Raw genomic sequence first — 60,948 nt, forward strand, 5'->3', positions numbered from 1 at the left:
GATACTTGACAGTGTTGTTCTGAGCCGTTCTAGTAGAACTTCCGCGAGATAATCGATAACCGCTCCAACAATTTTTAAGTAGACGTCCAAACACTCAACAGTACAATCGATGGAGAAAAACAAAGTCTACTTAACATAGGAACCATCCAGGACAAGCCTGAGTCTATAAATCAAGCCATTTAAAACCCACAACCATTCTTCGGTAGCTAACCTATATTTTTCGAGCTCCTCTTCAGATAGTTTTATCGAGCCGACATAAAACTATCGCAGTGAATACCATAAATAAGGTAAATCCAAAATCGAGTTATAAACTTGAAATATAAGCCACAATAACCTTGAATATTTCAACCTAGTCACAAGCAGTAGAAAAAACGTCGCGCACTATATATAGGTATACCTACCCAAATCAACAATAAATACCAATTACCTTACATCAGTCGCTCTTACAAAAGCACTAAAATGAAAAGAAATATCTAAAAGATAATGCAATAAAACCAAGTGGTTTGTTTTCGTTCGTTCTTTGTTTTATTTTGAAATTAATAATAATATTTCAACTCATTATTGACTTCATTTATTAAGACACAAATGATGGTAAATTATTATATTTTAAGTATATACAACAATATTTACATAATATCGCTCGGACATTTAGACTAATTTCGCAATAAATTGCTTATATATTTAAATAGTTCGTATTGTGATATGTTTTTTAGCGGAATAAGTTGTATAGTCGTATTTCGCTTAAATATTTCCAACTTTATGTTAACTAAATTACTTATTTAAATAGAATTAGTAAAAATAAATAAGTTATAGATTTGAGCATTTCGTTTTGGCTCGTAACAACAAGTTTGTTCGGTTTTTATTTGCTGTAAATATTTGAGTTTTTCTTCGTTTATTTGAAAAGGAACTATTCAAGGTAGCATTTCATACCTTTTATAGGAAATATTGCGGCTGGCAATAAATGCTCGAATGTTTTGCTTTATTTATTCATCTATTAAATTGTATATTATATTTACATATTTAGTTATACTACTTAATTTTCTGCTGCATTTACAAGTATTGTTTAATATTTATTTAATTTTTATAATTATTTTCTAATACGCTTTCATTTTTACGAATAATGTCCATCAATTTTATTTATATAGCGACTGCAAATTTAATACACATATTTTATGCCCTTTGATCCGGTCGCCGCAGCTGTTTAAGGTTAATTCAAGCAGAGTTGCCATAATTGATATACGATAAAAAGACATATAATATTAATTATCTGCTGCATTAATGTATTAACTCAATGAAGTCTCTTGATTGAAGCAAGCCTCACACAAACAAGTTATCTCATATATATAAATATATCTCAAAGCTGTCGAATTCCGCAGTTATCTCAATACATTACAACCTTTTTCTGATTATTGCTTCAAATAACTATTTGGAAATCTGCAAAGTTCCATATTAAGTATATTGGCAAATAAAGTTCCTGATGATGGTCATCACGTATTAGGTGTATCCAAAAAATAACCGAACTTTATATTTATGCGATGTTATCTATTGAAAATTTGCAACTTTAAAAATATACATTCATCGTTTGTCAAGCGATTGTTTCATTTTTACAAAGAGCAAATATAAAATTTTCTGTTAAGCCTAAATAACAATTCTCTGGAACATACGAATGAGTCGAACTCAAGTGTATACGTTGCTTACACGATTTAAAAATGGTAGTTAAAATTTAAATGACATCCAAAGACCAGGTCGTCCGGAAGCTAGTAATCGTGCTGAATTGGTGGAAAAAATTGCAATGATAATATTCTTTATTACTACTACTGAACCTTAAGAGAGGACACTTGAATTAACGATGAAATATTTGATTTTTTTGGGTATACCCTTGATAAATGTTTCGCCGAGCTTTTGCTGTGTGTTCATGAATGTTATTCGAGAGAGGTTTCTATAGATTCTTCATGTTGTACTGTTATCAAAAAGTAAGGTGAAATTTTTATTTAAAGCTCCCAGGCATCGGGAAGGAAGGTACATATTTTTCTAGGTTGGTAGGTCTGTCAAGTCTCGATTGGTGCCATTTTTTGGAAAAAAGGCGTCGCGTTGATGTGTGTGCAACTTTGCTGTCTGACTATCAGGAATGATCAAGGTGAATATCGTGCCATTGGTGAAGAAAGACTGGAAAGACCAATGCAAACGTGATGCAACATGACTTCTTTAATCTGGACCAAATTATCAACAAAGTATATTCTTTGAGCGTTGTGCGTCGTTTGCGTCAAGCTATTCGTCTGAAACGGCCGGAATTATGGGATCCCTTATCACGAAAATTAACCATGTCATACTCGGTTTTCGACTCGAATCGTTCCGCAACTAACGTATTCTCGTGATTTGGCTCGGTGCGACTTCTGGCAATTCAGCAAACCCAAAAGCCAATGCGGAAACACCGCTTTGACACGATTGTGGGTATAAAAACCTAATTGAAGAAGGTCTCGAAAGCTCTATCAGAAAAATAATATTCCGACTATTTCGAGGACTGTCAAATTGCTTTGAAGGTGATGAAATTGATTTAGAAGATTAAATAAAGAATTTATATTTTATAAACAAATTCACCTTTTTTTTTGATCACAGCAGTAGACTTTTTTATGACATAAATAAGTTCTGATATTTACCATTGCTTATTCAGTGGCAAAAGGAGTCAAAAGCAACCCTTTTTGATATTAGCTGGTGAAGGTATCGAAGCATATAAGCCTGATTGTGGGAGGTGCCATATGGGAATGCTTGTATTTAAATTTGCATTTTATTCATTAAGGTAGCTACGATAATGGCAAAATAATATCGGACATTGTTATGATAACGTATCGACGGCATTGACATCGTGTAATCGACTAAACAATTCTAAATTATTATCTACTCATAAAAAATATATCCATACGCTGCGTCGCTAATATATGTCTAGTACTTATATAACCTTTTCACGATTAGTTTTTATTGTAAATGAAAGCGTAATGATTTCATATAATCTGCAACCCTGGTTGCATTAAAAATTGCATAATGCAAAAAAAAAAATAATTGAATTAAAAATTTTTTTATTTTGTAAATCCAAATCTGGAATTTACAAAAAAAATTTAAAACCCAATAATCGGATTAAAAAAAATTTTTTAATTTCAAAAACCAGATTAAAAATTAAAAATAAAAAAATTAAAAATCTATTTTTAATCCCAACTACCGGATTGAAAAATAAAAATTAAAAATTTCAATCTCAATTATATGTTAAGAATTAATAAAAGAATTTGTTTTCAAATTAACATTTTATCACGTTCATTCTAATCAAAAAATAATATTTTAAATTTTTAATCCCAGATATCTTGGACAGCAAAATGAAACTTTAATTTTTAATCATAGCATCGTTAATTATTTAAAAAAAAATTTTTTTGAATTAAAAAATTTGCAACAGTGCAATTAACTAAAATTTTTATTTACAACTGATATGTATTTATGTAAAATTTATTTACCGCTGACATATGTTCATATTATTTGCCTTCCAATTTTTGTCTAAATAAATTTGTTCGATTCAAGTTTCCATGTTTTTCTAAGAAAACACGATCATCTGATAAATCTTACAAGTAAAGATTTTGTCACTAAATAATCTCGTTTAATGTTAACAATTGTCTACCGCTTAAATGAATACTAAATCGAACAATTACTGCTACATATAAATAGTTATTAGCTTTAATTGTGGACACTGATGGTCTGTGTAGAAAAGTATCGACTTGTTGCAATTACTTATGAGTATTGAAGTAAGACATACAAACAAACTTGTGTAGCTGATACTAAGCAGTTGTATATTTTAAATAATATATATGTATATACATATATATTTAAGAATAAAACACTTTTGCTAAATTACAAATACGAATAGTTTTTTTTTTTTTAATTTCTGTCTTTGTTATTTTTTTGTTTGTTTTTGTTTTTTGTTTGGTTTTGCTACGGAAATTTATGGCAAGTGGTTTTCATCTGCAATAAATCACTAAACATGAGTTAACTTAAACGAAGACTAAACTCTAACAACTACACATGCATACATACACACATATGTACGCTGGTAAGTGCTGTGTGTATAAAAAAATAAAATAAATATTAAAAAAAAATAAAATATACAAAAAACTATAATAAATTAAATTCACAAACGATTGCAATCAATGCGCAATATTGACATTTTATAAGCTATAAAAAAATTAACGCTAAGTATACGTTTATAAATGTATATGTATTTGTAAGTGTGTATTTGTGTCTAAGTATGCTAGTTGTATACTCTAAAGATTCTTTATAAGTTTATATGTATTAGTGTATTCCTTCCTAGTTAAACTACCTACAGTACGACTTGGATCACATATTTTTCAGCTTGTCTAATGCGTCTTAAACAAAAGTACAAAATACGAAAATAAAATTGTAAAAAATAAAAAACAAAATAAAATTGTGAATAACTCACAAGGAATAGACAAGAAATACTTTGCGCTTAACGACACGCTGTTTGCGAATAGGCGCACATAGCTTTCATAGCGTCGGCGTCGGCTTTGACGTTTAACTGTCAGCATACACTCTAACTTTTGGGCACGCAAACCGATGCCGCTTCGGCAACGCGTGACGCTCAGTATATATAATATTTTGATGACCACACAACCCGCGTGTCAGCAACTCACTACCCTTAACCTACCGAGAGAGAGATGTGCTTGCAGACTCATGCGCTGATTTCGGCGCCTGCGCACACGCACCGCACATTGTCGCCCACCGCTATACGTTTTACGCATTACCAACCACCATATAAGTGAGTATGTACCTTTACCGCCATTTGCCGTACGCCATGACAGCGCTGTGCCACCAACATCACCTTTCGCTGTCCATTTGACTACTTGAGCTTAAGAAATGTCAACAACGCCTTTTGTATCAGACTGCGATTGATGGTCGAATCGGCGGTGTAACGTACGCCACGTAAATTACCATCATTATGGTCAACCACACCGTACTCGCCAACAATGAAACCGTCATCGGTCTTCTCTTCCACGCGATATTTGCGATAGTTACGTCCCTCGACCACATACGCCACCTTGGCATCGTCGTCGTCGTCGCCGCCGCCGGTTTTACTGCCATCCCCAGCAATGCCATCGTCATCCAAACCACCTATATTCGCCACATTATCATCATAGTTGTTGTCTATATTGGCATTTGTGTTGGCGTTGCCGTGATAATGATGTTGTTGTTGGTGCTGTTGTTGATGGTGTATCGCACCGCGATTGGGGAATTTCGTGGTGCGCATTGCAAACGGTCTGGCCGTTGTAGTCATCGCCGCTATGCCTTGTATACCGTGGGCTCGTCCGTTTGTCATAACACTTACGGACTCTTCAATTTCGTAATTTTGCTCTGGGGTCGGCGTGTACAAGCCGCCGTCGTCGTTGTCGTTATTGTCGTCATCGCCATTGTGGTTGCTTTCTGTTGTGGCTGTTGATGTGGCTAATGGTTGGTTGTATTTGGAAACACACTTGACTAGATCTGCAGATTTTAGTAATGCAATGAAAGAAGAAGAAGAAGAGTAGAAACATTTATACTTTGTAAAATTGATACAATAACAGTAAATTAGAAGCGTGGAATTATAATCAGCTATAAATATGTCAAAAAATATTATGTGCATCCCAAAGCTTTGAATACCCAGGTGTCCAATCTACTCTGGATAATATCCAAAAGCTCTGCACACAAAATTATAGTCACTCGAAACGAGATATTACCACGAAAAACCCTCCAACCTTCATTTATTCTTCAGTGCACTTTAAAGGGTAAGTAACTACATAGGGATTTGGGAAAACTAGAAAACTTCTTATCTGACCCATCTATAACTATACTTATAATCTAAAAGCTGAGGCCTTCAGCTGCTATTATAGCAGCAGCGAATATTTCTTCAAATGTTTATGGGTTTGGCCCTGTGGTTAAACTGCACATTCCTGTCACCTGGACTTAAAGTGGAAAAGATATTAAGCTCCTTTTTTCAATCCAATCCAATCCAAAGGTATACTCTTAGAGAAAATCGTTCAGATCGGACCACTATGGCATATAGCTTCCATGCATATTGACCAATATAAATCAAGTTCTTGTAAGGAAACTCTTTTATATGTGAACGGTATTATAGCTTCGGTGCAACCGAAGTCAACGTTATTAGGAACTATTAAAAATCCGGAAAGCCAAATTGCGCAATAGTAAATGAACAATGGTTAAACCAATTGACCATAAATATCTAGAAAAATGTTTCATACGATGTAATGGCAAGATGGCAAGTCCAAAACCTTTTCCAGCTTTTTTCGATTCGTGAATTTAAGTTGCGAATCGAACCAACAACCCATATAAATCAAATGAACAGGCACAACTACAATAAAATTAAGCAAGGCCACGCATAAGGCTCATCTCTTCTCCTTTAAAGGAATGGTGGAAAAGTCGCCGCTATCTCTAATAGATTCGCTTAAGCCGAGAACCGTGGCGACAATTTTTATCGCGTGCTTAGTTTAAATAAAGCAAGAATTTTTTTTCTTCAAATCGTTTACTTCTTATATGTCACCCATTTTTTATTAATAATATAATAATCCTCAATACACTCACACACTTAACGACAATAAGGGGACCAAAAGCTCTAAAAACATTAAAACTGAATTTTCGATAGATCATTAACTACAACAATAAACAACCCAGCCAAACGCTCTCTACGACCAAAGTAGTCGTACATATTGACATACTTATTTAGATAAAAAATGCCTAACATAAAGCAAAATCATTCGTTACCACTTTGTCGGCAACTAACTACTCGTACTTAACTCACCTCGATTAGGCAATCCTTTGGCATTTTGATTAGAATGTTGGTCCGACAATGACGAATATTGACGTTGCTGCTGCTGTTGCTGTTGCAAGGCTGATTGAGACAACGACGCCGAGAAGGCGGACTCCAAGCATTGTCGTTGTCGGGGCGATGAGTAGGTAACAGCCGCCGGTGGACTGTGCGAGAAGTCGGGATCCAAGAGATGTTGCGGTGATTGCGGCGCATTCAATAAATCATATGGCAATTTATCCAAGTTGAAGAGTACCCGACGTGGTTGCGATTGCACGGAATGTGACTGTGATTGTGATAGCGATTGGGCAGGTTGCGTGGCTGTTTCAGCGTGTGACTGGCTGTTGGCTGGAGTATGCAAGTGAGTATGCACCGAACTATGTGAATCATGTGCACCATGCGAACTATGCGCACCGTGACTTTGACTATGGCTATGAGTATGCGAATGGAAACGTGTGTGATGCGTGTGTTGTTGCTGTTGATGCTGGTTAGTGGGAATTGACGAGATTGTGACTGGTGGATGTTCATCTAAAAGCTGTGGTGGTGCTGCTGTTGAGGTTTGTGCCTCACCGAAAGCGATGCGTGACACAATGGCGGGTCGGCGTGAGGGCATGTAACGCCCAGGGCGTGTAGTCGTAGTTGAGATTGTAGTTGAGCTGCTTGTAGAGCTGGACGTAGACGTTGAAGCCGTTACAGCAGCACCGGCAGCACTTGGTGACCAATAAGTTTTCGCCGGTTCACCATAGACTTTAGCAGGCTGTGAATATACTTTTGCTGGTTCGGAGTAAAACTTAGATGGTTGGCCATATACTTTAGCGGGTTCGGAATAAAACTTCTCGGGTTCACCGTAAACTTTAGACGGTTCGGAATATACCTTAGCTGGTTCGGAGTAAAATTTCGACGGCTCGCTGTACATTTTCGATGGCACCGAATAAAATTTTGCTGGTTCTGAGTTATGCGCCAATTGTGCACTATGTATGGGCTTCAAGCTCTCGCTAACATTGCGCTGTGCTTCGGCCAAAATGCCCGTATGCCGCCACGCATGTAAATCTTCCACATTCTGTGACAACGAACTATACGATATGGAGCGGGACTGTGGGCCGTGTCCTTCCTTGGTATTGTGATAGATCACCGTTTGGAAGGGCAACAATTTTTCATCCATATCAGCGTTGGCGGCATCATCACGGGCCACCGCTGCGGACGTGTCGCGCATAACGGTATCGCTCATGTCATCATCACCACTAATTTGCGTGTTGACATGTGAACGCGCTGCATTTGCAATGCTGTGATTTATGGGTGCGGACGTGCCGTTACGTTTGTTGCTGCCATTCTGATATGCAGCTGGTGCGGTGCGTGTGGAAGCGGACTGCGTTAGTGGCGCTGCCAACACGTTTTGTATATTGGTTGAGGCACTATTCTCCGAGTCGACCACATCCAAGTTGGCAGCCATTTTAACGGCACGTCCACTCACGGCATGTGGCGTGTGCAGTGAGCGCGGACTATTAGCGCGTGCTGCTTGCGGTGCGCCGCGCAACTTTTGTGGCGACATTGTCAACGGTTCGGCTTCCTCAATTGAGAATTCACTTTTGTGTGAACGATTCACAAAGTCGTCCATCGTTGAGGTAGCTGATGCAGTCATTGTCGCAGTTGGCGCTGTTGTTGTTAGTGTTGCCGTCATGGTGGACATGTTGTCAACGCTGTGGCTTTTGTCAGCGCTGTTGTCATGTGGTGTTTGCTTGTACGGCTGTCGCATTATATCTGTGTGTGGCATTGATGCACGTGTCTCGGAATATTTATTGCTCTGTTTTGACATATCTGTGTCAGCTATGTGATATTGATTGTTTGTTGTGCGACTTTGGCCACCACGTTTGCTCGATGATGACACGCTCACCGCCACTACCTTGACTTCATCGCTAGGATTTGATTTTTCATGCATGTGCACTTGTTCCGTCGCGATTGGCTTTGAAGTATGTTTACTATGTGTTTCAGTATTTTCTTTTTTTAGATCAATGTCACGCGCCACTGCATCCACAATGGCGTCATTGTCGTCGTACTCTTCGAGGAACACAATTTTACTGCCTGATGTCACCAACTTCACCACTTGTTTGCCCTCTTCAGCGTGCGTTGTTTTCGCCGTCGTCGTCGCTGTCGCTTCGTTCTGCACATTACGACTCTTATAACTAAGGCTACGCGCCGCCGCGCCTCTATTACCCAAATCACTTGACTGCGTAGTTGCAGCGCCTGTCGACTGGTAATGATCGGCGCGCGTCACTCGCCTTTCGCCAGCAGCCCCTGTGCTGCTGCTGCTGGTGCTGCCGCTACGCGCTTCCAGTCCGCGCACCACGCGTTCGCTTGCATCGTGCTCGCCGCTATGCAATTCGCGCTGTGATTCATCACGTTCGAAAAGCAACTTGAGAAACTCATTCCCCGCAATAAGATCGACTGTTGGTGCTGCGCTGGCGGGCCGTGTGTCGATCGTCGGTGCTCGCGCCAACATCTGTGTATTTAAGTAAAGAAATTAAAAATTAATTGGCATCACTTTAGTGTTATGGTATGTCATTTGTTTTCTTGCATTTTTACAATGTTTGTATTTCAACAGAATTACGGCATTTTTGCTGAGTATTGCTGGCGTTTTGGTGTCAGTCGAGTCATACTCTTTTAGCACTGATCTTGTGAGAAATTCATTTTAAGCATATGTTTATGATAATTAGATGGCTATAACACTTGTTGCAACGGCACCGCACATTCATATTTCTTAGTCAACAAGTATGTAATTGAGCTCCCATTACCCATTACCATTAACTTGCGTACTACAAGTGTGACAAGTGTGGAACGATTACAAGGCGAGACTGCTAACAAATATATGATCGAAATAAATTGTGGTCAATAAGTAAGAAACGTGTCTCAATTATAAAAGTGTTTTAAATGGAATGGGAGTGAATAATATTTTACTTTCACACAGACTGTCTGTTTCAAATATATAAACAATAACTTCAAATTAATTCTTTAAAAATTTTGTATTGTAAAATTGTAACCATTACTATGTCTACGGTTCAATGCTAGAGGATAGTAGTACGGAAAAGGTAAAAAGGGCCAGGAAATAATAAAATTAATAAATTTTAATTTAAAACAATAATTTAATTATTTAATTTGTTCAAAAATTTCCTCTTTCCTCAAATTTGGTCAAAACTGATGATGAAGCCATTAAGCCCAAAGTGGGTCTGAGAAAATGATTTTTCGCGCGAAAAGCCCTTACATTAGCCATCGGAGATCGTGAATTTGCAATGCATATGTCATCGCTTAATATGCTCACTTAAACTAACACCGCTCTCCTTATCGTCTAAACAAATCGAAATAGCATGCTTCTTGGAGCGCCACTTAGATGCCGTTGATGACAACATTTAAATTCCTTCATTCAAACAGGGTGAAATAATATTGCAATAACAACAACATTTTTTCATATTCGTAAAGAAGCAAACTCATTAGAAAAAACTGGAAGAATTTTGCTTCCTGATTATTAAGATTTTTATATTCTGATGTACTAGAAACAGACAAACGTAGTTTTCAGCTTTATAATAATTGAAAACCAATTTAGCATTTCTCAAAACCTATCATTTCGAAATGAATTGTTAAGTGTACTGAAAAATAATTAAACGATATCACAAAAGGTGTGTTTTAGTTTTACTTTTGGGGAAAAAGAGAGATAAAATGTTATACGTACATGCTCTGAAATAATATCGGTAATAACTACCAGGGCTGCCCTTTATGTTTGGTGAAAATAACCGAGTATTGCTTTCTACATGACGTCCTTATATTAGACTGAAATATTTATGGAAAAACTACTTGGTTACTTATTACAAACACTTTCCCAACTACTTTTCTTCTGAAGTTACATACTTAAGCCGACACTTGAATTCCAATAGAGGGGAGAAAAATCATTCAGGTAATTTAAATGTTCTTTTTGATAGCAATTGGATAAGAAGAAGGCAGAAAAATGCTGAGAATAACTTTGAGTATTAACTAACATTATTGCAAAAATTGTTATACCAGTTATTCTGAATAATAAAATTATTACTTTATTGCATAAATATATTTACATTTCTAATAGCAGAAAATTTTTATTTATTAGTTCTTTTATTTAATTCTTTGAGTTTATTTATTTTAAGGTGTGCCTGATTTTGAGTTTAATAATTATTGCTTAGAATAATACCAAGGGCATTTTTTTCTTAAGCGCTTGAATAATTTATAATTGGTATAATAATATTAATTCATTTTTATATTGGGGCATTACTTTAATGGGAACAACATGGGATTTTGAAGAGTGCAACTAAACATTGTAAAGATTTTTCTTTGAGTAATTGCAGACAACTCTAATAACTTGTAGGGATTATTCGATTTTTACTAATTTTAAGCCATGTGAAATATATCTATATACACTAAATGACAATAAGAATGAACACCAACACTATTTTATGAGGCTCAACTATTGAAGGAAAGTATTTATTTTATTTAAGAAATGATTCGGAAAATTTTAAGTTTTAGGGAGGAAAAATGTTCTAGAGGTCAAAAAAAAATTTTACTCATCTTCAGTTCTAAAATTTATATTTTAATATTAATTTAAAAAATGCATAAAATAATTTCATTAATTCTTCACTATAATATTGCTTTATTTTAGGCACATAACTATATATCTATAGTATTTCATTTACAATTTTTCTTCTCTGCATATTGTGTATCACCATGAAATTGAATATTTTCCAATATATTGCATTCTTCACAAAAATTCGCTCTGCATTTCCGGCATATTTATTGACACCGAATCAATTGTTCTACTCATGCATACAGGTATTATATAAAACTGAGCGAATACATCGACTGTGTAGCTAAGGAACACGCTACTCGCAATCAACTGTGCCTAACCTTGAGTAATTGACGTCGAACACATTTTATTAATGCAGTAATTTTTCCAGCTAATTTGCCTACACACACAAACACACATGTATATGTATGCTTGCTAAAATTAACCTATGCTAGACAACACCCAAGTGTACGGCTTTAATTCAACTTGATTGTTGACAAACGGTTCAAGTTACCAAATTACACTGACACCAGAACAAAAGACTTCAGCAACGAACTTGCCAAACTGTGAACAACTAATGCCATTGACAGATCACTTTAAAACACATAAACTGACTAAAATGCTCTAGCAAAATATTGTAGAAAATGTGTTCGCAATTTTTTATTGCGAAAATTTACATCAACATAGAATATTGACGGAAAACTAATACGACCTTAGATGCCGTCTCGCAACATGCATATTCCTATAATATAATAAGTGTATGAGAATTGTAAATCGAGCGGTTATATAGTATATCGGCAGCAGTCAATCAATTAAAAGCGATAAATAACTGGTTTCACAGGAAACCATTTCAACTCTATTATTTTTGAAAGGTTAATAAAATGTAGTTTTAGTTTAAGTTTTTAATTAATTTATATTGTTATCGATTATACGGAGAGAATTTTGTTTATAAAATTGACAAAACAAAAAAATTGTTTTGTTTAAAATATTTAGTTTTTAGTAATAAATAATACAAGTCATTTATGTAGTTACGAGTTATATGCTAATAGTAACAAAATGATTGCATTATTTTAACGAAATTTATAACCTGCTATTTATTAAAATGTTGAAAATAGCTGCATCAAAACGTAACTATTTCAATTAGCATTGTTAGAACTCAAAAATATATAATTTTTATATGAATTTAACTGCACAATTTTCATACTAACATTTGCCCCACTTAATATTCGATTTGAAATATTTTTTTTTTGATTTTTGACGATTTCTTGGGATGGATATTGGATAGATATCCAAATCAACAAGGTTCTACTTTTAGATAATTAATGTCTCATCATCAGTAGCTTGGAAGAGTAAAATCGTCAGAGTGTAGAGCACACGTAGAGCATGATAAAATGATGGAACAGAAGCACCACGAACGCCCAGCCTTTGGGCAGTTGATACGGTATATCTCCTGTGGCATCTAATTTTCCAATATAAATAATTGTGTAATTGTGTTAAGGAGCGCTATATGTTTTATTTGGTTGTGGAAGTAATTATAACGGTTATTATTTTTTGATCGTTTGACAAGCCTTTGACTGAAACGTCAGCTTTCATTTCATTATTTTTTACTCTAGCCCATATTCTACATACAACTGGTGAGAGAAAACTGATTTTGATAAAAAACAACATCTATTCAAAGCGACAAATAATTCTTTCAAGGGTTTTCAAAGAGCTTTTGCAGTTTCTGCCATAAATGTTTATAACATATGATCATTTCACCTATACATATCTTATATTGAACACACAGCTCTACAGGAGCCTCACCCAAGTCTACATTGATAAAGATGGAGGCAATTGATTGACGTAGACCACCATCTACAGGTAAGTGCCAAATCCAATTTCGATAGTGAGAAAAGAGTTATCTTGATGCATTCCAAAATTAATTTGATATATTTTGAAAAACCTTAAAGAATGTGTAAACCAATCAGTAGGTCTGTCAAAATTTGTTACTAAATATGCTTTTATATAAGATTTTTAAGATGATTTATATATCCATAGCTGAAGCAAACACTTCGAGTGACGTAATGAATGCGCTCAAACAAGAAAGAAGCAATGAATGGTATTTTCGATGAACATAATTTATTATTTATAAGTCGCTCATTTGAATATACATACATACATATATAAAAGAAGAATCACAACATTACCTTAAAACATGGTATTGAAGATTGTTATATTGTACAATCTGTTGTTGAGGGAAGTGGTAAGAGCTAAGTATCACAACACAATTCAGTGCTACCAATCTAGTACTTCCCAATACTAGCACTAATATTTATGCACTAAGGCTATTGTGCATGTTTTTTGTACCTTTAAACTGTTTTTCAGAGGAAAATGTGGCATAAAAATCTGGACCTGGAATTTTTGACAGCAACAACATACAGTAAATCGTCATGTGGGGGACTTGAATCAAATGAAGTTCTCTCATACTTTCCATTGAATTTAATGCTTAAGTATGCTCATTTTTAGCGTGAGCTATATTTAAATATAAACTAAACATTTATTTATTCATCTTATATGACACTGGTTCGAAATCAATCTTCACTGACTCTTTGGTTTCGACCTCACTCGTCAGCACGCAAGTGCCGTTACAATTATGTGGGCGTAGACTCTAGATCAGAGTTTGACGATAAGCAGCAAACAATGACCTACAGTTAATACAGCAAAAGCGCAAACCAAATGAAACAACAACAATAAACCTAATTATGCTATAGGATATGCAAATGCAGAAAATTATATGAAAACCTAGGTTTAGCTCTTAGTTGCTTAATGTGATAGTAGTACATAGCGAATTGAATGTAAAAAAACTACAATAACAACAACATTACGCGCTTTATCAGCAAGGAGTGTGCACACCTTTTTTCGCTACCTTCGCATATGTGGTAAAATTACAAAACATTTACATTCGCTTACTTATATGTATATATGTATAAGCATAAATATATAAACAAAAGCAACAAATATTATATGTATCAAAGTGGCCAAGGCGTAGTGTGTTAACAGCGCAGTCATGAAGCTCACATACATTTGTGCATTTAATTATATATGTATATGTGTGTGTGCGTAAGTATATCCAGCAATTGGTGGCGTTGCCATAAAAGTACAAAATAGCAGAAGTGCTACATATAATTGAACTGTAAAATGGCACGACACGCACACACAGCTAATTTAATAGCATAAGCGTACATTGACTTGCAAATGCATATGTTAACTTTTGTACATATATTATATATTATATTATGTTTGCATATATATATGTGTTTTATATGTAAGTTTTTGTTTTTGTTGGGCGGGATTGCAAAGCCGTTTACATTCTTTTATTTTAGTGAATTGGAATTTAACATTGACACGAAATCACTCAAAGGTATTTAATTGCTCGCTTTCAAATCAAACGTGTACATGCAAAAAACCAACAACTGTAACAAAAAAAGTAATTCGAGTAAAAAACAAACACATACATAGAGTAGAACAAGTCAGTTGCTGCACAAAAGAAATATAAACAAAAGCATTCATTTTATTGCGTAATCCGCTTTAGCGGCGACAACAAAAAAAAAATCTCGAGATGAAAAAAAAATTTTAATTGAAATTTAAATAAAAGAAAAATCTTAAGAAACGTAAAAAAACGATGCCAAAAATATACGGTTACCTTTGGCTTTAAGAAATTTATGCAATTCATCACTTGGGTGTCACATACAATACGAGCCAACATATGCACACTCATTTACATACATCCATCCACGTAAACATATATACGTTTATCTATACATATATATATAGATATATATAGATCTATGTGTATCACATGTGCCCATATAAAGACTACGTACCGCGATCGCCAGCATTTAAAACGCTTCATGTCACAAATATGTTAAGGAACTGTGGCAAATCGCAAACAATAGCAATAAAACTGATATACAATAACAAAAATAACAACAGTTAACACGTTCCTGCTTCGCGGAATTGTCAACTGTAACGAATGGTATTTTATTTAACACTTGAGCCATTGGGTTCTTATTAACCAACCGAAACTGCACAAAATCGCCTAAAATACCGTAAACATATGCCATTAGTTGGGCTAAGCTTTTTGTTGCTATAAAATTATTACTTAATTTAAATTAAATGTAATCAATTTTAGAAGCTATGCATAATTAAATTATGGCTAGCATATGCAAATTGAAATAAAATTATTATTACTTCGAAAATAATTTAAATTGATTTAAAAGCAAAGAATTTTAATACTCTATGCTCTGTTGGTCGTACGCTCCAACCGAAGTTAATGATTGCATTATGATCTGTCTAGTAAGGGAGACAACATTTGGTATTACTTGGTATGACCGCACAAATTTTAATGATTGCATTTGATACACCTCTTTATGTTTGCTTCTGTACAAACTTAAACTTCAGTTTAATATTGTAGGTATATAAAAGAAAACCAAAAATCTTTTAGAAATAATTAAAATTGTTCAAGGTGTGTTTATCGATTTAACGATTCATTAGTTTTCCAAAGGACTTTTAGTTTAGTTACAATATATGTCAGTGTTGATGCTGGTGAATATTACTAAACATTCATGTGGTTCTTCTTTATACTCATTGATGACATTAATGAAATTTTTATATCTTATATAAAAGATACTAGAAGATTGCAAAGTTGAATTTTCGAAAAAAATTAAAAAATTTTATTTTAAAATATTAATCCGACTTTGAAACCTTTTAGCAATTGTCGCGTATGTTAGACCGAAATGGATTGTATACATAACAGGAAAACGCAGATCATGCATAGATTTGTACTTTTTAGTTATGTGTGTGACTAATTTACTTAATAACGATGATTTTAATTAATTAATTTTGAAACTCGAAGGTAAATACTTCATTTTTAAAAGCTAACTTCGAATAACAGAGAAATAACTTTCTTCATTATGACTCAATTTCTCGAAAACAATTGGTTTGGTTTAATACCCAGAAAATACTCTCTTTTCTGTATAATTAATATTTATTTGCAACTGAACAACAAAATTATATAGTTTCGAAATTAACAAGGATTCAACCGCGTATTCTGTTCTATGTTATTAAGCAATGTGCCTCGAGATTTACGTCCCAGTTAATTAGTAAAGTAAGTATGCGAGATATAGGGAGATATTTTCACTCAATTTGAGAGATCTCCATGGAGAGTATATTAACACCACATATCAAGTAAATATATGTTCGAAATTTATATAAAAAGAATTATAACGGCAGCGGAAAATTCAATGGAAACAGCAGGAAAAATTTTAAACTCGAAAGGTACTTATGGAATTATTTCGTACTTATTCCAAGTTGGTATTGAAAATAATACATTAAACCTGGTTCAGCAGATTAGTGAGTAATTATATTTAAAATATTTCGTACCTCATTCTTTAGAGGCGAAAGAAAATAACAAATAACAGCAAAGTATTGTAGTATAAGAGTGAGGTTATCAGTTTGAGAAAGCTAAGTCGAAATAGATTATAGTTAGAATTAAGGTTATAGTATTTGTATGCTGTTAAAACTGATTTTAGGATGTCATTTATATAATTATTTGAAACGCTTTAAAAGATATTCATTGAGTAACAAAATTTTAACGGAAAATACTTAATTTTCGTCAAATGTAGCAGCAAAAATGTTGAAAAATCTAAAATTAATAATTAAATATTTAGCAACTGATTTCCGGCTTTTAAAGGGTTCGGCTTTGGTTACTGCCAAAGCAACACTGAGACAAACGAAACCATACCGAGCTTCAGCCTATCGATCAAGCTAAACATTGAGTTCGGGCGCCATCTATATTTATTATAATAACGAAGCAGTATAGTCAAACAAAACGCCAAGCTCTTTAAAACAAAGTTACGACAAAATGAGAGCGCCAACAGAAGACATTATTAAACCACAGATTCGTTGAAACTTTTGCACAACTTCAAAGCTTTTTATGGAAGACTTTTAAATTCTATTTTGAGTTATCATGCATTCTTAATGTTTAGAAAACTGTAACTTATATATTCTTATTAAAAATAATAATACAAAACCACCGCGCAACGAAAACCTTTCAAAAGTACATGCTTCAAATTTCTCAAACACGTGCTAACGCATTCTCTGAATTTAAATATTTAAAAAAAAACTTATTTTATTGCACACGAGTATTCACAGTAAGAATTATGACAACTTTCAAGGCCGCTTCAATTCTCAAAACCAATCTAAATATAAAATTGCGAGGAGTTTCATTCTTAAAACCGCCTTAAATATCTACGACAACCGTATACCTTGAGGCTTAATCTAGATAAGACAGAACTATTTTACATATGCAAAATGCTTTGATTTTATTTACTTTCATCAATCAACTAAACAATGGCTGCTATTCTACTGGAGAAAGACAACAAATCAAACCAAAAGCAAGCAATTTTTAGCAACAAGCTAAGCTTTACAGGAAGTGTCATTAACACTTCTGATTCGAAAAGCTACTGTTCAACTTCAATTTTTTTTACAACTTTGAATGAGCTGAATTTTAACAATAATTAATTAGTTTAATTGTTGGTCATGTTTTTGAAACTATGCGACAATGTGCGCAATACTTGACAATTTTTACGGTTGTCAACTTAGCGGAAGTAGCAAGACCCAACCGAAGTATACTGCTAATGATTCCACACATGCTTAAGTATTATGTGAATAATAGCGGTGAACATACAAAAAACAAATGCAAGTAATTTTTCGAATAATGCAAAGCAATTTCTCGCGAAAAAAGCTTCCAATCAAGTGATTAATTGATGGCGTAATTGTATGAGTACATGTCAAATCATTATTGTAATACGCTCAATCAACTGATGAGACGACCTAACGTTTCGTGTCAACTTGAGCGCACATGCCACTCATGACAAAGCCAACAAAATATCAGAAGAAAGAATAAATAAAAAGTATAAAACGCAAGCGGAGCATGTAAATTGTCACCAAACAAGAAGAATGGACCGCACACCTCTCTATTTGGACAGGTCGCCGTGTGTGTGGGTATGTTAATGTTAATACCCTGCAGCGAAAATAAAAAGGTCTCACAGATTGATTAGCGTAACTGTATGTATGTATGTATTTCGCACATTTCGTGACAGGCTTTTTTGTTGCAGTTGGCAGTTAGCGCGCAGACTGTTCTCGTTACCAAATGGGCTAGTTCAATGCTGTTTAATTAATCAATATTGCAGCGTACAATGAATGATTAATAAAATTATTATAATTACAAGAATTGAAAGTAGATTTAGTACGCTCATGCCACCACCAGGTACGTAGGTGTTGACTAATCTGGTCACAATATCCGCAATGAATACTGTGTTTTCTTGTACAAATGCAATTAATATGACTATTAAGGCGACCGCGATGATCAGCAATTTAGCCGTGACTCAGTGTAAATTTTACCGAATTCGGGTATTTTTGCCATGCTTTACTTCAGGCGCGAGACAAAGAGAGTTATTACACCCTGAACAAGGTATATAAAATTTGCAATGGAGTTTGTTAACCTGGAAGAAAACGTCGGAGACCCTATAAAATATAATATATAACTGATCAGCGTGATGAGATGTGTTGGTTTAGCCACACATCCTTTTCTCCCCAAAAAAAATCTGTTATATAACTATCAAAATAAAGTACTTATATGGAAAAATTCTTTATTGGACAAAGATATCCTCACGAATATCCGAACAAATTATTCACATCGGACCACTATACCATATGGCTGCCATTCAAACTGACTGATAAAAATCAACATAAATATTTTTATACCACTTTAGACTATAAAAAATGCGACTGTGAAGGGTATTATGATTTCGGTGAAATCAAGTTTAACCTTTTTTCTTGTTTTATTTGAAATATACAACGATTCCTGTTTCATTTTTTTAATAATCGTGCTTTCTGTCGTCACAAAAATTAATATTAAGATTTCATTCTCAATATAGCTTTTCCGACATTAATAAAAAAACAAGAGAAAACGTTAACTTAACTTATAACATTTTATAGGGTCTCCAACGTTTCCTTCTGGGTGTTACAAACTTCGGGGAAAATTTAATATACCCTGTTCAGCGTATAATAAAGCTACCATTTTTGAGACCGAAAAACATTTTACGAGTAAAGTTAACCTAGTTAAGGTTATCGCTGAAATATATTTTAGGGGAGTTGCCACCTTTTTTTAAACTCTTTTATTTAAAAAATTTTACATGATATAATAAAAAATCACCGAAATATGGAAATCAATCTGAAGATGTTTTGTTGAAAATTTGTGTATTTAAAGAGTATTGCCACATGCTTAAAATTATTAATTTAAAAACGTTTAAAAACAAATAAACACCGTACTTCGGAAATAAAACTGAATAGTTTTAATTAATTTAAAGACTTTAATTAAAAGTATATTTGAAGAGGGTTGCCACCTGTTTAAGAAATACAATTCAATAAAATTGATTTCATAAATGAATTATTATATTGTAGGGTGTAGAATTAGAGTTTTTAGAACGCTTACAGTTAAACATATGGAAGTTTAATAAGTATTCGATATACACAGAAATAATTTCAATGTGATCATAGCTTGACTATCGCAATGCAGTCCAATCATAGTTCTTATTGAATATAGAATCAAAATAATGAGCAAATACTAATTTTAAAGTCTAAAAACATTAATTGTTGAGTTATTCTTATACTTATTTATCATATTCTAAAGACACACACACTTTAATTTTTTTGTAATTTTAGTTCCCTTAACTAAATATATGATAATTCAACACTACCTCGAGAAACTTTTTCAGACCCGTGATAACATTAGCGCATGAACTACTTCACATAACGCTATTCTCAGTGCAGCCTCGAACGTTCTTATTATATATAAGAAAATATAGTTTTCTTAGTCATGTATGAACTGTAAATCTAGTGCAGACAACCACCTATCTTGACACCTCATAAATGCCAATCAAGTCATTATCGCCTTTTTTTCCACCATTACTTACCGCACGCATATATACACACATATAGATATTAATTCCACCTTTACTCTGTGCTGTTCTGTAATGTTTCTGAGATATACATACGTATTTTTATTTCGATTTTTGCTTTTACTTATTTCATAAGTGTTGCCTTATTATACTTGTTTCCATACATTAATAGACAATTTCAATTTCTTTTCGCTGTGGCGATAATGATCAGGCGCACGTTGTCCACTTACCGATTTCAAGTGCATGGAGTTAAGGTGCCGCTTGCAAGTGGTACTTTTTCATACAAGTACATAAACATGTATTTATAGATATATGCATATATAGATGTACATATTTAGGTGTCAGAATATGCCAATATACAGTGAAATTATAGCAGAATTAAGTAGCAGCGTGGCAAACAAATAATTTTTAATTAGCCGCAATCAGCGACAGACGATGAAGTCGAGCTGGGCGTGAGAGTATGTTTGTGTGTGTATGTGTATAGCTATTTATATTCTTACCAAACTAGTTTTCAGTTCAAATCGGTTCAGTGCAGAACGCCAACCGCCCGCGCAGCTTCCAAATATAATTATACCAAGTAAGGATGGGCTAAGTTCGGGTTTTGTCGAAAATATTATACTCCCGCAATTTTAAGGCAAACGTTAACTTCCGTTGCACCGGCGCTATGCTATTCTGCACTAATAAGAAAGTTTCCATACAAGAACTTGATCGTGGTCGATCAATTTATACTATGACAGCTACATACAGAAACTCACAGATTGCTCGATATTTTCGGTAAAATGTAAGCCATAGGCACTGGAGACCACATATTCGGTATCGAGGGCTTGAGGAGTTTTGGTCCGATTTTGACAATTTTCTTGATTTATAAACTAAATTGTGTTATATGCGAATTAGGCGTGGTAATAGTCCGATATCACCCTGTTTCAAAAAGTAGTCTAAAAATGTCAAAATAATTTTGTTTTTGTTGTAAAAAAAATGTTTCAAATAAGGGGACCAGTTTTTGAGATAGGGCTTTTCATCTTAAAGTTGGCAGTGTTAGGCTCATTGACCAATATTTACACCGATTTACATATAGCTCTGCCGTATCGGGGTAAAAATATTTTTTGTGATGTTTTTGTTTAACAAGTTAGCCCATTTCTAGTAATTTCAACATACTTTTGGTATATGTGAGCAAACAAACTGTACTCAGTGCAACATGTTGCTAGTGTGTAAGAAAATGTATATGTTTATATGCATATGATTTGCATGCGACAGCTGTTAAATAATTCACTACCCCACCAACCCATGCTGTTCGGTAATGACTACAAGCTGTCGATTACCCTGATTTATGTGCATACTACTACTTTTACATATATATTTCAATTATACATACATACTTATATGTATATATATCAGTTTGTATATAAATATATATATTGAAAAAAAATATATATATGTATTCGTAAAAGCACACACATGCTCACTGATATAACCAAACACTGGCTCACATTTGATTGCTGGTTGACAATTTGACGTGCAGCTTTCAATCTACCGCGATTCGCTATTAAATTTGTCAGAATGGCTGAATAAACATTTCGGAAGTTCTTAAGCGATTTGCCAAGTGTCATGTTCTGGTTATTTCCATTAGTATTCTAATATTTTTTTTTGTATTTTTGCATTTTTTCATGCAAATTACTTATTAGCATTTTTGGTGTCTTACAAGTCAATCGCTGCAACAGCGCAAGAAATACAAATAACTCAAAGCGATTTATGCATGAGCTCATGCGGTGTTCCATTCCGATTACGGCGCTCTTATCCTGTTAATTATCTGCTGTTGGATTTTGTATGACGCTGTAATCGCCTAAGCAATTTTAGTTGACTTCAAAAGAATTAAAAGTCAAACTGACGCCAATTCAAATCATAAAGGCAGCTTAATAATTGGGTATGCAATCGCATAATTTAATTATCAAACGTTATGTATTAAGGCAATAGTTTGCGTTCCTTCATGCAAATTTTGTGTTCTTAGTGCTGAAATTAGGTTCTTTTTGTCAAGTTTATGACAATCAAATATTAAAAATTCATATATCTGATTGCAAACTATAAGTTAACTAACCTAATTTTCTGCATCTGTAAGTTAAAGTCAATCAAGCAATTTGATTGAGATTCGGAAAAAATCTGAACTGAAGTTATCCATTTTTAATACAGAAAACATCATGTCATTTCAGTGAGATGAAACTACTATAATTGAGTCCATATTCATATATATAGACCTTCGAAAGGCGTACTTATCATATCTGTAGGACAACTTGACCGTGAGATATAGAATATTGACTGACAAGCTTTGATATTGTGCACAAAGCCGCCACCGAAGATGAAGCAACAAAAAATCGGCAAGTAGATGTTTGATAATAATGAATTGAAGCTGATAGAAATACTTGACACACTTAGATAACAAACTCACGTATTGAACATATTGCCGTAGTGGTCCGTTTTGAACAGATTCTTCGATGGTTGCACCGTGGCTTCGGAAAACAATCCATGCAAAATTTCGTGAAGATACGTCCTCAATGAAAAAAATTTCCCATACAGGGCCTTAATTACTTACATTTAATTCATATGGAAGCAATATACTAGAGTGGTCCGATATCGGCAGTTCCAATAACAGAGTAGCTTCTTGACTAGGAAAGGGCATATGCAAAATTTGTGATCGATAACTCTAAAACTGAGTGACTACTTCGCATATATACAGACAGACTGACGCACATATCTAAGTCGACACAGCTCGTCACTACTTCATATAATCTGCTTCCGGTTAAACAACTCAAAAATTCAAAATTATCATATATGTCGAAAAAATTTAAATTATCTTTACTAAATATTGTATATTCATAAGTTCACGTTTTTAAATATTTACGGCTATATAGGTTTATTATTATTACTAATAATTTTTTTTATTATTTTTTTTAAAGTCGCATCTGTTTATATAGCTTACGTATTTCCTATTCTATTTCAGATTTATTATGCTTCAATTTTTCGAAGAGCGAAAATATTTTAAAACACTTGCGGACGTCATTCAATTCACGTTCTTCAATATCCAACTGTGTTGTGTGATTTATGACAATAATATGCAAAAATTATGGATAATCAATTAGTTAATTAATCAATCAAATTATTTATGACGAATCCGTTTTCGGAAATTAACATTGTGTCAACTGCAAAAAGCGCAGACACTGCTTAGAAATAACTGATAGTTGATTAAGAAATTAATTAATTTTTAAAATACTTAGCAGCTGTTAATTACAGTATGAACTTTAGCCTTGTTAAACTGACTGACTTCGTTTGCACGCCGAGTTTCGTATTTTCTCATAAAACTTCTTGAGTGTAGTTGAGTTGAGAGTTTGGCAAAGCATAATTAGTGTTTGAAATTAAGCAGGAAGTTTATTACTTATAGTTACTTGCTGTGAAGAAAAAATAACATCGCGCTTGTAGTACAGCACTAAAAATCCAAAAATCCATAAAGGCTTGCGCAAACCTTTTCACAGCGCTGTCTTAATGACTTAGTTGTACCAAAACACAATGGACCAAGCAAGTGCTTTCAACATTAAATACTTGTATTCTTGTATTCTAGGTGCTCTTTGTTTTCTATATGTTGCTGATTTATTTATCTGTGGCACTGAGTATATATATGGGTATTGACTTTTGTTTTATTGATTTTCTGTGAAATACATGACATGTGCAAGACAGTAAAACGAGAAATTGTGGCCGCAACAATACAATTGCTTCTGCTGTGTACCAAGCAAACTTGTTCCCCACCCTAATCAGCTGGTTATTGCAGTTCGTTGCTTAAGTCTTTTATGTTCGCTTTTACTCAATTAATAGTTGAACATGAAAATTGAAATTAAAATTGTGCATAACACGATGAAATAGAACAATAAAATTTAAACTATATATGTTTGTACATGGGAATTGTGCTGCCGGCGTTTTTATTACCTTCTCATAATGCATAATGTCTTATTTATTATAGGCGAGTAAAACTATGACTCTGTTATATAAGCAGAAATAATAAAAATTAGCTGACGAAATTTGAAACAGCCTCATATTTACTACAATTTTTTCAGCGATGCCTTGGATAATAATCTATGCCGAATTTCTTGAAGACACCTTGACAAATAAAAGAACTTTCGATGCAAGTACTTGATCCCGATCGTTCAGTTTGTGTGACAGTTAAATGCTTTGGTAGTTCGATATCGCAGGTTCCAACAAATTATCAGCTTCTGTCAGGTCTTAAAAACTGAAGGACTTCACCCATTTTCAACACCAAGCTTTAAAATACCCAAAATTATACATTTACATAAGATATCTTACATATTGCCCGATATATTCGGTAGGAAGTGACACGGGATTTCGAAAGATATTAGATATATTGGGGCTAAGGAAAGTATTGAACCGATTTTATCAATTTCTGACATCACGACATATTATTACCAGAGAGAGATCATCTCTGAGTTTCCTTAAGAAATTTAACCGGCCAATCGTTATAAGCGGTATAAAATCAACCAGACGCTTGATTCCTGAAATAAAGTTGAAGAATGCTACCGAGTTGACAGTCCTTGGCCGCGTTCGTTCCGGTTATGTACCCGACTATCGTGGGAACGGAAAATCCATAGTATATACCCATAATAGATATATTGAACCAATTTCATAGAGGTATCTTACAGATTGGCTAATATTTTTTGGAAAATGTCAGCCATAGGCCCGACCGCACTAGGGGGTATGTATCAGATTAATGCTAAACCACCTCGGATCTCATATCTTTAGACATCCAGGTGAAAAGCGGAAATAGCCCAGCTATGCAGTTTTGTAATAGATTCAATGTGCTTTGCCGGTACTTGATATCCAAACTAAAGAGATTTTCATCTAGCTTTACAAAGAATTATAAAGTGTGATCTGCCGCCATCCTAAGAGGTGAGCCATCTTACCTAACCTTACTTAACCAGCAATAGGTCCTAAAATCAGAAAATTGGATATATGTGGGCATGTAAAGTTATAGTCCGATTTCAAACATTTTCTGTGGGCGTCATAATCGTCCGATTCTACTTATCTGCAATACCAACATCCTTTGAATAGCAAGGAATATGTCTAGCATCTTTACGATACCTCAATTTTTACGCAAGCTATTGCTAGCATGGACAAACAGTCACCCGGATTTCAACACGCCTCTTCATCCTGATCATTTATACAAGTATACATATACATATATATAACTCTATATCTATAACTACGCCTCAGCTCGATAAGCTTTAGATGATATAAACAACCGTAAGGTGAACTGATCTATTATACTTTGTGCAACATACGAGTATTACGCCAGTATACCATAATGTTAATAAAATAAAAACTTGCTAAAAAAATTATAAAACGTGCGCTTACCCTGTGAGTTTTGGCTACGTGTGGCAAATTTTGATAGAAAATAATATAACAACTACCAAAAAATGTATGTATCACTAGCGTGCAGCAGCACATATATCCAACTATGCCAGAAAAAAAACACCTTTAGATTATTTACACCCAGTGTAAGTGGTGGCAAAGCCCATTAGGTCGTCGAAAGCGCCATCATGACAGCCAGCCAAACAGCCAGCTATCAGCAAGTTGCAACTGTTAGACGCTTAGTGTTGACGCTTTGAATGTGGCCTGTCACTAAAAATAGAATCTGCCATGCTGCCAAGTTGCCAACGGCGCGCAAAACAAAACTTTTACACACACACACACACCCACATGCATACATAACTCGCATTTGTCGTCACCGCTTTGTAAATGGTTAACAGTTGGCGGCTAAATGGCTGAAGTGGTGAATTGCACGTCGGTGCGCCACATGGGAGCAGTCACTTTGAGCGCCGCATAAGCCGCCTGTTGGTTGCCACCCTCCTCTTGCCATGTTCGTTCGTTTGTGGGTGAGCTTTGTTGCGCGATTTTGATAGCGGCGCTGCGCTTACATTCATTTACTGTCCACTTTGGACTTTAATTGTGTGCGCACTACATTCACTTGGAAACTATATGTATGTATGTATGTATGATTGTAACTAAGCATTGGCGGTTAAAGCTGAGAGTTGCCAATTATTGAATTAGAGACAGTTTTTTATGTGTCAGTGGTTTTATAAAATTTCGAAATTTTGTGGCATAGTGGCATTTAATGTGGATTGCTTCCCGTCCCAGCTGAATGGGTTGAGTACGTTACTATTACTCGGAGGAGTGTGAGTCAAATGGTGACAAGAATAAATATAACATCTTTGTTCGTTTCTCATTAAGGGAATGATAAATTCTCTGATTGACATAAAACATTTCTCATTAAATAAATCTGTGTTTAGATTGATAATTTGATATTTACAGATACTTTTGCTCTGTTTTCTTAACTAAAAAATGGTTTTATACTAAAAAATTTTTTTTTATCTATATATATATTTTTTTTTAACCTTGTATTTTTTCAGTCAATTTATTGTGTAAACATTAATTTGAAAGTACTAATACTGACTCTTTGGAGTCTGTTGGAGCACCGAGTATACCAAGTAAATTGATCTGATTGAAAAAAATTTGCTTACACAGATACATACAGAATATACGACGCAGCTTTTTTAATGAAAAACAAGTAAGGAAGAACTCTTGCAACTTCCAAAGCCGGCTAAGTGCCTCAGGTGTTGGCAATATTAAGAAATGTAGCAAAAAGGTTCAACTTCATTGTTTGATGAAATCGTGAACGGATTACAATTAAATTCAGTATCATACTAACTTATTTCCACGGTCATAGACTTCCTTAGCTTTATTACTATATTTTACTACTATTTCATACTATTATCAAAGAAACATTATTCCTAAAATTTTATGGCTTTGAAGAATTTGTTTATTGGTTCATCGGTATTTTACTAGTTTTTAACAGTACCGTTATATAGGGAGTGGGCAGTTTTGATCCTAATTATTAAAGTATACAAGTAAAATTTTAATTCTTAACCCCAAACAAGACAAAAAACATAGTAAACATAAATTTGTAATAGCAATTCAGGGGAATTCTTTATTGATTTTAGATTTGCTTAGTTTAAGTTCCTTAACAATTTTCAGAAGTTTCAATAAAAAATTAATTCTATAATTACATTTAATATAGAATGACACCTTTAACTTAAAAAAAAAACATATACTTGTATTAAGTCTAATACTCGCGCATCTTGGCAACCCTTTTTTTGTGACATAATAACACATTTGTCTACTTTAATAGCACCCGCACAGCATCCAACAAAAACAAGTAAAGAGTATGCACATAAATAAACCAAGAATTGCGTTTACATACTAATTACTACACATAAATAAATAAAACCCTTTCACCTCAAAACTAAAATCAACTTAAATATATACATACACTTACCGTTTTTCGTTATTTACAAACAAGTTTTGCTATCAATAATATTTCTACAAGTAAGTAATACACGTACTAGTAGAATTTGTATACCTGTTTCACAAACTTATCAATCAGTTTGCGTATGGAAAATCTTCAAAATATTCAGAAAAAATTCAGCAATAATTGTTGGGATGAAATTACTTAAAAACCGAAACCACCGAGTAATAATCTTATTTGTATATGTTTATTTGATAAACTTAATCAAACGCTTTTAACATATCAAACGGACCCCCCGTTGCTCAGGCGGCATCCAAATGTAACGAATCGGTATACTACGATTGAACTGAAGCCTTCACTTTACAAGTAAGTGAAAAGTTGCCGAGAATAACACGTAAGCACACACACTCAGATATACATATGAACTTAAAACTGCCGATATAAGTAGTGCAATTTCGGGATTGGTATACTAAAGTACTTTAACATTTTAAAAACGATGTTTCAAATGTTTGAAAAAAAACAAGCTTAGAACATGCTTTCTATTAAATAAGTAAACCGCCAGAGTCTATATGTGTCAACACAAAATGTTTTCTTAAATCGATTTGTAAAACTTTATTCTCATCTATTTTAAAAATACCTAGTATGCTCTGGGCTGTAGTTTTCTAATTCATCAGTTCAATTTTCCACTTCACAATTTTGATAAAATAAAAGTACAGTGGCAACTTACTACTTTTTTCTGACTCTGAAATATTTTGACGAGCAATAAAATATTGGGCCTATAACTATATTCGTGCGGTTTTTATTATTTTTTTAATAGCACGTTTATTCAAAGTATGGTCCATCTGAAGATATATCATTTTTTTCATCTTTCTGGAAATTGGTAAATTCCATCCCAAAAAACTGCGTCGGCTTGGCGGCCAATAATGGATCAAGCCACTTTTTAATAACCCATTCTGATGTGAACCGTATTTCTAGTGAAGATGTTCTGCATCGACCGAAACATATGGTTGTCAAAAAGGGCAAGGTCTGGGCTATAAAGCAGGTGAGGCAAAAGTTCCCAGCCGCAAGTTTCCAAATAGTTTCTAACCAGTCTTGCAAGATGAGGACGAACATTGTCATGATGGAAAATTATTTCCTCGTGTTAAGTCACAAAACTGAGTGTTTTTCGGCAATCGTTTGATTCACTTTGATCAGTGGTTGCCGGTAGCGATCACCTTCCGATCCAAGTGAACACTCAGCATTACGTTGAAATCGTTGTTATTCGATTTTGCCGTTGATTTGGCTGATTGGCCAGGTTTCAAAATGCGATTTTTACGTAGAAAATGTTCACCAAAACGCGACTTTCAGCTGAGGTTTTCTTCATATGAAAGTAATAAGAAAGAACTCTCCGCAGAAACACTTTTTTTAGGCACACACTTCAACATATTTAAGTGAAATTACACTTAAGACAATAACTTTCCAACGTATGTTCGGAATATTGAAACAGTATAATAATAATATTAGTTACATCATCCTTTGGAACTCAGCAGGAGAGAGGTGGCAAAGAACATAGGGGAAGTTTTGAAAAGTTCAAGCATTTACCTATACTTTCTTGAGGCAACAGATCATCTTAGCATTTTTTAATTATATTCTTGAAATAATAAATAATTTAAAAATTACATTTTCTAAGCTCTTACGATATCTTGTGTTTCTCATATGTACGCTAGTTAACGGGATCGCCATCACTACTTTGTAAGTTTAAAGATATATATTTTCTTTGTTGTAATACTTCGTTTAATCTTTTGTTTGTAATTTAGTTAGAATTGGTTTAGTTTTTATTTTCCGTTTATTTGCGACCAGTTTGAATGGTTTTCTTTGTATCAAGCTGGTCACTCCTGCTGCCACCTTTGGCCGGCACTCATACAATACGCCATAGTATGAATTGCTAAAAGCTTGAGTAGCGCACAATAATAATTCACAAATTATAGTATAGCGACAATACAATGGCTTTTCTATAATTGTGCGCGATTGCAGCGCCAACACACTAGACTAGCGCTGGCAACGCGACGCAGTTGTTACAAACGCTCAACATTCGCATGAATGTACATATGTATGTGTATGCTTGTATGTATGTATGTATGTATATGTGCGTTGCTGCTGCTTCGGTGTGTTGGCAGAGGTTGCGCATGCGCACAATCGCGTGCAATTATTTATACCTAATGAGCGTTCAAATAGCAACCGAAACCGATACCATTATAATAATGTTACACACACATTTACATACATACATACATATAAGCACTCTGAACGACTATATGTATACGAAAATGTAATGTAAATTTATATGCATATATAAGGCAGTAGGCACTGTCCAGCACGAAATTGAAATTGTAACTAAGTCTAACGGCATTGCCGACACAGCGCTAGTCAAAGCGAAGTACTAATGATAAAAGATAGAGAGGGAAAGCTGGAAAATGATCGCGGCAATGCGCTTCATTCGCTCGAACGATCTGCTAATTAACCAACAAACTAACCAACTGACTTACTGAATGGCCGATACGCTAACTACTATATCTGCGAATGTATGTGTGTGCGTGTGCGTGTTTTGTAATACAACAAATTCTACTTGGTCACTTAAATCCAACTCACTTCGGCAAACTCTAGTATTCTATATTGCAATGCCACATGCAATTAACCAATTATGTGAGCGGCAATAGCCACTATCGCCATCATTGCACACTCGCACAACAACAACTACAACAATCGTCGATTGGCTGGTAAATAGTAACGGAGACGGCAGCAGAAGCTAAAGCTGAAGCGGTGGCAACAGCAGTGGCGGCTTGCGCTTGTAATTGCAACTCAATCAATTCAAATTGCAACAGTCAGCTTAACAATGTAATGCCATACCAACAACAGCAATAACAACAACAGCAACAATAGCAGCAACGGCAGCAGCACAGGCGCGCTTCATGCATACAAATGGTTGAAAATATATGCGCATACCGACATAACGAGAGCAACGCGAAACACGAACATCCGTCGAAAGGCAAAGTTTACAAATCCAACCGACATTATTGGCCACAATTAATGAAGCATTTATTGCCGTTATTAGCATATTAGCGAAATTCTTCGAAAACCATCAATTTTCTATTGGTGGCAATTTATATTGGTGCTATTTTTGTACAAATTGCTTTATTTAGGTTGGGAGGCTAGCTTCGGGGTGCTTGCAGATAATGGATCTGAATTTAATTGTTTAATTAATTGCGATTTAAAGAAGTTTTCACATAATTTTAGATCGATTATTCAACTTAATTTGTATTACAGATAATGTCAAACGAAATGCTATTGAACAAATTTGTGGCAGATTTAAAGCGCTGTGCTGATTGTTAAGACTCCTACCATTGACAACTTAACTTGGTAGTAAGGAAAAATTAATCGATTTTTTTCCTTCATCCTAGTTTATACTGAAATAATATAAATTATAAATAGGGCACGTTCATGACAAGTAAAAATTGTTTTGATTTTGTCATAGTTTTAAAGCAAAAATAATTTTGGTTCAATCTGGACTGTCTTTCGAAGCAACTGCTATTCTGGAGCAGTACTAAATTAAATATTTAAAACATCTGATGTATCATATAGTAGTTTTGTCTTTGAACACAAACAGTGCTATTTTTTGAAGAAAAATCATTCAATATATTTTTCTGATTTAGGAAATTTAATCAAAATAAAAACAATACTACGCATGACCTAAGTCTTTTTAGAAACTCTTTCAATTGTTTTGTGTTGCTTATGCTTTTATAAAGTTCGGACATCGTAGTTTTTCTACAAAAGTTTTCATTTCTATCAGGGCCAAGAAGAAAGAGGTTTTCGTAGGTTGTCACTGTATATTGTAGAAGCTCTATATATCGTAGAATTTGAGGATATCTCTCTTTTCTTATATGTATATTTAATCAAAATTTTGATTTCTATATACATCCAGATATTATACTGTCTTACGCAAAGTTCGATGAATTTTACGTCAGCGTATGCACCATTTTATAAATAAAAGAATGCTATAAATATTTAATTTTATACATATTGACTTACCAGTAGCAGGAAGAGTAATTTGACGAACCAACTGAAATGTGATGCCATAACGTTCTCACGATAAGAATTCACCAGCGCCTTGCTGCTTATGCACTTGACTTAATTTTGCACGTCTCCCCGACAATATTTTCCGCTATTGCCCACGCAAATTTTGAGCGTCGTACCAAAGATCACTTTTGATCCTCCGACCTCTCCAATCTTAGCAGCTGCTTTGGTTGCTGCTGCTGCTTCTGCACTTAAGATCCACGCAAATTTGGTATTCAAATAAGACAACAACAAAAGGGGAATAAGATACCACCTAAATGCTTTTCGCCCTTTATGATTCACGTGCACGTCACGCGGTGATTCATAATGGTAATACCGCTGACACAACGGTACAAAGTTTCGTTGAAATACAGTTTCTTTTAGCAAGCGAATGCATTATGCAGCGCGCTGCTGGCTTAAGGATAGGAGCGTGAAGGAACAAGAGTAGAACGAGTGCAAGTTGCGTGTGAAATGTTGCTGGCGGCTGGCAATGTAACGGCGGAAAACTGTAAATGTTTGCAATTGCCGCTGGACCGCTTGAAGGCTGCTTGCTGCTTGCTGTTTACTGCTTACTGTTGTTTACTGGCTAAAGGAGTGGGAGAAAGGTAAAACAAAACGAAAAAATTAATTAAAACAGGTTAGTGATGCGGAATACATTTCTGACCACATTCAGTTGGCCATGCTCTCATTTGCACAACAAATGCATTAATAAATTTAGTTCACATTTTTGTTATGCCCCTATATGTTAATGATATGTGAGTATACAAATATGAGGAGAGTTTGGAGAGTCATGTGGCTTTAAATCTTTTCCACGAAATTCTGAATAATGAATGAATATTAGCCGCATTCGGAAACTTAACAGCATTCGGAAATTTAAAGAAAAATTTCGGTGACAAAAAGACTATTCCAAGCTTCGCTGGCAAAATGGCACAATTCGAGACTTAATCTTAAATACACAAATACACAAACGACATTCGCCAGTATTCCAAACAGAAAAGATATCATAATAAATAAATGCACTGGAATTTTCTTCGACCAAAAAAGTGTGAAGACTTCAGCCTAACAATTGCATTTCTGATATAAAAAAAAAAATTTACCTAAAATCAATCAGCCTTTTAGAAGTTTTCTAACGTTTTTTTAAACCTCATTTATCAGATATATCAAACCCCTACCGTTGGTGCAATATTTAGAAAAATGCGTACAATAATTTTTAATATATTTCTAAAATACAAAATCTGTTCCATCTTTCAGAGAAACAGATAGTCATTAATCAGTTTGGAAAACAAGCTAGAGTAAAAAAAAAACCACATAAAACAACAGTTGAAAACCTTTTACATCATCCGTTGAAGAAAACATCCTTTTAGGGAAATCGGATGAACTCCTTCAATAAACGAAATTTTAAAATTTTGTTTTTTAAATGTAAAGAAATAAGTTTCATTGAAACTTGAAGTTAGTGATTTTCTGCAAACTTTGAAAAAGTGTTACAAGGCTGAAGACAATTTTTCTCGGAATGTCTACTGACAAAATTTATGCTTTTTCTCACTTCCACCGGAATTAACGAGGTTCATCTCTTACCAGGTTTAGTTCAATTATGTTAATATCCTATTTTACGATAATCCTGCAATGGGTTCCCGGACAAAGTGATATTCCAGGTAACTGCAGAGGAACTAGCCAGTTCTGAAACCATCTTACAATTAGACTCTGATAAAGAGAAAACAACAAGAAGCAGACAAACTATTGAGATTCAAAAGGAATAACATAAGAACTCTAGTAGGAGACATGACCAGGAGACTGTGGATTCCATACAACGATTACTGTAGAAGCTGCTAAGAGATAGAAGAAATAGAAGAAGAAAAGACTTTAGAACATATTATATGCGGATGCAAGGCTTTGTATGGGAAAATAATCGCACATATCGGTCGCGGCTTTCATGACAAAAGAGGCCACAGGATGGTTCATAGAGGACATCATAGTGTAAGGGGATTTAAGTTCCGGTGGTTTCACAATGGGGATCCTAAAGGACTAGGTGCGTCATCAGACATTCACGTTACCTACCTCTGCTTCAAAATAATCCTAAGATGCACTGAAATTTTTTTTTTAATATATCTGTAAAAAGGCTGTGTCCACAACTCAATTAACCGGCGTCAGTGATCAGTGATCCGTACACATGTATCTTTAAATTATTCTAGTGCAGCCCACACATGGAAAGCCCCTCTTGTTGGGAGTTAGTCAAAGAACCTAACTTCACTGATAAACGCTGCTAAAGGCAAAAACAAAAGTTATACAAATTATTAAACAAACAATTCATATATGTGTATAGATTGTAAATCTCGTTTGCAGCATGCATTAATAATTACTTATTTGACATATTTTATGCATCTAATAAATGTGGGTTTATTTCCAATTCATTGTGATCGCTATTAAACAGCATCATTAAATCAAAACGGGGGGTCCAACAATTAGCAATCACTTCGTTGAGCATGCATACATTAATATTGATAAATATTGCTATAAAATAAAAAACAGCAATAGAAACAACAGTTAATATCCATTACAGACTTAACAAACGCCCTACAATCGCTTAGCGATCGGATTACACGCCTATTATATCAATTTGATACAAGCTTATACTTGCATACATTCTATAATAACAAATGAATACAGCGCATAATCGGTACAGGTGCGCATGCGCATACATACACCGCTCATCCGTAGCAAAATCAAACAAAAGCTCTGAAATTACGGCAACTCACTTCGGACAACACCCACAAAACTCATTAATTTTTAATAATAACAGACAGTACATAAATAAATTATAACCTCACAGACAGGCATATACATACATTCATACACATACATACATATGGACATGTATGCATGTACGTAATATGCACGGCGTACACGCCGCCGCTTCAATCAGCGATGATTGTAAACTTTTACTTTTCTTAATACTTCATCGCAATGAAATGCTGTTACTACTACTATGTAAAGTACATTCTTCAAAATATTTATTTTGTATTTGAAAGAAAAAAGAATTACATAACACCCTTTTTGTATCGTTATAATGAGTGTAACAAAAGCTATTCATGTCTTATAAAGCAATCCAAACAATTACTACTATTACAACACACACACACACACCCATGCACCTACAAATAACTTCGTACGTAATATATTATTACTTACGTGTGTATGTACGTATTGTAGATAAAACATCCATAATAGACTTAAGCTGTCATGTTAACAGCTGAGAAGTCAAACCCATATATCGGCATTCCTCCACAAACCCACACATACATACTCGTATATAGTCTAGTGAGTATGCAGAATCGGATTAGCTCTAAATTTACATATTTAAAATTTATTTCACAAGTTCTTACATATATACACAAATGTTTGTAATGAATACATACCTATAAGTAATTACCTAGTGACCTCGATTCGACTTTAAGAAAACCAAAGTAAAGAAGAACTTGGTTCGGGCGCAAATTAAGATAACATTATGCTCCCCATGACAGACGAGTGGAAAAACCCGGCGGTTACTCAGATGTATATCCGACCAGAGACTGTCAACTGGACTGATAATAATGCGTCCTTAAAAGGATTTTCAAACTTCCGTTCTACTTTATACCGTATGTCTTTTTGTATTGTAACAGGAAGCATCGAAAATACCGGAATACGAAACTTTAATCCGCTAAACTTAACTAACTCCCACTTCAAGACTCTCCCATGGAACCACCGATTAAGTATTACTTCGTGGCCGTATGCCTATATCGGTCAATATGTGTGATATTTTAATGAAATTATTTGAACATCTTTTCTTAACAAAACCTTATATATTTAGTAAAAAGATTTTCAATTCTCTGGTTGACTTTTCCTCGTACAACCCTTTTTGATCCCTACAACAGTATAAAATATTCGGCTACAGCCCTTCCTTACTTGTTTTTATTAAGTTGTTCTAGCTGCATATATAATATTATATTTCCGATATACGGTAAGAATTCCATCACAGGAATGCAGATGCTCATAATTATTTTAAAAGGAATACGAAATGATACGTAGGTATACCTATATTAGGGTGGAGAGAAAAAAATATTGTTTTTTTTCTGCTTAGCCTGAGGGTAAAATTTGTAGACTATATAAAAAGGAAACTTTTGGGAACAAAAAAAAATTGTTTACCATCCAGAGGCGGCCTATTTAATTCTAAAGTAAAATTTTTTTGGACAATAAAATTTTTTTTTTGGTTTAAACTATTTATGTAAAAATTACCGAATTTGACGGTTTTTGACTCAAAATTTATTTTAACGCTTAAGGAAAGCATGTTGCCATTAAAGATAAAAAATTTTTTTAAGTTGATAACTTTTAATTGGCTAAAAGAGGACTCTCCACAGCTTCTAGAGCACTTATCAAAAATATGTTAAATATGTTAAAAAAAAATTTTTTTTCCAAAAATCGTCTTTTTTTATGGTCTACAAATTTTACACTCAGACTAAGCAAAAAAAAAAACTTTTTTTCACTCCACCCTAGTATATATTAGATTTTGTTAATTGTAGGAAGAAATGCCCGACTAACAGTTGTGTTATCTATCTTATCATTGCCTTAGTTAAAGACGCTCAAAATAGTCTTATACTTGTATCGCATGTTTACGACCCACTTTTACCTACAAACTTCCATTCCGTTTCTATAGACAATTATGCAAATATGTCTTCAAGCCATTCTTGATCTTGCCGAAAACAACTTTAAGCCAAACTAAATCAAATACTTTTCAAACGTTAACAAATAATGTCGATATATCTACTTGTATTTGTATACCCTGCACAGGTTTTATTAAGTTTGCTACGATTTTTGTAACACCCTGAAGGAAACGACAGGGACTCTATAGAGTATTTATATAAATTATCAGCATGACGAGCTAAGTCGATTTAGCCATGTGCGTCTGACTGTACATATATGAATTACTACTCAGTTTTTGAGATATCGATCTGAACAAACTTTTTTATTTGTCGGAACAGCCGATATCGGACCACTATACCATATAGCTGTCATACAAACTGAACGTTTGAAATCAAGTTCTTGTAAGCTTTGCTTTTATGAAGTGTATTATAGCTTCGGTACAACCGAAGTTAACAGTTCTTCTTCTTCTTTATATATGTAAGTAATTGTTCATATGTTCATTTGACTCGGTTACATTCAAACTTATGTTCAACTACTTGTATAATAGTAACTCCTTCCAAAACCGGTAGCAATCTTTTTTAGTATTTTTAAATGTCTCATAAATCAATAAGTTGGGTAGGAGGCGGGCTTATAATTCAGGTATATTTATTATCATGCATTTCTAAATATTTATTTTATGTAGGGCGGTATGTTTATAATCTTAGTGTTGTTTTGAGTGCAGACGTCAAACTTTTAAGTTATAGTATTGCTTTCGTATAAATCTTGCGTCTCTTAATCATCAAAGTTAATGTGATGAGTTGGTAACACATAACACAACTAAGTATGTAAAGTAGTATTTATGTGCCACCTCTCACCGGTTTACACTTTAGAACCGACCTTCAATTGGAATTTCGTTCATTTCAAACTTCAAATGTAGAACATTCGCCACAGTGTAAATAATTGTAAATAATTTCATGAAGGGCTCCCGAAGAGACATACCATACATAAATACCTTCAAACATTCCATGCCTTCTATTAGTCAAGGTAAACAAGACCTCATATGCTACAACATAACTATAACACTGTACATCAGATGGACGCCCCACCAAGACGGTGGGATAGGTCTTATTATTTGTGAGCAAATCCAGTTTTAGTGGTATTCTACTGCGTGGATGTGTTTTGAATGATTGAAAACTTGCGTCAACAATTGTTCGCTTGTATTAATCGTCATAATCGCTTTGTTAACACCAGCGTCAGCGTATAGCAGTCGATTATTAGTTTTTGTAATTCTTTTGCTACTATTGTTCTTCTTTTTTCTAGTCGCTGATGCTGTTAGCAAGCCAATACCTCTTATTTACCTTCGATGAGAATAATTTATTTGATTAAATGTTTACCTCCAAGACAGTTGCCCGCAGGCGCACCAACAACAGCATCACACCAAAAATTTTAAAATAATCACCTTCACTTTTCATTTTGGATTTTCGCAGCCGACAGCCAGCAGTCAGCCGCTGAGTTAGGCATTTTTAGTATGCCCATATGTTGGCTAATTGCCAGCTTATGACTGTTCCAGCCGTAATTAATTTATTTACAGATTTTTGCGGTTATATACTGGAAATTCAATTATGTTGCCCAAGAAATGATTACTTTTCTAAAAAAAAATATATGTGTATATTTAAACTTGAACTTAATTTGCCACTGAGTTACCAAGTTAAGTCTTACCCGCATTTTACGGCATGACTGCCATTAATTTGAAGACCACCTCTAGATTAAATATGATTGAAGAAAAAAACAGGTTGTGTTAATTTGTATATGTCGTGCGTTGTATATGCGCGTGCATGTTGGAACACTAGGTGCCAAAAAAGGGTTTCAATACATTTTATTTTTTTATATATAAGACTTTTAAAAAATAATTATCCCAGTAAAATTTTTATTTTGAGGAAATTTAGTTTACTGGCCAATTTGGGCTCAAAAAAGTATTCCAAAAGCGAATCGGTAATATCAATATAGGAGAGAAATGCAAGACAAAAAATTTATTTCCATTTTCATTTCATATTCAAAGGGTACTAGAACATTAACAGGAAACTTTTTAATATAACTTAAATTTCTTCAAAAAAGTAACTTACAGCGTCTACCAATAGGGATAACATAATTTTACAGCTCGTGGCGGCCATGTTTGTTTACGGATTTGTGTCAAATTTTGTCAGAGTATTTAGGAAGGTTTGTCCTTTGATCTTGTCATGTTTCACTATGGTACAAGGCTTGGAAATTCTTAAGATTATTTCGCAAATTCTCGTTCTCCGGGGTCTACTGTACGAGATTTTCGCGCAAAAAATGATCATCTCAAATGGGGACCATTTATGGCTTCTGAAAATTTACCGATTGGTGTAGAGTGTGGTGTAGCGGTATCATAGGTCTTTATTTCTTTCGTAATAAGGCAGGAAATGCCATTACTATCAATAACGAACATTATAATGCGATGTTGACTAACTTTTTCCCCCAAAATTTGATGATTATTATACTAAACCAAAGATTTACGGCAATCAACCAGCAATGCTCGAGGAGCTCGAGAAGAACATTCAGCGCACTATAGCCGAATTTCTAGCCGAAATGCTTCACCGGGTCATCGAAATTGACGTAAACGAGTGGAGATATGTAAATGCCGAAATGGCATAACATCTCCATCTACATAACACAACAAAAAAAACAGAACCCAATGTTACCAAATTTGAGGGTTTTACTTCATTTTAGCATCACGTTGTTCTTATTGGTAAACCCTTTAGTAAATTAGATATGATAGGGTAAGATAATTTTAACAATATTTTTATTTTAATATTTTTTCCACTTTTCCACTGCAATAGTCGAAATGATCTGTCTTTAAACTCCACCATCAACATTGCTCATTGACATTTTATTGTTATTTTAGTTTATTTTTTTCTTTTGTTACTAAAACCCATTTGTATTGTTCCCATAAAGTTTAATTCATCTATTTTGCGTGTATTATTTTTTGACAGCTAACTTACATAGCTAGGCATAGGTTCTTCTATGCATTATAATACACGTCAGCTTTACAGACTTCAAATGTGTTCAACTATAAGAAGGTATACGGATCTATGCAAAGAACCCATTAGGAAATATAATGTATAATATAAATATGATAACTGTGCGATGATGTGCTCAGTTAAGGGGTTAGGGGTAGTCAGAATTTTCTAAAATCGATTTTTGCATTTTCTTAAAGTATAAACTAATACCTTAGAATTGTGCTCTGAAATTTGTAAATCCGACAAATACTTTTCGAGTTATTCGATACTTATAAATGTAACACAAATGTATTTTTCTCAAAAGTTTCTTTTTTGAACTGGGGACCACTGCTCGGAAATCACTCGGTAGATTTCAGTGAAATACCGCTTTTTGAAAACATGAAACATTATCAAAGAATGTTTTAATTTCGATTTTTTATAAGCAATTAACTGTTAGTTTTTTTGCGAAAAAATCTTCCTTCGGCCGCTCTTTTGATTATTAAAAAAAGGGCTTCAATCAATCGCCAGATTATCTATTAATAAAACTAGTTTTTTGTCCGATTAATTGTAAATATAAATCCAAGGATTAGTGATGGTCACAACAAGGAGCGTCGGTTGGACCTGGATCAACACAAATAGCCATTACTTTTAAAATTAGTATATTTTTTTTTAATTTCTGTCAACTCATGTCCAAACCTTTTTTAATGATGTTAAAAAATCCTTGTCTAATCAGCTATTGTCGGGTTAGCTATCCTCAGAACGTAAAACTTTAACGGTACATGAAGACCATTGCATATATGTACTTGAAATTTAAACTGTAACTTCACAGTATTATTTCTTTAATATTTCACATTTTTGAAAAAAAAGGTTTTTTTTACAAATCCGTAATATGCGGAAAATTTTCAATTTAGTTAAAACCGTTAGTACTTTACTAGCAAGTCGCACCTAAATTAAGGTTCCGGTATTTATTTTGTTTCAAATAACACGAGTTCCTAGAATCACCTAACATATTGTTTTTCCTTATTGCCAGAGTTAATTGTCAAAATTAGGCCTTTTCGATAATATAAGTTAGATTCCTCCAAATATTATCAAACTTAATAAAAGATAAATAAAGAAATCATGCCCTGTTAATACACATAATTTCGTAAGTTAAAAGCTCCGATAACTCTACAGGGTGTCCATACAATTCACATAGATTTATTTACCTACATATTTACATAACACTGTTCTTCGTATTGTTACTTTTTCGAAATTTTTTGCTTATTCATAATACCACCGCTGTCATAGCCTTTGACTTGTATGATAAACAGGAAATACTAAGGCACAAAAAGCAACATGAAGATAATAGCCAAATGACGTTAATCAATACAACGAACTCTCAAATGAAATTGAGAGTTTAAATCAATAAAAAAAATTTAAAAAAAAAAATGTGTGGTTAATGAAGTTAATTCAAACACTTGCTGTATGACTTGTATATTTTTTTATTATTTTAAGTGTTACTTGTAAGCAGCATATTCCATATAAATCAATATGGGCGCCTAATTAAAACGAATTGATTTGAATTTTTTTTTATTTCTGAAATGTGACCAACTGTGAAGCGTTCTAATTACAAATTAATATCTGATATGTTTAGAGCCCAGTGAAAAATTATAACTTTGTACTAAAAAACTATATTTTTTTTTTAATTTTCGTATAATATTTTGAAATATAAATCAATTAGCATGCAGCATTAGGGCTGCGTTTTAACCTTTTTTTAACTTCCAATCCTATTAGCCAGCTCATTCTGTATTATATAAAAGAATTACGTTTAATTAATTTCACCAAAACTCTGTAGAAATATATTTGCTTTTTCAGCTATTGTATTATTTTAGAAAAAAATTATAATGGATAAATTTTTTATACCTAGTCCCAGCGAGAGAGAGCTGCCAAGCTCTGTTCCAATGCAAAGTATACTGAGTATACAAATCTAATATCTAGTCTTATTAAGTGAGGTAAAGACTGAGTTGGATTCTGCTTTAAGGAAGTAAGCTTTTTTGTTCATTTGGTTAGGTACTGAATAGCTGAGTTCAATCATATTTATTATAGCTGATAACACGAAGATCATAGAAACATGTCAAATAAAATCAGATCATTATCAATGGTTCAGAAGCGAAAATTTCAACCTGAAAACAAATCTTCATATGTGGTCCATTTACCATAAACTGCGTGGGAGAACCGATCTGTAAAATTATATTTTTCCATAGATTAGTAGAAAGTTTTTTAAGATAAAGTTTGATCTTTATATGTCAATGAGTAGGTGCTTCGCAGCTGCTTGTTTACCACGACGCGAAAGGTTTGTCCGGCAATTTTTACCATGGAAAAAAACTGAACAACGAGTTAGATTGAAATTTTATTTTTTCCAATGGAATCATGACTACGGAATCGTTGAAAATGTTGCAGAAGTGGCACAAACTATTCACAAACCATTCAGTGAGGGTTGTGAAGATATCAAAAACTTCGTTGACATCGACAAAAAAAAAATGATTGAAAAGTTCCCGTCGTGTTGGCATCAGAGAGATAATAGAGGATCTCAATATCTCTAATGAACCTATTCAACACATTTTGCATATCTTAATCCTAAATCTTTTGCAAAAACGAAGTGAAAGCCGCGAAAGAGTTGCTTGACAACGTAGCTGAGAAACCTACATCCATCAAATGTATAAGTACTGGTGCCGAGACGTGTGTGTGTGGACCCAACATCGGTAGTAGAAATGAAAATTTAATCTTTAATTCAAAATTTTTTAATTAAATAATTCGCAATTCTGCTTGAAAGGCATGCTGTGTATGTGAGCTTACTGTGGTGATCTCGGCTGGAAGGAGTTTCTCACGTTATCTTGAAAATATCCACCCTTGGACGCATCACAATAAATTATAGCATGCTATATATAAAACTCATTTTACAATAACACACGAAACTCAATATTTTAAATATAAGCAGATTCCAACACTACACTATTGTATCAGGAATATATTTTAAGCTTAGTAACCGGAAATTGAAAATAGGTCATGTATAAAAAATAATGGAGTAAAACATGGACAACACTAACACCAACCAGCAAAAATATTTACTACTAAGAGAAAGATTTAATATCATTATTCTACATAAAGAAAGTATGGAAGATTTCGAACATCTTGAGGAAACTAAATATGATTTTAAAAGTTTCCGCCTATTATATGCTGGCCTCAAGACATTATCCATTATAATATATTTATTGTTTTTTAAGTATTTTTATTTCTCCATGAACATATGCAATATTATCTTATACATATACACACATATAAATATTTTTTTGCATTCTTTTAAGCTTCTCGTTATTTCGGGTTTACACCTGCGGCGCAGCCAATTAACACTTCTTCTCCATTTGCTTCGTGTCATCAAAACCTTCAACGGTAATTGGATATTAGCTCATTCAAAAGCGTACGTATATATTATATTTAAGACGTACGCCTAGTTGCTATCAAAGTGTAGATGAGTGGAAACTAGCAAATCTTCAAATTCCAAAATGCATGTTTAATCATTAAATAAATTAATTTCTACATCAAAATCATGATTGCCAACAAATGCAAATTTGAAACGGACGCAGGGGTGAAACTCAGTTAACTACGTAAAGATGATTAAAATCATTAAAATTTTATTTATGAAGATTTCGGCCGCACAAGAGTTATGTTTTAATTATGCAAAATCAGCTTTTTGACACTCGAATTATTCCAATACCGTTAAAAAAAAAAATTATAGATATGCTTGTAACATTAGATATTTGAAGATCATGTTTTTAATGATAATAACTTTTTTGAATAGCATATATACAATGAGTTGTAAGTGATTATTAGGGGATTAAAGTAGTAAAGTATAAAATGTCTTACAAAAGGTAATCTCTCGATAAGTAGATAATAGTTTAGAGATTTTATTTTCAATGTTCTGTTATATTTCAACGGTAATTGACACATTGTCGTGAGTTCTTAGAACACGTATAAGTCTTGTCTTCTCTCTTGAACGGTGATAACATTGAAAGTCATCGTGTTTGCTTTAAAGAGATGTCGAATAGAGATTCATCAATTTTTGGCTGATCCCTTTGGTATTAAACACATCGCTGATAGAATCAACGCAAAGTAACAGAATTTTATTCAAACAGAAGAAAAAACTTTAACTTCGGATACACCGAAAATATAATAGCCTTCGCAGCTCCATTTCTTATAGCATATAAAGAAATAAAAATATTTGTATCTGGTACGCGTATACTTGTATATAGATAAACAGACGGGCATGACCAAATCGACTCTGCGCGTCACGCTGATCATTTATACATATATACTTTATAGGGCGTGACGTTTCCTTTTGCAAACATCGTATATATGTATGTATATACTTTATAGGGTCTCCGATCTTGATCGTAAAATGGATGTTTGGAAACGAAACACAAAAAAAGGTCATTGCTGCGCTGAGTTTTGCCACAGAATAGGCTCCTCTAGGATTTTACACTGTTCTCGACACTCAAATATCCGCACTGAGAGCCAGACCATTAATCGATTAAGGAGCTAGTTATAAATAGTTTTTCTAATAACATCGGCCATAATTCTGCTCAATTATACAATACACATACTTCTGATCATTTATACATATATACATTTATATATAATAAATAATATATCTCGATTAATTTTAGGCGATACAAGCAACCGTTAGGTGAACAAAACTATTAGCAACTTGTTGCAAAAGTAGAAAAATCGAGTTAAGTTACATACATATGTACATATAATATATATGGGAATTTATTCAAACAAAATCAAATCTTTTCAAAGCTGGATACTAGTTCGAAAATCAGAAATAGAAACATACATCAGAATACATAATATATATTTGTTCAAAACTTTAAAATTATTTCAAATAAACGAATAAATATGCATAAATATACAACATGTACACTTCGTGGCGCCTCCGCAAGTGTTGCATAACAAAAACTTGAACAAATTGAGTTTACAAGTTCATTGTTTCCGATAGAAAACAATTCGTGATTCACTAATGCTGCAATAACAACAACATTGACAGAAGAGCTTATTTATTATTTCTGTTGCATTGTTGCTGGGCCACTTCATAATTAGTCAATCGGATAATCAGTCAATCAACTACAACAGCATAGTCATTGATTGAGCATCATTTCTTCGAATAGGTTTTGCTGTGTCAGTTTTTGTTGTATTTTTAACGTTGCAGCAAAGATTAGGAATTCCTATTTATGTATTAATTTTTGTCTGCAACCTTGTTGTCACGTCTCAACTTACCGCCATCGACAGCTCACGAGTTAGGAGGTGTGAATTTACCTTCGTATTTATATTAGTATTCACATGTACTCTTCGAAAACATAACCAACGGTTAATTCCACCTTAAAACCTGTATGACACATAACGTATTTTACATATTTAAATACAACACTGTTTATAGATATTTTAGAAAGGTTGCAGGATGTGTGATTGCATCCTTCAAACCAGAGATCAAGTACTCGTAAGATTTTCCGATTTTTTCTTTATATTTTTCTTACTTAATCTTTCCTTCGCATCCTCTCTAGAGCTGGACTTTCAACTAAATATTGCCGAGGATTTCCATTTTTAAACGAAACAAACTTATATTTTTCGCAAAAAAACATATATATTATATGAAAAATATACATATGGATATTGATAAGCGCTGTGTACTTCCGAGGCCGCTCCCAGAATCCGCCACTTGGCAGGCAATGACAAATCTAAACACATGGAAAAAATTCTCACAAAATTTTCAATTGTCAGAGTTCATTTAGAAGTTTCTGAAATATAATTTGTACAATAACACCAAAAGTCATACGACCATGCAAAAAAGTAGCTCGATCAGCATATATTATATTATTTAATATCAGTAATCACTGTATAACTATCCCAACAAGACATCGTACGAGTCTAAAGCATGACTCTAGATTACTTGAATAACAATGTTTGTGTGCGTAGAACCATCAATAATTTGGTCTTCAAAATCGAACAAGCCTTTTTCTGATCAAGCATATTCACCCTAAATAGGTTCCTTTAAATTCACCAAACAGTTTGTAACATCCAGAAGGAAATGTCAGAGAACATATAAAATATACCATATATATAAATGTACAACATGAAGGACGATGTCCATTTAGCCGTTTCCGTCTGTCTGTATATGTGCGAACTAGTCTCCTTTTCTCTCAAGAAGACGATTATTTTTCGAAACCGCTGATATCGGACCTCTATAGCTGCCATACAAACTGAACGATCGAAATCAATTGCTTGCGTGGAAAACTTTTTTATTTGCTGTATGAAAGGAGCTTCTTTGATATTTGTAATAGCAATTCTTTTGGGTTAGAAGGAAGCCAACGTATGATAATTCATAGGGAGGTACCCTATGATTCAAAAATTTAATATTACTAATCTAAAACCATTTGAATAGACTTCTTCAACCATCTTTCTGATAGTTCCTCAATGCTGCCCAAAGCTGTCTTAGCTATTAGTCAAGAATAAGTCTGAAAAATTAGACTCGGTTCAAAAAGTGGTTAATTGCAGCAGTTCCTTGTTTACAGAACAATTCATTTAAGTTCAAGGTCACACAAAATTTTTTCTGAATGCATAAAAACTTTCGCTTGACATAAACGCTGCCTTTCTAGAAAACCCCCATTTATGTTTCGTCAGCAACAAAGAAGTTACCAGACATATTCTGACCACAATTACTATTTAAACAAAAGTCAATGTTCGACATTGACTATTTTCGCAATTCACATCAGAGTTGCATACGCAAATGCCAAGGAAACCTTTGACTATTTAACTCAATTTTGAATAACAAAAGAAATATACTTTTCATTTTCATTCCGAAATTTTCAACTTCAACACATGGCCCATTAGCCGAAAACAAACAGGCATAAACACAAACGTACCTACATAGAAGTATCTAAACTACTTTGAAAAGTCACTCTATTTGTCGAATTCAATACAAAAGCATTAAGATCAAGAATAAGAAAAAGTGATATTTCTTAATGAGAAAGCACGAATTGCTGCAACATTGCTTGTGCTTGTTATTTTTTTCGCATTAGAAATTAGCATAACACGTAAACTAACACGCTTGTCATTTGGTAGTCAACAACAGCAACAATTTAGAACCCATTCCTGGCCAAACTTGTTTCTTCGCGTTTACAGAGAATTTGTGGGTTAAATGAAAATAGTAATTTTTTGGCTTTTGGCTGACGCATTCACAATAAAAATGCAAATTAATAAATTTCTATAAGAGATAAATAAGAAACATAGAAATAATAAAGAAACTAAATTAAAATGTTGCAGGTTATAGTATTAATAAAAATACTTTCTATCAGAAGAAACCGTAAAGCTTTATAACTGTCGCATCAAGTAAATGAGAAATGACATTTAAGGATTAATGTTTAATTAGAATATTAGTTAGTAATGGTAGTCAATAAATATCATAATTAAAGCTTCAGTAAGAATCATTGGAGAAGTTTTCGAGAACCATGAAGATATTTCGCATTAAAATACTTATAGTTTATGTATTTCTTAATAGTTGAAAGAGTGCATACATTAGTATTTATTGAGAGCAAACAGATGTCAGATTCTTATTGATATTTTTACAAAACAACACGATAGCAAGAAATGCAATAAAACAGTAACTTTCACCTATCGGTTGGAAAATTTAAGTGTATAACAGCATCATTCATACAGCAGAGACTAAGAATTCCATTTATTACAACAGCACAACTCTAGGCGAGACAGCTCAAAATTTAGTAACTGCTAGTAACAGTTTGACGAGAGATTAAATATTTTGCGTTTCATAACCACAGCACTACTGCCACTGTTCGCGTTGGTCCATGTTTTATAACAATTTTATCTTATAACCTACTAATCTATATTCATTGTTGACATAGCCTTATAATTAACTTTTTATACGCCGTCAAAATCGCTGTAAATCGCAAACTAAGCAATAGACATGCCATCTCTTTAATAACATTCATATACAATCACACTAACTATATTTTAACACAGAAACAGAGCAGTAACCATGTATGTACAAGTATATATAGATCTAGTAGAAAGATATTCATTATTTTTCCGATAGATGGCTTCAGTAATCTATATCACACCTATCATAGACTTATACCTAATATAATGTTAGAAAGATAATATTTCGTACTATAAAACCTGTTAGACAATTTACGATTGCTTGACTTAGTATTCACCAGCAAAAAGAAAATACGCCATATTTGACAGTTAAAGGTGAAAACATATGTGATTTTGGTTAAGTCGATGACGTTTTGAAAATTTTGACGACAAAGATGCACGCTCTCGAAGACCAATTGTCTATAATATTGACAAAGCAATAGAAATCGTTGACTCAGATCATCATCTAAGTAATATTTTAATTTCTCAGGAATAAACAATGCACAGTGCAGTTTGTACCCTTTTAAATAATTTTGGATACAAAACGGAAGCTCCATACAAGTATATGGGTGTCAGAAGTGTTAACACATAAAAACCTCACGGACTAAATCTATATATGAGAATCATTGCTGAATCACAACAAAATCGATCCAATTCTGAATCAGATTGTTGCTGGTGATGAAAAGTGGTGAAATTTCTAGCGAAAACGGTCTTGGTCGGTGCAAATGGGGGCTAAGCCAAATTTAACGCTCAGGAAAGTTTTGATATGTGTTTGGTGAGATTGGCAGGGGCCCGTGCAGGCTACATATATCGATAGAAACTCTTCAGAAGATCTGGTGCTTATCTAGATAGTCTTATGTATCTTTCATTACAGTTTGTACCTGGTATATAGTGATTGCTAACTTCTTTAGCCAATAACTTTGCTGGTGAAAAATTCGCTTCAAAATAAACTTGTGAAAATCGACTGTCCCAGTTTTTTGCCAATCGGGACGAAGGGATTGGCATTATAACAAACGGTGCACATTTCATAAAAATCGAAATGTTCTGACTATGCTAAGTAAAATCTTAAATTCAATGCAAAAATAATGTATTTCTGGTATGTATAGAAGCATCGTGAACATTTCAGACTCTTTATATTTGAATATATAATATTTTATTTAACTCAATTCTAAGTCTTTCCTTACTAGTTATGCACTCGTATATTAATTGTGTATCCAGTGCTCCATGGTACGCACGAATTCATTTCGCGAGAAGACGCTACAGTTTAGAATAATTCGGTCATATGACTCCACAATTTATTGATCAAGACATATTACTTTTGAGAAAGAGAAAAATCGTGGTAATTGCCTACCACAAAAGACTAATTAACTTCAAGAGTACCAACTGTAATCTGTTACATATGTGTTTATATTCAGCTAAATAAAAGTAAAGTAATTAATAATTTTTGTGTCAAAGTTTAATCATCTCCAGTAATTGTGAAGATGACATTCCGCTATTTATGCTTCGAAAAGTTGCTTGGAAGGTAGTATCGGGACAAAGGGACAAAAGGATAAATCTCAAACGAATATAATAAAAATGTTCTGAATGCCAGTAAAATCTCGATACATGTATGTATTTAATCAAAAGCAAATGTGGCCAACCATTTACGAAATTTGGGCACTAGATAACCCTAAACTACAGTGAAACATATTTATAAATTAATATAATTATAACACTTAAGATGGCATTATTAAGCACTACACAGAACTGCAGGAACCAAAAATTTACTTTATTGCTTACTAAATTGACGCCTAAAATGAAGCCAATTAAAATGTTCTCATTATTCATAAACCACATTCCAATTTTTCAATATATAGGTATTAACATAAACAACTCATGAAACATTTTCTCACTGCCCTCAAAATGGCAATGATTAAAAGTCAAGCATGATACGAATGAAAAATTAGCGCAATGACCTCTGCGACCAAAAACATATGCTAACAATATAATTAAAACAACAAAGAATTTACCAAAAAAGGCAAAATTGTGCAATAAAATAGAACAGCAGCTTACAAACGAATTCAATTTTCAATAAAAGCAATGCGGGGCATTGGTAAATATATGAACTGGTACAAAAGCATAAACAACAAAAAATATACCGTGAGCTACAAAACTTCGCAAATTAAGACGGAAAATTGCAATTCCATGCAAAAATGAACAAAAAGTGCACCAAAACAATAATGTTTATGCGCTTTTTGCCCAACTATACCGCCGTTAAATGGAGTGCAAGCGCACTTGGCCATACAGTGCGTATGAGTAACGCGCAACAAAAGCAAAATACGAGAGACAAATTGTCAATGCACTCGCTGCTGTGTCAGCTGATTTTGCTGTTTTTTTAACAGCCATTGTGTTGTTGCAGCGGTAACTCACCTGCTGGCAATGAGTGCGTGCGATTTCTGGTTCACACACACACACACACACAGACAGCCAAGCGCCGGTGCAGAAGGCAACGTCTTGACAATAGCGGGCTACCACCGCCAACCATGACTCGCACGTAGTTCACATAGCGGCGTGCAAAAGATAACGCGCTTATTGTTGTTATTGTTGGCATTCGCATGTGCGTATGTGCATGCTGGCATATACCAGGTAGGTATCTCGTTTGTGCGCTGACATTTGTTTGGCCTCTAATTGTGGTGACTTATGCGGGCAATACAAATAGTTTGATGGCATTTAGTTGACGAATTTTTTAATAGCACCGCTTTTTTTTAGCATAAATACCTTTAACACAAATATTTTGTAGGCATTTTTTTCATTTGCACCTTTGTATGATTTGTGGCCATTTGGTTTGAATGAAATTCGTGGAGTTTATTGCACTTGGGCGTTTAATACTCGCATTTTGATTAGTCTAATTTTCATAAGTAGCTACGTGTAGTTATTCATTTATTATTGAAATAGCCGAATAAGTAGTTGACTTCATTAATTTTCGGCTTTTCATTGCTACGCTTCGGTATTAACCCGAACTAATTACTTCGCAAACGAAGTGTTAAGTGCTGGTTGTATTTTATTTTATGATTTTAAACTTGAGCTTTTATTGTTGCCAAGCAATAAAAAGCAGCACAAGTGCAACATCCACAATTCCAAGCAGCGATTCACCATTGGAGAAGGGAGATTGTTGGCGTTTATTTTTAAAAATTTTCTGCATTTTTATGAAGTATTTTTTTTTTAACAACTTGTTAGTGGCTTCTGTCTGTTGCTGTTTGTCAATGGAATGCACCTTCAAAGTCTGTTTATTGCCATGTGCTTATTCGTGTAGTAGAGTGTGCGCTTGTGTTTGCTGCGCACCTCAAGCGCTTGCTTCGGCTGCAACATTTAATTACTTTACATACATTTATTGCCAATCGCTCTGTGCATTGTTTTTATTATTGTTCGTACAAATCGAAATAATATAAGCAGAATTTATGTAGATATGCACATCTTGTTTGTGGCAATCAAAACAAGTTTCATAGTCAAGCGGAAAATTTTTGTTAAATTATTGAAGAAAATCTTTGGACAGAAAAGTTGGTAAGCAAATATTTAAAAGACTGAATGCAAGAAAATATAGCGAAGAATCTCGCGTAGCCAATGAGCACAAATAAACAGTTAACGGGCTAGGTGTAGGCAGAATTTACATAAAATTTATATTTATAAGAAAATAATTTCTAAACAAATAATTTACTAGCAAACAAAATAATTTTGTTAAATTGTTTTTTTTTTCATGTCTTTGACTACATCTAACCGCTTAATGGAAATGTACCGGTAAATAATATACCCAATTTCCCTCCGCGGAATGCCAACAATTACCTCATATCAACAAGCTTAACATTTTAGTTGAGGTGATACCAGAATAGTGCTGTATATTCAAGAAAAAATATAAAATCATAAAGTTTATTTTTTGATTGCTTTGCATCGGTAAATGTAGGATAAAATAAAATCCGAAAAACCAAATTTGTTATCTTGGACGGACCAGATAACATAAAAACCGAATCTGAGATCAATTTAATAACATCAATTTTATATTGTCAATTTTAGAGAATACTTTTCTTGGGAGGTGTTTTATATAGAAATCAAAAAAATGATAAGAAATGAATAAATAATGATAAAAGACAGCTTTGAATCGTTTAGTAGGGCATATTTGAAATTTTTTAAGAAAAGTTATTACAGTAATGTATATATATTTAATACTATCAGAAAGTATATATTTCAAACAAAAAAGGCCTACCGACTTTTCTAAATGCAATACTTTGCCTTTGAGTATTTTAGTATTTTTCCCATATTAAATCAAAATAAGTGAAAAAATAAATATTTTAAATCAAACAAATAACAGCATATTTGTGACATAAAAAAGTTAATTTAACATTACGTGAAGGAAAATAATTTTTTGTTAAATATAAAAATAAATAACCAAACACTTGATTTATTATTTTTCACATAATTTTTTAGGTTATGTTAAAAATGTGTAAGTACAAAAGTTGAAATTTTTTTCATGACCAACAACTTTTCCACATAACATTTTACCATAGGGCGCGTAGTTTTGCCGGAAATCAAGATAATCCGTTTTTAACCTTTAAAAGTCAACTACTTCTCTCCGCTACCTCTTCCCGACCACAAATCGCATGTAAATTATACATTACCTTTTACTTGTATTTTTTCGTCTTTCTTTTCCAACAGTTTCATCCCACTATGACTTATTTTTGCTTTCAAAAATTATCAACGCTCGTCTATAATTTTAAAATTCGTTATTTTTTAAACTAATAGTAGTCTAAATAAAAACAACACAGGTTCCAGCATTGCACATTTCTGTATACAATAATAATAAGGATGGTAGTAATACAGAATAATAAAATGACAATGATGACAGGCTACTAAATTGCTTACGATCAGTAGCCAGTTAACAGGCATAATGCGAATTTCGTTTACCTAGCGGCGGCTATACTCGTGTTAGTAGCTATACATAATAGGAATATAAATTTTAATTATAAGTAAATTATTTACATTCGATATACTTCACTGTTCATAATGCTTATACCTATATACTTCAAAACATAAATCAATCAATTTCTTTTTTACAAACTTGTGAATTTTTAATGTATTGAACAACCTTGGCAATGGTATACGTTCACAATATTTCGAACTTTTATGTTTTTGTCTTTTTTTCTGCATATACATACAATAGATATAATATTTACGAAGATATGACACAAAATATGGCTGCAAAAAACATTCAAAATAAAGGAGAAATGTTTATAATTAAAACCAACTGATTGATGGAGTTTAAGCACAAAACTAGCACAATTTTTTAATAATTAAAACTTTCATTTTATCACAATTTATAAATATTAAAACAAAACAATCGAAACGCTAAAAATATTATTGAAATCAGTTTCTGTTATCTTAAACCTTCACAACAAATTTGTATACTAATAGTTAACAATCTAAAAAAAAATATATATTTTTTACGCACGTATTTACAAATATACATATCGAAAGACAAATATGTATATTTTATTAATTTGCACCATGAAATAATATTCTCCATTAAAAGTTCTGTCTATTACAGACGCAAACAAACTCGCTTGTCGGCATTGCATTACATGTTTCAACATAATGCTGTTGCAGTTCACTATTGCCTGTACATTTATGAAATTGTAGCTACAGGCATACACATGCATACATACTAATATGTAATGAAATGTATATGCGGCAAGTATACACATACTTGCTAGTCAACAATACCAGCCAGCGAGTGGCGGCGGCAACAGCTAAAACAAAGCAAGCACAGCAGCAGTAACAGTCAACGTTAGTAGCAGCGCTGCAAAGCGAATGTTGTTGTAGCACACATAGCTAAAATGCCAATAACTACAGTAGAAATATACGTATATTATATTGTATGTATGTATGTATAAATATATATTTATGAGCGTGTATTATAAGCGCAGTGCAGTTGCAGAGTATTTTCCATGTGTTTGTGTGCACGTGAAGATATTTATAAATACATGTATGCGTGTGTGTGTGTGTGTGTGTAATATAAACTTATAAGATCAAGCTGACACGCTCGCATATATTTATATAATTATCCATACATACATACATACGTATTTATTAGTAACGTAGCGTAGCTGTAAGTGATTAGTTTTTGATTTGCCTCGACCGCATGCGCGCAACACACTCAACAGCCATAATAACAACAAACAGTGTATAGTAATTGGCTATCATGCACTAACCGCGCACACACAATGGCTAACATAACACCAGCGCTGCTCGACGCTGCTCCTACTAGCGCGTCTAAACGCCAGGCGATAAAAGACCAAAGCAATTGAAACTTAACATATTATTAGCTGAAATTTGCTGCCACACACACACACACACACATTCAAAGATATAAATATTGTATCTTTTCAACGCTTCTAAGCACAATACTTACATATTTACATATATAATATTATGCATATCTACATGCATATATACTCAATAGTTTGCATTTTCAGCAAGCTTCGTCCACATTATTGCCATTGATAAGCATTTTTTGTTGCTAACTAAAAACTAGAACAACAAAAATCGCCTGCAAAACTTTACACTGCATAACTAATATATACGTATATGTATATGTATGTATATATTTTGGTTTTATTGGGCGTTATTGTTTTCGTTAACTACGAATTTGTGTTTCATTTCATTTTTCATGCCATACACGCCTGCCAATCATGCGCTCGGGCACTTCCTATCGCACACTACTCCACTAACATACTTAGTAGGCGAGCGTGCACACACGCAAGTGTTTGAACTCACATGTATGTGAGCTTAATTTGCAGCCACAAATTGGAATGTTTTTTTTTCAAATTTTTACGAATATACCAGAAAAGGTATATGTAAATAACATAGATATGTAACAAACTAAATTTTTGCATCTATTTATGTTGCCCACTGTGGCAATGCGTCGAAATCGACACTTGTGAGCACTCGAAATCCATAAATCTGTTTGATTTGCTTGTACTTTCATCCATGACCTTGAGTTGCATACAAACGCGCACATATATCACTGAGCTTATACAAGCACTACGGTTAAAAATTTATATATATGTATAAGCGTCTATGTGTGTGCATGTAAGTGCATTTGTGTGTGTTTATGTGTGCATAACTGTATATATGCCAGCATGCATTCACATTCACATCGACAGCGTCGCGTTTGTGTCTTAAGTCTTTTGTTTGCATAGCACATTTGCTCTGTTTTACCGTTTTATGTGTTTTATGCGCTCTTGTTTTAAGCGTTTGAGCTGCTCAGCTTGCGGTTTTCGGTTTTACTCTTTTCGGGTTCAAATCTGGCGTGTTCGAAATTCGCTGTTTTTACAATGACATTTCTTTTGTTCCAATGCCGCATAATCACACAGAGATATGTATATTCATACATTAATATAAGCATACATTTTTTTGATAAACTGTATATAATAATATGTGCTTGCTTATTTATATTTACATTCACTGGTATTTGTGTTGGTACCACAGCAGTCGTGGTAAGAGCGCTGCAACACAAAGCAACGTGCAGGAATGGCAATAGTTTGAAGTGGAGAAGGCCAGCTGATGCCACTATGACACGACTACAGTGGTTCTGGATTAGTTTGTGAGTTTGAATTGGTATGAATTTTTGCAATTTTTCTTCCTATATGAATTTACATTTCAAATTACTTTACTTCAAACTAGCAAACTTTAATACCAAAATATTTCAAACTTTTTAATATCTCATATTTAGAAGTCCAAGAATTCTGAAAAAGTCTCATCGATTTATTATGATAAATAGAAAATTTAAGGAGATATTCTAGTGTAGAATTTCAGACCAGACTTTTCAATACCATCTCCTACCCTCATTTCTCGAGTTCTACTAAACCTTACTTAAAATTTTCAGAGAATCTCCTTTATCGACCTCTCTCAAACAGTCGCCATTTTGTCAAAAAAAAATTTTTGCTTATCGCTAGTTCATACAATTGCGACATCATTGCAGATATATAATTTTTTTTTTCATTTCAGATGACTAAGAAGGTTGAAATAATGCGTGTACTCACGTGACAATTTTTGAAACACCGCACTTCATCAGCTCCCAGTTTTTTAAATTTTTAAATTTTTTTTTCTGTACTTTTGTAACACAAATAAATAACTGATAACAAAATGAAATGTTAAAATATTGATTGCCTTTTTATACGACACTTTAAAAAATACCTAAATTTCATGTCTCTTTACCCTTAAACAACAAATTTTCAAAAACACTAACTCATAACATTATCTATAATCCAAAATGATTACTAAAAAAGAAACTTCATATTTCTAGTCCTAAATATCAGATTGAAAAATTAAAAATTAATTTTTAATACAAAACAGCGTGTTTAATAATAAAATAATGAATCCCAAATACTTGGTTTTATTATAATGAACTTGTGCTGAAATAATTTCAAAAGAAATTTTTATCCGAATTAAAATATATGTATTATACTTGTATATTATTCAAAAATATATACATTAACATAAAAAAAATTTTTTTGTTGTAGTGCAAAATACTTTGCTTTAAAATTTAACGATTTTTCTTTCCTCTCCCCATTCAATCTGATCAAAATTAACGTAGTTAAAAAGTTATGACAGCCTTAAGTTTTCAAATAACCGATTTATTTGCTTGAAATACACGATCCTAAATACACTATTCATTTGTTAGTATCGTGAAACTCAAATTGTTTTATGTAAAGCAAAAACCAGACGAGCAGAACTTTATTATTATCGATTAAATATCATTTTTTTATTTTATTTCAGAAAGTATTACTCGCTATAACCACCGTCACCCGAAAGGCCTTCTTCAAAAAGGCCTAGCAGCCGCCATTTGGCATTAAAATGTCAATATCAACATTTTTTATACACACAATTACAATTATATAGTAAAGAAGAGAAATAAAGTCAAACACAAATCTCTAGTACAATAAATCGCAAAGTTAAGGCTTTTTAAGGGCTCTAGACCGGCTTAACCCTTAAATAATTTTTCAATTTTAGTTTAAAGACTAAGCGTGAATATAAGAACGTGTTTTATAAAACAAATTTATTCAATTTCATTCTGCGTAAATTACTTTTTAAAAGTCCATAAGTCTATTGTTTCCAAAATAATGATCAGGGCCAGAGTGAAGGCGACACGATGTTCTGAATAATTTCAGAAACACTAGTTTCGCGAAAAGGTATTTTGACATTCGACGTTAATTCGAGATTTTATTCAGTTCACAACAAGATTTTGTTGTTTTTGCAAATTTTGCATATTTTGGATTAAAACTTGGTATATTTTAACTTTTTCCATTCTTTTCATTTAAAATGTTGAAGCTAAAAAATAGGAAAAGTAAAATGACACTATCTTTGTCGCAAACATCATTGTTATAGGCAATTCAGACGCTCACTTAATTAAATCAAGTAATAAATTGCATAACTTTATTAAGCGGATTTCTGAAACACCTATTACACCAGCTCATCATCTGATTAGTTTTTTAGATGTTTGAAATGGGACAGAAAATTTTCTTTTGGTTTGAAATACGAAATGCCTGCCATAAACGATTTATATATATTTGAAAAACAAAAATTCCAAATAAAGGCTACCATAAGAGAGTCTTATGGCGCTGCTATCAAGTTATTAGTTAAATTAAAATTTATTGTCCGATTTTTGTATGCAAGAGATTATAGTATTATAGCGTTAGTTGGCTCTAGAATCAAATTATTTCAAAGAGTACACTGCAAGTGTTCAAACATTTTATGAAGTAGAATACCATTTATATGTGCATATGCGATTTAAAATAAGATTTTCCTAATTTTGAAAAAATGTATGCATTTTTTTAGAAAAAACATTTTTTCTCGAATTAATATTAATACCAAAAGAACGATTTTTACCAGCTAATATCAGCCGTCCAACACACAGTGCCACAAAAGTGGTGTGGCAACAATAAGCCAGCAGCTGTAAGACCAGCAACACAAACAAACCCATGAAACCAGTGAGTGTGGCCAATCGGTTACTGTGCAGCAACGCAAAGCTGTCCGCGTCGCAACGGTCGCGTCGATAATTTCAAACTAATATTTACGCTATCATTTTTTATACTTTTTATAGTACATGCGATATTAGCGTATTTAATACATCTTGTTGCCATAAAAATAAATAAAAAATTAACAATAACAACATAAAAGCACAAAGAAATTGAAACTGACTTTTGCAGCATCATCGCGGTTTGGGGCTTGTGGGGCGTGCAGTACAAAAGTCTTTAATGAATTGAAATGTTCAAAATTACTTTAAGTATAAATGCGAGATGATTCTCCAAATGCAATGAGATGGCTACGCTTAAATTTAAATTTGGTGATTTCGCAATTTTTACCAACAACAACAAACAGCACCACTTACCAACAAAATGCAGACGCAACATTGAACCAGCGATTTCCGTTGACGCCGCCGTTGCCGATTAATGCAGCTGGTTAATCCCAAATTTATTGTATTTGAAATTCCAACGAAGATGCTTTTGCTTGGTTTATGTGTTTTTACTTATTTTTATTTTGTATTTTTCGGTTTTTTACAATTTAATTTTTTGTTTGTTTTTCGCTGTTGTTTTTTGTTGCTGCTGTTCTTTTTTGTGCAGCGCCGTTGTTTGTGGTTTTCAAAATGCAGTTAGTGCCAAGACGGTGGCTTATTTATTTGGCGAGAAAATTTTTATGTGGAAAGTCGCCACCAACTGAAGATGTTTCAACGCGACTTTTAAGACGAATTTAGTACGTTTTTTATTGTTGTTGTTTTTTGTCGTTTTTTCGCAATATACGTCTTGTTGTGATTTGTTTATTTGCGGATTTCGCAGTGTGTCACACATAAAGCACTTGGAGTCGCATTCGAAATTCTGTTAGCGTACAAGGCAGCTGAGTATCGCGGATGCGCTGTGCGATTTTGCACACAATTTACAACGTTATACGGTTAAATTGTTGCTGTTGTTGTTGTTGTTTTTGGCACAATTTCGTTGTTTCGCGTCTTGGTGTTTTATTATTATTTTATATTTAATGCAAATGTTTTTGAAAATACCGCTTTTTGAGTTTTATTTTTTAAATATTGTTGTTGTTGTCGTTGTTGTGTTTAAGCACTTTAAAATGTGTAATTGTTTGGCAAAAGTATGGCTGCAATGTGTTTGCGCAATGTATTGTACAAGTTTAGTGGCTTTTTATCGCTGCTCTGAATGCTAGAGTCTACTGACTGATTGAGTGATTAACTAACTAACTGACTGATTTGAGTTTTAAGCAGCTTTTTGTGCTTTGCGTGTGTTATTTTGTTTTGTAAAATTTGTTGTTTTTTTTTTGTCTTATTTGTGCTTAATTATGTTTGCTTGCGCTGCCCATAAATTCCTTGCCGTTCACTTGACCAAGTGTGCGAATTATGACGAACGCTTACTACTTTTTGTTGTATTTTTTGTTCTGTTACAAGCTGCAGCGCGTTTTTAATTAATTTCAAATTTGTGAAATTTTTTGTGAAAAATATAGATATTTTAATTATTCCTATTCTGCTGTTATTTGCTATATTAAAAAGGCTTGCGGCACACACTCTGAAAACTGAATCTAACTGACTGGTTCGAATATTTATTTAAAATATCTGCTTTATTTAGCAGGTCGCGGCCTTTTTTGTTGTAGTTGGTTTAGAATGTCCTTAAATCGGTTTTCAGCTGTGTGTTTACTTTGTCAGCACTTTGAACTTTTTTCGCACACACTCGCTACACACCTACAAATGCACGTTTAGCAATTAACAATTTATATATATTTTTTAAATTGTTCCCAATGCTTGCTTAACTCGTTTGTCGCTGATTGCATTGACTTTTACTTTTGCTTTTTTTTTTTGCAATTTGTTTTAATAATTTTTTCTTAACGCGCACGTTTTGTCACAACGTTAAGCAGCAAAAGCAGACTGCTTGTAAATCAAAAATACATGAAAAAATGCTTTGTTACGAAAAAATTACAAACGAAAATTCTCAACACCGAAAATTGACAAGAAAAACGCCAAAATTCTGCGAATTCGTTAATTCGTTTAGAGCAGTCGAACGAGCTATGCTTTTGTTGTTGTTGCTATTTTTGTTTATTACGAGCACAACCGTCTTTTTAGTCTAGTCACTGTCACTGCGGCTGCTGCTGCTGCTGTTGTTGCTGTTGCTCACATGCACTGCTTCTGCTGTCGTCGCTGCGAAACGTTTTTATGCTTGCCGTTCAAGTCAAGTTCTGCGTCCGAATCGCTTCAGCGTCCGCATTTAACTGAATTACTAAAATGATCTGAGGCAGAAACTAAAACTGAAACTGATAGCAAAACTTGGCGTAAATTTCCATATTTGTATGTGTGTGTGTCTGCGCGTGTGTGAATGTTTGCCAGTTAGACCAGTCACATTGTAATCTGCAGAATGTGTGCTCAAGACCAAGACCAAGTCTCAGAAGACAACAGCCAACAAAGGCTAAGGCAAAGGTACACGATAAATGGCAAACTAGCAGCGCGAGCAGAAATCGCGCTCATAAAAGCTGAGAGGAGCGCCACAGCGCTGAACCATATCAAAATACAGAGCAAAACTCGCATAACAACAGAAATATAGCAACACTACAACAAAACTACAAGCGTACGCACATTAGCACAGCGCATTCGCGAAAACCAAACAGAGTGTAAAGTTGGCACTTGCAATAAACTCGGCGAATATCGCAAAAGTTGGCCTCAGCAACGGTTGCTGTTGCCGTTATTGTTGCTCTGTTGCTGCTGCTGCTGCATTCACTCGCCCACTTTGAGCTGTTGCTGCATTGAGTGCTCTCCACAGATCGATATGCGCTCATTGCATTTGTGTTGTTGTGATTTGAATACTACTTATTGTTGTTGTGTTTGTTGTTGCTGTTTTATTAGCCATCTTATTGCGACCGCTCTAATAGCACTTCTTGTGCTCAAGCCCAAACGCGGCTTCAAGTTCACTTGAATCGGCCACTTACACATCACACACATGTGCGCACACACGCATGTGCACATAAACACAAATGTTTGGATCACCTGCACACACACACACATATATATATATTATATTTGTATAAATGTACAAACCGTCAAATACTTGTATTTTCTATGACCACTTTGACCACTTTATGACTTCCCGTCACCCTCAACACCGTTGTTGTTGTTGTTGTGGCATGTGAAAAATCACTCTCACTCTTTTTTGTTGCCATGCTATTTATAATTTTCTTGTTTTCGTTCTGTAATTGCTTGTTTAAGCCGCGTTTAGTTTATTTGCTTTTGCTTCGGCGTGGCGCAATCTCAGCTTTAAAATTTTATATTTCTATTTTTTGCGAAGTTCTCTTAGCGCACAAAACTCTTATGCATTTATTTAGTGCTCTTTGGCTCTTTGTTGGTTTTTAAG

At 33.6% G+C, this 60,948-nt stretch overlaps 1 protein-coding gene across 1 annotated transcript; it reads right to left on the reverse strand.

Annotated features, from left to right (window-relative positions):
- Positions 1-3,216: 3,216 nt before the first annotated feature.
- LOC106623287 (serine-rich adhesin for platelets) lies at positions 3,217-59,798 on the reverse strand. The gene is made up of 4 exons (XM_036356883.2): positions 57,942-59,798; positions 31,860-32,469; positions 6,848-9,350; positions 3,217-5,535 (listed from the first exon to the last, which is right to left on the reverse strand). The coding sequence occupies exons 2-4, from the start codon at positions 31,905-31,907 to the stop codon at positions 4,895-4,897; spliced, it is 3,192 nt and encodes a 1,063-aa protein (XP_036212776.2). The 5' UTR covers positions 31,908-32,469; positions 57,942-59,798; the 3' UTR covers positions 3,217-4,894.
- Between the last annotated feature and the right edge of the window lie 1,150 nt (positions 59,799-60,948).

Source organism: Bactrocera oleae, chromosome 2 (genome assembly GCF_042242935.1).
Source record: "Bactrocera oleae isolate idBacOlea1 chromosome 2, idBacOlea1, whole genome shotgun sequence".
Classification (NCBI taxonomy): domain Eukaryota; kingdom Metazoa; phylum Arthropoda; class Insecta; order Diptera; family Tephritidae; genus Bactrocera; species Bactrocera oleae.

What these genes read in the sequence shown, in the direction of transcription:
- LOC106623287 (XM_036356883.2), bottom strand. Translation starts at nt 31,907, where the DNA reads ATGGCATCACATTTCAGTTGGTTCGTCAAATTACTCTTCCTGCTACTG. An exon ending in AATTACTCTTCCTGCTACTG is followed by an intron (nt 9,351 to 31,859) that starts GTAAGTCAATAT and finishes TTAAATACACAG; the next exon opens with ATGTTGGCGCGAGCACCGAC. An exon ending in CAAAGGATTGCCTAATCGAG is followed by an intron (nt 5,536 to 6,847) that starts GTGAGTTAAGTA and finishes TAAAATCTGCAG; the next exon opens with ATCTAGTCAAGTGTGTTTCC.